Below are 72,089 nucleotides of genomic sequence, written 5' to 3' on the forward strand. Positions count from 1 at the left end.
ATTACCGAATAAAACAATCCAACACCCAATACTACCAAATGGTCCAAATCAAAGAATTCTTTCTTCACTGTAATCTCAATTTCACTCAAAATACATTTTAACAAGTTGAGAACTACTATTAGCTAATACATAAACAATCCCCTGAACCAAAATCCACAAATCCATTCCCCAAAATCCCAATTTCACAAAACGAAAACCAAATTCCACAAAATCCCTAACAATCAATAAAATTCAATTTATCTGTATTCCCATCAACATTTCAAAAGAAATCACCAACAAAAATTAATAAAACGAAATCTTAAATTCAGTACGAATGGAAAAATGAAGAAACTAGGGCATAAATAGGGTTGAGGAAGAGAATAGATACCAGAAGGAGAATGATAAGTACGTCCGTAGATACCATAATCTGTATGGACACATGGAGGATGATTAGAAGCTGCAGCTGGACACAAGAATACAGCAGCACACACCATATCAACCCCAACACAGCTTCAATCCTAAGCTAAGGATAGAAGAGTAATTCTCCGGAAGATATTTTCCCTTTATAAACCAAAACGATTAGGTCTAGAGGGGGGGCGGGGTCGGCAGAAGAGAGAGGAGGGTTCTGTTTCTATTTCTTTTCTCTTCTTGCTATGGATTACTCACAGAGAGATTAACGAAGCTCCTTCAATGTAACCCAACAATCTTAATAAACACCTTAACTCTTTTTCACCCATGCATGTAAACACTCCGTTGTCGAACCACATATATGCTTGTGTTGATTTCTATTTCATTTCATTGCACTTAATTTCGTTAATGATTTGAGTCTATATCTTGTTATAGACATTACTTTATCATGTGTTTCAATTGGTTGTGCTACCAAATTAATGGTGTTCACAATTTGGCGCTAGAATCAGGTTATGAGGAAAGAATTTATTCTACCTTCTCAAAATGTATTTTCTTTTAAAATATGATAAGAATTTCTGAAATTTGTTTTCAGTTTTCTATCTCTTTCGACTCAGATTTCTGTCAATTTGTTATTCTTACATAGAGAATCTGCTGGGATGCCACCCAAAATCGAACGAATCCCATGTGAAAAGCCAGATCTGGAATGCCTGTTAACTGTTTGCCAAAATAATCCAATGAAAGACAAGTTTTAACTTTTTAACTTATTTTAGTCTTACACGAACTTGTGCAAGTGCTTATAGTTCGTATCTTGTTTAAAAATGTTCAGTGAACCTTTATTCTTATACTTGTTTTTTGACCGACTTTGAGATTTGTCTCAGCCAGCTCTGTTGGGTTACAAACCAATGTCGTTTGTTTTCCTGAGATCCTTATGGCTGTCATATTTGGACGACCAAAGTTTCTCTTTGGGTTTTGAATTGTAGTCCATGTTCTAGTCCTTTACCTTACAACCAGTATGTTTCCCAAGCATTTTTTGATGTGCAGGGACTACACACCGAAAATGCAATTCATACCCAGGCAACGATGCTGCAAAGGATGGTGGTACAAAGTGTTGCCGATGCTCCAAATGAACCCGTAGTCTTAAATACAAAGACGATGACACCAACCGAAATGCAAACCCACTGATCAGGTCCTCATGCCAATGACGATGAAGTACAAAGTTCACCCAAGTGAGCGATGAAGTACAAAGTTCACCCAGAGGACTAGTCAAATTCTGATGCCGGCAATACGAAGCCATGCAGCGATGAGCAGAGTCCGATGCCAAAGCTCTGCTAAAGAAAACCTGCGACGATGATGTTTTTGGACCAATCAAAAGTGGCAATGCAGCCGCATAGCCACCTCAAATCGTAAAGACGGAGAAGTAAGAAACCCACTACCTCTAGAAAGAGGAATAATAGCTGGGTAATATTACTACCTTCGTTCCCCCACACCACCAATATAATACTCCTCAGATGATGTACCTTCGTTCCCCCACTCCAGCGATGGTGTACCTTCGTTTTCTCCCATCCAGCTTCGATCTCATTCCGATGATGCCAAGCTTCTGTAAACCCAGCTGCTTAATAATGGCACAGTCTTTCCACGCGGGGTAGCATTACTACATACCACCGTTGTTGCTGCCATGATGCGGTTAATCGCACTCATTAATACTTGGGTTCTTTAGTGATCTAAAGCCCGAAGATGATCTAAAGCCCGAAGATGATGAGCCAAAGCCTTGCTACGATGCCAAAAGTCCGAAGAGTTCAAGCTGAAGATCAAAGCAACAGAGTTACACGAAAGTTCCAAGTATTAATACTTGGAACATTACCAATGAGATCCGATAATAGAGGCATATCTTCATGAATAAAGAGATCGAGATATGAATATATCTCTTTCAGATTCATGAAGATATTCCTTACCAATGAGATGAAGACATCTCTTTCTCTCTCCGTTCCCTATCTCCGCTCACTCAGGGGCAGAGTCCAAATACCGCTGATGCTTCGTTCTCTTTAGCATGGAGTACGTAAAGAGCAATATCAAATAACCAGTAAAAGTAGTTCTGCCGATGATGTCAAAGACAAAGCCCTAGATACTCCTTGTTATTGTCAACTGATCTTGTCGCTACGAACGTAAAGCTGCTGCTGGCTGATGGTATAGACTTCTTCAAGTATAGAGCATACATGGGGAAAATAGCTTATGAATATATCAGACGGGAATGCAAAGCCTTGCAACGACCATAATGAGCGGTTGTCTGACGTCGACGATGGCATGAAGATACCAAGTCTGATGTCGATGAAGCTAAAAGAGTTTAGCCAAGCTCAGTTAAAATCCACGGTATAACTCAAGTATGATTTCGACGATGGCATGAAGATGCCAAGTCTGATATCGATGACGATGAGTTAACCCACCTCTGATGTCGACGCGCGATAAAACCGGAAACTCATTACTCCCAACAGTATTGGCTCCGGAGTTCTTATATTATACTCCTATTATTCAGCGACCGTTGTCTCCAGTGCTATCAGTTGGCAAGCTTCGCGAAAATATATCAAAAACACGAAGAGTACATTGTTTCTGGGTTAATACGATGCATTAAAACCGATGCAGCACCAAAAACGAAGATCTAATGCCCGAAGGCTGGAGTGCGATGACAATGAAGAGCCGAAGTCTTGCTACGAAGAGTTTTTTTTCATGATGTTAATTAGTATTCTTCTTTATTCATAATATTAATTTCAACGTGCTGTGGAAGACTATCACCAAGGAAAAACACGGAAAGATTTTTCTTCTTGGTATTCTAAGGACAGTTTTTGTGATCCTTAATGTCCGTCTTTGGGAGGACGGACGGGTGTTAAATGAACCACTTTGCCAACATTTTCCATCCTTGCGTGCTGTTGCACGCTCCAAAAATAAGCCGATAGATGATGCTTCGTCGCATACTTGCAACCGCTGCAAACAGGGACTTAAATTGGTTAAAAAGTGCTTACAACCGGTGCAGTTCAACCTGTTGTGTATATGCCATAATAGGCTATCTTCCAAAATGACTTGTTAAGACAAAGGAACGAAGGCTCTCCACACAGCGATGACTTGTTTACACGAAGCATTCGTGTTTACACGAAGCTTTAACGATGACTTGTTAAGATAACTTGTTAACACGAAGCATAGTTTACTCGAAGATATGACTTCACTTCACACAACGATGATATAACTTCGGTCACACACTACAGCGACGCAGCTCCTATCTTCACCCCAAGATTGATGTAGAGCCATCTTCTTTATAACCGACGACGATGCCGCGTAGCAAGATCGTGAGCTGTTAACCAATCGTATAACCAAATTTCAAACGGCGTTACACGAAGACACCAAGAACCAAACAATGTGTCAGCAAACTCAACAAAACCTACATGACTCGAAGCAGGGGCAAAATAATGGTACGACCATCGACGACACTGCCTACCCAAAGCTTTCCAAACAGTAGATAAAGCTTCGGTCCAAAATCCGATACTCGAGCAGGACGATCAATGTTCACGAAGCAATCTCACTGAACTTCATATCTTCATGAATGAAGAGATACCTTACAAAAGAGAGATGAAGATATCTCTTTCGGATCTTCATGAATGAAGATATCCCTTACCACAGAGATATGAAGATATCTCTTTCATATTTTCATGAATAAAATTCCAGTGTTCCCATAAGGAACAACAACAAGGATGATCAACCAATGTTTACGAAGTACAATGGGCCAACTTGATACAATCCTGATACCGACGATATAACGCTCCACGAAGACCCGCTCATAGCAAAGTTCTGCCACAATGGACCAGACTCCAACGACGGTGATCCAACGTTCCAAGACGATGATGGTGAAGATGCCAAGTTGATGTCGACGATGGCATGGCGATGCTTAGTCTGCTGTCGACGACGGCATGGCGATGCCTAATCGATAATATATCTTCGGTCCTATAATTTAAACTAGAGTTCAAGCAATGATGTTATACGAAGACTCCCAAGTATCAATTTTGGCAGCATCAGAAATACAACGATAGTGCAAACCCGAGGGCTGCAACAGTATAAATCCAAGGGCGATGATCTAAGGCCCAAAGATGATGACCCAAAGTCTTGGTATGACGATACAAATCCCAGTGATGATGATCTCCCAAGGTTGTCACAAAATTCCTAATAACAATGCTGATCTCCAACAACGAAGGCTCTGTTGACGAAGGCTCCAACAACGAAGCTTATGATATTCATCGAAGACTCAGGTGAGGAAGGTCCAAACAACAAAGGCTTTGCTCCAGCAACGAAGGCCCTGTTGACGAGGACTCCAACAACGAAGGCTCTGTTGACGAAAGTCCCAACAACAAAGGCTTTGCTCCAACAACGAAGGCCCTGTTGACGAGGGCTCCAACAACGAAGGCTCTGTTGACGAAGGCTCCAACAACGAAGCTTCTGCTATTCATCGAAGACTCAGGTGAGGAAGGTCCAAACAACAAAGGCTTTGCCCCAGCAACGAAGGCCCTGTTGACGAGGACTCCAACAACGAAGGCTATGTTGACGAAAGTCCCAACAACAAAGGCTTTGCTCCAACAACGAAGGCCCTGTTGACGAGGGCTCCAACAACGAAGGCTCTGTTGACGAAGGCTCCAACAACGAAGGCTCTGTTGACGAAGGTTCCAACAACGAAGCTTTTTCTATTCATCGAAGACTCAGGTGAGGAAGGTCCAAACAACAAAGGCTTTGCTCCAGCAACGAAGGCCCTGTTGACGAGGACTCCAACAACGAAGGTTCTGTTGAAGAAAGTCCCAACAACAAAGGCTTTGCTCCAACAACGAAGGCCCTATTGACGAGGGCTCCAACAACGAAGGCTCTGTTGACGAAGGCTCCAACAACGAAGGTTCTGTTGACGAAGGCTCCAACAACGAAGGCTCTGTTGACAAAGGCTCCAACGAAGGTTCTGCTGTTCATAACTATGATCCAGAATATGATGGTCGAGCAGGACGGTCAATCTTTACGGAGCAATCTCCCTGAACTTCATATCTTCATGAATGAAGATATCCCTTAAAAAAGGGATATGATCTTCGTGAATGAAGATATCCCTTACCACAGAGATAGGAAGATATCTCTTTCGCATTCACAACGATGATCCAAAATCCGGTGGGGATGCTACAAAGACATCAACGATGCATAACCCAATGGAGAGTGCAAAGCTTTGCAAGGACGATTCAAAGACGAAGGCGTCTGTACAATAAATGAGAAGTAGCGCAGACATGATGCTTGCTGAAGACGACGATTATTGCTCCAGACACCACACTAGTTAACTACTGAGAAGCATAAGAAGCTTGGCCAATATGGTGTCGGCCCCACTCCGAAAATATAGCTTCGGTGAAATTCCGATGATGCATGATGATGACAATACGATTCCCTACAAGCTCCTAAAGTGTCCTTGGGGTTTAATAATTTTAACCCAATCAATAAACAAAAGTCAATCTCCAGGTCTTTTTGGCGGTTTTCAAGTTGCTAATTGAAATTAAATAATTTCATAATGTTGGTATTACTAACGAGTATCTTGAAGCACAAGAAATAAAATAATTTATTATCCTAGACCGATCCTAAAACGAGCGGGTAATACAATATGAGATTAAATATCTCACGTGGATACCAAGTAAACAAGCCTTCTACTGTAACCTCGAAACTTTTTTCACTCAAAGATGCCCAACGGCAATACACACAGAAGCATGTGCTGGTTGTTACAGATCTCCAGCAAATCATGATTTTTGGCAACTGCAATAGAGAAAAAGTGACAGCAACGGAGAAGTTAATAAATTCTTCGTCGGGGCAATCATTTCAAAAGCACAGTTCAAGGGGCAGCTCAAATTCGACAGCCTAAGCATCCTACGTTAGAGCAGATACTTTTTCTTTCGCAAGCTTCAAGAACCACCTTCCGAAACCAAAAGGGGGCATACACACAACTAAAGAGTTTGCAAATATTCAGACTCCTTGCATATTGTTTATATTAGCATACATTGTTATATGCATTTGATACATTTCAATTCGGAATAATGCATACATTTCCATAAATTGGATACGTTTTTGAATACTAATGCATATAATGGAGAACCGGGGCAAGCACCACCGGTCTCATATCTTCATACTGGGTAAAGCGTTCACACGCAATCTCTCCGGACTCCCCCATAAGCGTCTATGAGTGTACGACCAGGGGGAGGGATTCCATAAGAAAGAGATGCCCAACATGACATGCCTTTGGCAGCTCAGCGGAACGGGTGTTTGCAATACATTCAGTTTTACACCACGTCTCCGGGAGATTTTCAACCCCCACCGTTCGGTAATCTCCTGGCCCGAGATTGGCCAACGGGGTGACAGGTTCAAACACTCATCTTACGTCAGCAACAATCGATTTACGATTCCCCATAATGAAGGGGCAAGATCAAACCATACAAATACTTAATAAATTTGTTACTGCTCATAAGATGAATTTACCTTATTTATTATAATACAAAAAACTGATACGAAATGTCGTCCACTTACATTTTTGTGCCAGATAAATTTGAGTAATCCTACGAGGTCCTGTGACCCCAAATAATACGGTGTTGTGAAGTAAAATTTGTCGACGCTACGATGTATAGGTTGTTGCTGCTCAACCGGCCTTACAAAGCATGTTCAACTTGAAGCATGCAACGGACAAGCACCAATCCGGGTATTGAAAATGTCAATGCCAAATACCAACAAAGAACAAGCCACGAAGAGTGCTTGTACCAGTACGATAAGAATGCAGAACCTTTCGACAAGGAGCGGCCGATGGAAACAACAACCGAAGCATGAACGATTATGGTGAGAGGAATTTTTCTTAAGGATCGCTTATCATCGACCCTCAAGAAAAGGGGCAAATTGTAGATACCATAATCTGTATGGACACATGGAGGATGATTAGAAGCTGCAGCTGGACACAAGAATACAGCAGCACACACCATATCAACCCCAACACAGCTTCAATCCTAAGCTAAGGATAGAAGAGTAATTCTCCGGAAGATATTTTCCCTTTATAAACCAAAACGATTAGGTCTAGAGGGGGGGGCGGGGTCGGCAGAAGAGAGAGGAGGGTTCTGTTTCTATTTCTTTTCTCTTCTTGCTATGGATTACTCACAGAGAGATTGACGAAGATCCTTCAATGTAACCCAACAATCTTAATAAACACCTTAACTCTTTTTCACCCGTGGATGTAGACACTCCGTTGTCGAACCACGTATATGCTTGTGTTGATTTCTATTTTATTTCATTGCACTTAATTTCGTTCATTATTTGAGTCTATATCTTGTTATAGACATTACTTTATCATGTGTTTCAATTGGTTGTGCTACCAAATTAATGGTGTTCACAACGTCTCTGAAATCCTTGTGAAATCCTTCTAACAGCAACAAATGATCCACCTCTATCAATTTCCAATCTCTCCACCTTCTTGTAATCTCTCTGTCTCTCTCAATCTTCTCCCCTAAACCATTTTTATTCCAAATCAAATCAACAAAACCAAAATCAAAATCTCAATTCCTCCTCCTACTTCTTCGTTTTCTTCTACAATGAATCCGAAGCTTCTCTGAGTCGGATTTCTTTTTCTTTGACAAAGAGAAACAAAATATTTATGGGAATGAAAATCTCTATTTAGGGTTTTGAGATTGGAGAAAAAGAGATTGTAGGAAGACCAAAGAGAGTGCTGGTTCAAGAACATTCCAAACTGATCTAAGGAATAACTATGGTTGATTTACTAACTATAATTGAGGGCTAAAACTGGAAGGGAAAAATGAAACTTAAGAAATATAAACGGAAAAACCGATTTAGTCCGTCAATGTTGGTTGACCGAAACGTCGACCTTCTATGAGGCATGACCTAATCCTTTGGATTTCCATGAGGATTGCTCATTTTCTTACAATAATCACAAAGAAATTTGATATATAACAATGGAGGAAATGGAGTAAATACTAAGCACTAATAGGCCATGGCTTCTTTTGTTATCTACGAATGATTCTTATCTTTCTTACTTGACTGAATTTCCTCTCGACTTATCTCTCTCTATTATTTGAATCTTTATATAGGCAAACACATCAGTAGAAGACAATCAGAGTTCACGTGTAAGATCTTAGTTAGATGATCTTGTTTCAGTTTTTCTTATTCGTCAGGCTTTTGAGAGTTGTCCCTATCTGTCGCGTTGTTGCTTCGTGGTTCTTCTATAGAATGTCGTGTTGTATGTATCGTGTGACTGCTCCTCGCGCTTCTTTCTTATTATCGCATAATTACTCTTCGTATAATTTCCTTCTTCTTTGTGCTTATGGTTGATTTAGCTAGAGCGAAGCTATGGATTTGTCTTGTGCGATATTTTGCCCTTATATTTTTCCTCTTCTCACGTTGTTCTTCTGCAAGTAGAATAATGCGAGAATTCTTGGTCAATGCTTCATGTCATACCGGTCATTTCGTTTTCTCTATCTTACCCGACACACTTCCGTAATTTCCGCATAACTTCTACACGTGTTGACGGTTTTTTTCCTATCAAGCGGCACGTCTTTACTGCTTTTCTTTGGATGAATATCTAGAGAGAGGTAAAAGAAAAGGTTTTTATTTTCTACCGTCTCCCATCTTTTTCTTCTTTCAAGTTTTTTCTTCATAGTTCTTTAGTTCTGGTTTCTCTTATTTTCCTTCATGGAGGATCAAGAAGTGTCTGCTCCTGTTGTTGTTACTTCGTCATCTTCTCGGTGAGTTGAATTTTACCTCGGCTAGTTACATTCTGTGTCTTTGTGATGTTCTCTTCTGTTATTGTTGTCGTTCTTCAAGTTTTACGATTTTAACATCCTCATACTCATCCCCACACTGAAAATGCAGTTCAAAGCATAAGCCCGCCACGAAGTGGACAAATGTTCTTAAGGGTTTCCAAACCGCTCTTAAAGAGAAAGGTTTTACTCTCATAATTCCTCAGGATACGGCTTCCGTTACTTTTCTAAATGAGGATAGAATCTTGGAAGAGACATGGAGCGCGAATCGCATGCCCATTGCGCTTGGTCAGTTTTTTTTTGATTGGAAAAGAGGAATTTTATTAAATTAAAAAGAATGTACAGAAAAGCTACAAGCTGTAGCAGTGACAGAGAACAAGAATATAATCAATGGAAAATTGTATCCCAATTAAGCACTGTATAAGAGAAATTGGAGTGAATTATCTTCCCAGCAGCAGCTGCCCAAGAAAGAACTAAGACTTTTGCAATATCGCACAACTCTGTGTCTGTTTTGAATGCATAGTCGTCAACAAAAGTGCGACTATTTCTCTCATTCCAGAGAGGCCAAATGATGGCAACAGGGATTAGGTTCCAAATATCTTTTCCTGCGCTACTGGAGATGTGATTGGTTGACCAAGAAACCGAAAGCGCATACATAGTTGCAGGAAAGACCCAGGACCAGTCTCTGTTCGGAGTTAGAGAAGTCCATACACAATGTGCGACTTTACAGTGCATAAAGATGTGATCTTGTGTCTCAGTACTATCAACACAAAGAATGCAAGAGTTATACACGTCCATACCTTTACGGTTCAACATATCTAGAGAGTTAAGTTTTCCATGAACTGTGCACCACATGAGAAAACAGATTTTTGGAGGAATGCAAGCTTGCCATATCAACTTCCATGGAAAATTAGTCACTCCAGCATCAGCCACTGGGTTTCCATAAAGAGATTTCACAGTGTGCACACCAGAGGGTTCAATAGCCCATCTTCTTGTATCTGGCAAGTTGTCTAATATTGGTGGTGCAGAACCGATAACAAGAAACATTGCAGCAAGTTGATTAACTTCATCATTCAACAGAACTCTTTTGTAATCAAACTTCCATGCTCCATCTTCTGAAATATGTGCATCAATACTGTCATTTTTCAAAAAATCAAGTTTGTACAGTAAGGGAAACTGCACATCCAAACTAGAGTGACTAACCCACTTGTCATGCCAAAAAGAAATTTGTAATCCAGAGTGAACACAGAAATTGCAGTTAGAAGTGATCCAATTATTCATTTCAGCAATTTTCCTCCAACAAGAAACGCCATGAGCTGAAATTACCTTACCAGGGACCCAAATAGAAAATGAAGCACCATACTTTTCAACAATGATTTTGTACCACAAATGGTTTTTTCTACACCAAATCTCCAACACCATTTTGCAAGAAGAGCCTGATTCATTAGTTTTAGATTTAAGACACCCAAACCACCTTTCTCTTTAGAAGAGCAAACTAAATTCCAGTTTATAAGGTGAGAGGTTGTTGAATCCGACTTATGCTCCCACAAAAAATTCCTCATCTTCCTTTCTAAAATTTTGATAACAGAAATCGGGGCCTTGAAAAGAGAGAAATAATACGTGGGAAGGGAGCTTAAAATACACTTGAGTAGAGCCAGCTTACCACCTTTAGATAAATTACCTTGTCTCCACATTGAGAGTTTGGCCTCAAATTTTTCAATAATGGGAACCCAAATAGTTTTTGAGTTAGCTTTTGCTCCCAAAGGCATGCCTAAGTACATGAAAGGAATTGAATCAGTTGCACAACCCAATTCAATTGCCCATTCCTCAATAAGAGGTACATCTCCTACTGCAATAAGTCTTGTTTTTGAAGTGTTGACCTTTAAGCCTGCAATATATTCAAAACAATGAAGAAGGGAGAAGAGATTGACCAACTCTTCTCTCTTGTCATCTACAAAGAAGATAGTATCGTCAGCATAATGTAAATGGCTCACCACTAATCCATTTTGAGTTACATTGAAGCCACTAAAGATATTCAAACCTACTGCTCTGTCCAAATACCTTGATAAGCCTTCCATTGCAATATTAAAAAGCAAAGGTGAAAGTGGACAACCTTGCCTAACACCTCTAGTACTGCCAAAATAGCCAAAGGAGGACCCATTTATTAACACCGAGAAGGATGCAGTTGAATAACAGAATTTCAACCAACTACGCCATTTCCTACTAAACCCCATCTGCTGTAAGATATCCTCCAAATACTTCCAATTTACTCTGTCAAAGGCCTTCTCTAGGTCAATTTTGCAAATCACACCAGCAAGCCCAGATTTAAATCTTGAATCGACCAACTCATTAGCAATGGGAGTGCCATCTATTATCTGTCTACCTTCAATGTAGGCACATTGAACAGGAGAGATGAGCTTTGGCATAACTAGTTTCATTCTAGAGGCAAGTACCTTTGCAATTATCTTGTACATGCTGGTAAGAAGACTAATTGGTCTACAATCCTTCACTGTTTCAATATAATCCTTTTTGGGTATTAATGTAATAAAAGTGGCATTATGCTTTGGATCGATCTTACCAGACTCACAGAATTCCATAATAGTCTTCATGATGTCCTCCTTAATAAAACTCCAACACCTTGAGAAAAACATGATAGGGTAGCCATCAGGCCCTGGTGCCTTGTCTTGTCCTAGGTATTTGATAGCCTGAAATACTTCATCTTCATTGAAATTTGCATCTAATATTTCAGATTCAATGTTATTGATAGTGTCAAAAGTAATACCTTCCAAAGCCGGTCTGATAACTTCTTCTTCAGCAAACAAGTCCTTGTAGAAATTCACAATATGTTCTTGCAGTTTGAACCTGTCAGAGACCAATTCACCCTCAATGTATAGCTGTCTAATCCTGTTGTATCTTCTTCTAGCAGTGGCTTGACGCATGAAAAAAGAAGTATTTCTATCCCCTTCTTGTAACCATTTGTTTTTGGACTTTATCCTCCATGCTAGTTCATTCATTTTAGTAACTTTCTCAAACTCAGACTTGGATTTAAGTTTATCTGCCAACTGAGATTCATCTAGGATGTTGTCTTCTGCCAAAAGATCAAAGAACTGTATCTCTTCCAGTAAGTGCTTGAGTTTGGTATTAGTGTGACCAAAAGTATCCCTATTACACACCTTCAACTTCTTCATTAAAGCATTCAATTTCAACCACAATATTGTACTTGGACTACCTGCAAAAGAAAAAGACAACCACCATTCTTCTAAAAGTTTCAAAAAACCATTCTCCAAAAACCACATGATTTCAAACCTGAAAGGACTAGGTCCCCAAGAAGGATCAGAGATATCTAGGAGGATAGGAATGTGATCTGATGTTGGCCTAGCTTTAGCAAGTTGAGTTGCCAAGGGGAATTGAAGTTCAAAGGAAGGAGAAATGAGGAATCTATCAAGTCTGCTCATTACAGGATTGATCTGCCCATTAGAACAAGTATATCTAGCTCCTTTTAAAGGTAAATCAATAAGGTTGTATTGAATTCAGCAAAGTCCTTCATACTCTTGGTGATTTTATTACAATTCTTCTTCTCATCACAGCACTTAATGGTGTTGAAATCTCCACCCAAACACCAAGGTAAATCCCAGTATCCACAGATGTTATCCAACTCCTCCCAAAAATATGCCCTCTCATGAGGTTTATTAGGTCCATAAATATTGGTAAGAACCCAAACAAAACCATCATGCTTATTGACACAATATATAGATAATGAATAATCACCTACTAAAGATTCTTTAACCTCAAGAAAATATTTATCCCATAAGATGATCATCCCACCAGAATTACCAACATGACTGTTGAAAAGTCCATCCAAAATTTGAGTGTCCACAAATTTGTTGGATGTCATGATCACTACAACGCATCATCTTTGTTTCTTGTAGGATTACGATAGGTGCTTGAAGAAGACCAATCATTTTCTTTACAATCATCCTCCTATCATTCGAACATAATCCCCTCACATTCCATGAAAGTATCTTGAGACTCATTTAACACACGCGTATCCTTTCTTTTGTTTTGTCAATCTTTTAGACTTGACACCAAAAGTATTAGATTCCTGAACTATAATATCAAGACGCCTACATTCTGCAATGTATCTTTTTGAATAGACCTCCTGAGTTTGTGAGACATGCTCTGAGCTACCATCATCTAGAATTTCCACCATATCAGGTTCAAATCCAGGTGGATAAATAGGAGTGGAGGATTGTGACGCAGCTGAAGTGTCTTCATCCTCTAGAAGCATAATAAAAGTATCTTCAAGACCTTTTAATGGCACCGTCTTATCCTTGGGCTCATGCACAGAGACTTCTCTAGTTCCGTCTAGTGTGATAATGGATTGAACTGCAAAATCTTTCACTAAAGAGGGAGCTGGTAAAGCAACAGGAGTAGAGGATTTAAGTATCGGACCCTGAGAAGTAATTTTGGAACATAGAAACCGTTTTGAGTGATTAGGCATATTATTAAAAGTGATGCCTAAGTGAACAACTAACTCAAATAATCTCATCACCTCATTAACAATGTATGCTGGAACCTTTATATTACTACTAGAATTTTGAAGGTTTGAAGTACATAACAACAGATTTCAGGGAGACTGGAATATTGGTGATAGGGACTGGAGGAGTTTGTAGGATGGGTGTGTTAATGGTAATGGGTATGGGTGTTGGTTTTAGGATTGGAAAAGAGACGATGGTGGAAACAGGTCTTGGGATGGGGTCGATGAAATAGATTTTTTTTATGATTTTCTTAGTGATATAAGTGTACCTGTATGGAGGTTTAGAATGGATAGGTTTAGGATCTGCTGGAGATAACATATCAGAAACTTCAAGGGCTTCGAGACTCATCTTGAAAGCAGGAGTAAAATCAATCTCCATGTCTGTTGCTTCATCAATACTCACAAGAGTTTCACGGGATAATAAAGATATCTTCTCTACCTTTTTCCATATTGTGTTGGATTTTTTTTTATTTTTCCTGGGCTTACGTCGTCTTTTCCTTCTCTTACCGGATCCTTGATTTTGAACTTTTCAGATATCTGTTGAAAGTTTCCTTGCTGGAGAAGTCATAAAAATATCCGTAGAAGACGGCTGAAAATCTTTTGTAATTAATGAGTCCATATAGTTACCATAATTTTCTGTAGTCTTCCATCTTTTGTAATCCTTTTTGCTTTTCCTACTAACCATGCTCATATTCTTTATACCATATATATCTGAGACAATATCTGCTGATTTTTGCTGGGAGAACACGTACAACACACATGAATTTGTGTTTGAGGATCCTTATTTGCAAAAAGATTATCTCTTTAAAATGTAACTTGTTTCCGGATTGTCAAGTTGATATTCTGTACACGTAACTGAGTGTTTACACAGATGCAAGAGTTCTGTAAAAACACATAGAGACATCTCATCAAATGATTCTTGCTTTGAACTAATTTGAAATATGTAGGATTTAAATCATGTACATTGCGTCTTCTTTATTTCCTTTTTTCTCTCTATTGTAGAGAATTCGGTACCCCAATGATTTCCTCCACTACCTCTAGTTTTCTGATGGTACCATTAGTTAAAAAGTTGTAAGGCTTTAGATGCCTTTACAATATCTGGTTGTGGTAAATTTAGAGGATTTCTGCCTGTTTAGATAATTAAAACGCCTTGTTTAGTGGTGGATTTCAAATTTTCAATAGGCTCGATGTTTTATAAAAGAAGTTATTTTGTAAAAGGGTCGTATCTTTTTTATCTAATTACGGTCTGGGTCGTAAAACATGTACTTGATACATTATGGTCGTAAACTAATTTTGACCATCTCATTTTTTACTAAAATGTCCTTATAAAATAATTAAATGACATAATATCCTAACCCTGGTTAGCAACTTAAGACATTTCATCAAACATGTAAAGTGCATTTTGAAAATGGAAAACACGAGAGATTTTATATAGGTAACTGGTTCACTTAAACCTTAAATTATGCATTTGGATTCTTTTTGATTCCATTCCTTACGCACTAAAGGTTGTCTGCCACAATCAAATTAAGTTCAGTAATTACCTAGTAACTAAGTTGATTTATGAATCTCCATTAAAATGAAACAAGTTACAAGTTCACCTCTGTCATGTGTGGAAACCAATATGCACCTTCATTCCCAATAGATCATTCCAGTCGAGTGTTTTAATATGATGAAGCATCTTTACATGATAGTTCTCTATTGGGTTATCAACAACACAAAATTGGTTAAAAAGACTAAAATCAACAATTCCTGGGTGAAATGGACAGTTAGATTTTGATACTGTTTAAATGGACAAAAATGTAAAAATAGGCAGGATATAACCAGTTTCATCGTGTCAATTTTCAAATATTTTTTTTTTATTTTTAATTTACACAGGATGTATCCAGTTTCATCCTTGCTATTTTTTATATTTAAGCTAGGACTTTTTTTTGGCCATTTCACCCAAACTATTTTTTACTCGTCCATTTGAACCATAATTTAAAAATATTTCGACAAATAACCCATTTTCCGTATCATCAAGCTGTAGTTCTCTGTTGCGTTATCACAAGCTGGATAGGTTTGTTAATAGTTTTTGAGAAGTCTAGGGTTTTACATATGCTTGGTATTGAAATTTGGGAGTTTTGAGATGGGAGGATTTAAGTTAAGGGTCTGAATCGAATAAGTAATTTGGGACGAATAAGAAACTTAGACGTACGATCAGAAAGAAGATTGGCTATATTTTCTGTCGCAAAAATAAGATTGTAAGATGACTATTGTTGGATTATAGGGTTTAGTGGAGGAAATTGAAAAGCTAAGTTTAGAAGAGTTTGTAAAAATTGTCGGAGTCAGATTTTTATCTACCACACAAATGGAAGATATAAAAGCCTCGCGTCATTAGGGGCCACTCGAAAAGAATTAGGGGCCACGCTAAAAGACAAAAAAAATCACCCAAGCGTAATGAATGGCCATCCCTTAACCGAATAAGCCGTATTGGCAAAACTACCCTTCTACAATCGGAAGTTAATGACACAAATTAACTTCCGATTGTAGTGGTTCAATCCTCGACGTGCCAAGGCTCGATGATGGTTCGGTGGTGGTTCCACGGTGGTCAGTGCATACGGTTTGGATTTTTTGGCCGATGAACATTCGGAGGTTATATCTTTAACTTATCATCTGATTGTAAAAATTCCAAAAAATACAAATTATGAGTTTTTTCGAAAATCAGAATTTTGGGCCACTCTACATTCGGAGGTTTAGCAAACCAAATATCTCTCGATTATGGTGGTTCCAAGGCTCGTGATGGCTCCAGATGCCAAGGCTCGTGGTGGTTCCAAGGTAGTCAGTGCATATGGTTTGGAGGTTGTGGCCAATGCATATTCGGAAGTTGGGTATTTTACCTGACTTCCGATTATAACAATTCCAAAACCACCAAACATTAGTTTATTTCGAAAATCATAATTTTGGGCCACTCTACATTCGGAGGTTTAACAAACCAAATATCTCCCGATTATAGTGGTTCCAAGGCTCACGGTGGCTCGAAATGCCAGGGCTCGTGGTGGTTCCAAGGTGGCCAATGCATATGGTTTGGAGTTTTTGGCCGATGAACATTCGGAGGTTATATCCTTAACTTATCATCCAATTGTAAAAATTCCAAAAAAATACGAATTATGCGTTTTTTCGAAAATCAGAATTTTGGGCCACTCTACATTCGGAGGTTTAGCAAGCCAAATATCTCCTGATTATGGTGGTTCCAAGGCTCATGATGGATCGAAATGCCAAGGATCATGGTGGTTCCAAGGTGGCTAATGCATATGGTTTGGAGTTTGTGGCCAAGGAATATTCGGGAGTAAAAGTCTTTACTTAGCTTCCGAATGTAACAATTCCAAAACAACCAATCATTAGTTTTTTTCGAAAATAAGAATTTTGGGCCAATACACATTCGGAAGTTTGTCAAGCCAAATATCTCCCGATTGTTACAATCGGAAGCTAAGTAAAAGCTCTTAATCCCGAATGTAAAGTGGCCACAAAATCTAAGCCATTAGGTTTTGGATCCTTGCACCCACCTTGGAACCACCAAGAGCCTTGGAAATTCGAGTCTTGCACGCACTATAATCGGGAGTAAAAGCTTTTACTTAGCTTATGAACGTAACAATTACAAAATCTCCAAAGATTAATGTTTTTCGAAATTCAGAATTTTGGGCCAATATACATTCGGGAGTTTGTCAAGCCAAATATGTCCCGATTGTTACACTCAGAAGATAAGTAAAAGCTCTTACTCCCGAATGTAAAGTGGCCACAAAATCAAAACCATATGCATTGACTACTGTGGAACCACCAACGAACCACCATGGAGCCTTGGCACGTCGAGGCTTGAACCACTACAATCGGAAGTTAAATTATGTCCTTAATTCCCGAATTTTCATCGGCCAAAAACTCTAAACCATATGCATTGACCACCGTTGAACCACCACCGAACCATCATCGAGCCTTGGCACGTCGAGGATTAAACCACTACAATCGGAAGTTAATTTGTGTCCTTAACTTCCGATTGTAGAATGGTAGTTTCGCCAATACGGCTTACTCGGTTAAGGGAAGACCACTTATTATGTTTGGGTGACCTTTTTTGTCTTTTAATGTGGCCCCTAATTCTTTTCGAGTGGCCCCTAATGACGCGAGGTATAAAAGAAGCATTTAGTGGAGAAGAATGGACCATAACCCTCTCTTCAACCTTCCCACAACCCGCATATATATGCTTTTGACAATTTATAAACCGTCATTGATAGTCAATTGATGGTCAGGGGTTTGGTAAAATTTAAAAAGTCAATTAACTATTTTGTAACGGTCTTTGGTTAGTCAACGACCCAAATGCATCAAGTGCATGTTCTACGACCCAAACCCTAATTACATCAAAAAGTTACGACCCTTTTACAAAGTAACTCTTTATAAAATTACAACCCTTACTTAAGAATCCTGCCAATGCATATTGTCTTACCTTTGTCCTTGGATTGATGTTGCATTTGTTGGGTGATAAATCCAGTGCATAATTACCGACGCGATTTGTAGCATACCCCTGCCTAAGATGCTTGAAGTATAATATGTTTGGTGATTTGCTTATAAATTACCTAGCATTTTTAGGGGCCAACCAAAAGGAGTTAGGGGCCAACAATAAGACAAAATAAGGTCACCCAAACCTAAATGAAAGTTAACCCTTATCTCGCGTATTTCGTAATGGCAAAATTTCCCTTCCACAATTGGTAGTTAATACTACAATTGGTAGTTTAATCACAATCGGTAGTAAAGTTTGTTATTTTAACCTCCGAATATACTGAATTTTCGAATTTTAGTACTACTATAATCGGTAGTAAATTTAACATCCGAATGTATATTGGCCCCAAAATGAGATTTTGCCAAAATTCTGAGATTTTCAAACTTTGGTACTACCATAATCGGTAGTAAAGTGTATTACTTTGACCTCCGAATATATCATCAATTTTCGAATTTTAGTACTACCATAATCGTTAGTAAATTTAACTTCCGAATGTATATTGGCCCCAAAATGAGATTTCGCCAAAATTCTAAAATTTTCAAACTTTGGTACTATCATAATCGGTAGTAAAGTGTATTACTTTGATCTCCGGATATACTCATTTTTCGAACTTTGGTACTGCCATAATCGGTAGTAAATTACTTTCGAATGTATATTGGCCCCAAAATGAGATTTCGCCAAAATTCTAAAATTTTCAAACTTTGGTACTATCATAATCGGTAGTAAAGTGTATTACTTTGACCTCCGAATATACTCAATTTTCGAATTTTGGTATTGCCATAATCGTTAGTAAATTGTGTTAATTGGTGATGCTTATTATCTACCGATTTTTTTCATGGCCCAAAATTCAAATTTTCAAAACTTAATAAAATTTCGAAATTATCTACTTTCATAATCGGTAGTTAATGGTGTTCATTATCTCCCGGTTGTGCGTAACTTTTAGTACGGAGAAATTAAATTTTTTGAATCAAGAGTAATCGGTAGGTAAAGTAGATTATTATCCACCGATTATGTTTCTGCTACTGCAAATCCAAGAACATTAACCATAATCGGTAACTAAAGTAGATTATTATCTACCGATTACGTTTCAAGCTAGTGTAAATGCAAGAAAATTTTCGGATCAAAATTTTGATTTCAAGTAATCAAATCCTAATTTTGGATCACAACTACTATCATCTATTCGTTTTGTTTGTTTAACTCCTTTTTTTTTTGATGTTCTAAGTTTCAACTTTAAGGTTAATGAATTTTGAGTTTTAATTTTAAACAATCAATCAAAACATTTGTTTGATCGGCGATCTTTGTTTTCAATCAAAACTCAAATGATGAAAAAAAATTCTATGGGTAGAAAAGAGAAGAAGAGGAGGAATGATATGAGGGACATATGTTTATATTTAGTATGAAGGTAAAGGATAGTATGGACACTTTACTATTTTAAGACACCCCTTAACCACCTTCAATGAATGGGAATAAAAAAGTGGCCCCTAATTCCTTTTGAGTGGCGCCTAAAAATGCTAGGATAAATTAACCGTAGCTAGATCCATTTATCATTTTCCCCATTGGAATTTTTTTTCACTGGTCATATTCTCACTTTCTCCACTTTCCCCTGCTCATGGTGACATCTATTCAAAAACAGAGAAGATATATTGAACTGCTAGAATTAAAAATGATCAATTTACTTTGTTGTCTGTAGGATTTGAGATGACTGATCCATATTTTGAGCACCTTCCTTCAAAAAGGGACAAGGACTTCACAACTTTTGATGAAACCAGGTATGTTGCACATTCTCTTGAAGAGTATTTAGGTTGCAAGTGCATTGTTGAGGATTTATTCTTTCTGCTGGCAGGCATACAGACCGGGAATGGGATTTAAACGAACCCACTTCTTCTTGTTTTGAAAAATGAAGACCTTAAGGATAGATAACACGAGCTCGTTGAGGTAACCTCCCATGAACTTCTCAACTTATAAGCTCCTCTTTTTCCAATTGCTCTTACGGTTACTTGTTTCCTGTACCTTTTTCATATTTTACACAGTGAAGAGTCCTCCTCACCTAAATGACCTATGATGTTGTATTGTACTACTAATGAAACTCAAATCAAAGTATCAAACTAGAAATAATAATCGCTATCATCTCCACGCGCAATACGGTTGAGCATATCAGCGTCCTCATTGGTGCTACATTTTATTGTTAGTTCCTCCTTGAACACCTTCTCATCATCAAAAGATCTTTGATAGAAATCAGACCCACGCATAGAAATCACACCATAAGCTTCCTCTGGAGAATCACCCAATAACTGTAGTTGCGGAAAATCCCACGACTACACCCTTTGTAATGATAATAACACAAACTTTAAATCATATTATCAACCCAAACATTAATGATATTATTCACCACTTTGACACTTGAATGGAGGCGTTAGTGCCGGACCATTTGACTAGGTAAATTAATTTGTTGCTGACTTGGTCTTCTAATATACACCGTATATTCCAATATAACATGTAGGAGTAAAATATCGCACAACACTTTGAGAGAGCGTGCGTCATTTATCCAATCCAAGAGCGTGCATCATTATACACATCAAGCGAAGACGAACGCATAAAGCATATCAAAGGTGACGTCACAAAGTCACGCTAAAAGTATGAAGAGTCGTGCGGTAGTGAAGAGCACGGGCGAGAAACACCAATATGAGTGTGCGAGAATAACGCACGCACAGATCCGAAAATAAGGGCTTTATTAGATGTACTCCACTACATATTAGCTGTCATCCACTATGTAAATACCTATATAAAGAGAAAAGCTGGAGAGAGAAAAGGAGAGACATATTTTGTAAGAAAGGAGAGAGACTTTATTTTCTTTATCATCTTCATCCCCTAAAACTAGATCTAGAGCTCTTTCAAAAACCCATTAATGGAGATTCTAAATGTAATACTCATGTAATTCAAACAATCATAGTGAAGAACCATGGATGTAGATCACATTGATCGAACCATATAAAAAATCCTTGTGTCCATTTACAATTTTAGCACTCTTATCATCATTTTTATGTTCAACATGTTCAGATCTAGAAATTATTATCATAATATCATAAGGGGTGTGTTGTAGGATTTCCTGCAACTACATTTTGGCGCTAAAAACAGGGAGAGAGTAAAGGATTTTATCCTACCTGCAACAAATCTTACCAGATCTATAAAATTTAGAGGAGAAAACCAAAGTTTCAGTGGAAGATTTTCATGTTCAGGAGGAAGAGCAAGAGGCAAATCGTTGAAGGAAGTGAAGGAAGGCGAAGATAAGGATACGAGGAAATAGCTGTGGTTTCTGTCATAAGTGAATATGATCCGGCGAAATTAAGTAAAATTGGATTCAATTAGATAATGCAGTCTAATTCCAACTTAACTCAGATTCCTTGGTTGTTTTTATTTTTTATACCAAAAGAAATATGTTTAAAATAAGCAACACTTGCAAGAAGTTGTTCCTCCAATAATCTGAAGCTAATAATGCTGGGTGGATCAGTAATCGAATCCTTAAATTTGTGGATAATTAGTCAAAATAAGCGTTATCCAGTTACCATCAGATAAAGATGAGTACAATTTGATTGAACTAGATGGGATTAGTTGGAAAATCGGTCATACTGAGTATCATCTAGTGATTTTGAGTATGTTTTGATGGAACATATATAGAAAATGGAGTAAATTTGAATTAAATTTGTGGATAATCAGCTCAAGTAAGCGTTATCCAGTGATTGTGAAAGAAAGTGAGTATGGTTTGAAAAAAATGGAATGATGTGGATAATCTATCATATCGAGTATGAGTATGATCAAGGATTTTAAGAATAATTTGATGGAATTGGGAAAAATCTAGTAAAACTGGGTTAAATTATTGAATAATTAGTCAGAGTAAGCGTAATCCAGTGATTGCCGAAGAAAATGAGTATGACCGGATTGAATTAAATGGAATCAGGTGGATAAATCGGTTAAACTGAGTATTATCTAATGATTTTGAGTATAATTTGATGGAATGAAGTAAAGTTGAGTAAATTTGGATTAAATTTGTGAATAATCAGAAAAAGTAAGCGTTATAGATAATCGGTTATAGTGAGTATAATCTAGTGATTTTGAATACGATTTTATAAAGTGACGTAAATTAGATTAAATTTATGGATAAACAGTCAAGAAAACGTTATCTAATGATATGTAAATCAGATCAAATTTGTGGATAACAAGTCAAAGTAAGTGTAATCCGGTTATTATGATAATTAGATTGAATTAGGTGGACGATCTGTCATAATGGGAATAAGTTAGTGATTTTAAAATATGATTTGATGGAATTAAGTAAAATTGAGTAATATTTGTTTAGATGTATGGATAATCACTCAAAATAAATGTTATCCAATGACTGAGAGAGAAAAATTGGATGGAATTAGGTAGGTAGTACTGGTACCAATCATATTGAATATGATCTAGTGATGATGAATATGTTCTGACAGAATAAAGTATGATTTGTCAAAATCGAAACTCTTAATCTCCCAATTTGAACAAAAAATTGTATCGTGACTTCATTGATTAATTAAAATGCATATTGGAAAAAAAAATGTATTTGTCTGAACAAAAATCAGCTTCGCGTCCTCTCTAAATAGTTGAAATGTATATCATTTTCGAAATTTCTATTGCGTTGAAAATGAGATAACAACTTTTGGATCTATTCTCATTCTCCGGACTCACTCTCACCTAAATGACTTAGATCAGGCTGGTTACAAAAGAGTGATGCCACGTCGACACAAAATATTTCCGGGAGATTAGCAGGGGTTGGGCATTAACCACCATAGGTTCCATATAATATGTCTCTTACTGTATTTTTCACAAGATTTTGTTTGGACTAGGAATTAACACATGAAAAAATGTGTATATCCATTGAAAAAGCACGAGAAATGATGAAACATGTCAAATGCTCAAGTAAAATTCATTTGATCCGTATGGATGATATAGAACCTAAATTACCAAGATTGCTAATAGGGGGACTGGTTTTGTTTGGGGGTGGACAAATGCTAATAAGACAAAACATAATTTACCTTGGGATTGGTACACCCCCAAGCAAATTGGTACCCATCAGCAGCCTTGAAAACTACGTCCAGAAGTTCTAGAATCCTTACGACTTTAACCCACCCTGAGATGTACCGTCCATCACTTCCCAGTTCCCTTCAATATTCTGTCGGCCTCAATTTTGCCCTTTCCTCTCTCCCCGAATCTCAAATCTCGCTGGGACTCGATCGCTACACCAAAAAAACAAGAAAAAAAAAACCTAATCCAAAGAGACACCATCGCTATCACTTTGTTTCCGTCAATCTCTCTACCATCACCACGACCACATTCTCTCCGTCTCATTCTCTCGGAAATCATGCTTGCGGAAGGAACAAAATTGGGTTTTTCTCGGAGATTTTCAGTAATGTTTATGCGAAATTTGTTGCTTTACAACAGGAAGAAGACGAGCTATTGGCTATACCTTGTTTTTTGAGGTTGTGTTTCTGCTGAAAACAACTCAATCCAGCAAGATGAGTCGCTTAATTGAGACCCTAGAAAAATTAATTTCATGAAACTTTTTTTTTTGTTCAGATCTTTGAAACTCATATTGTGATTGTTTGTTTTTATCATTTAGGTTGAGAGAAGCTTGATCTTAGCTTTTGAAGTGGTGGTTGGTTCTATCGGTAGTGTTAGTGGTGGTACGCTTTGTTCATCCTATGATTGTGAAGGGAGCAAACTAGTTGAAATTATAAGCTCATATCTTAGATTTCTTTGTTCTTGTGTTTTCTTTGTCTTCATTTGTCCAAGAAAAATTGAGCATAAGGAAACATAGTCCAAGCAGTTCTTTGGTGGTGTTTGCAGAAAAGGATCATTGTCGTCTCATGGAGCTGAACTCGATAATGACACCCCACAAGGAAGGAAACAAATTGCATTTTCTGTCTTGCCTGTTGAGCTCTGATAGCTGTCACACTTGTTTGGATTGAAAGCAATAAAGGTTGAGAATTGGGTTTTTGAATCCACACTGCATAAATATTTTTGTTAAATTTCCACACTGCATAAAGGTTGATCCGAATCTATTTTGTTGGCACATTTAACGGTATAGGAATAACTTTCCCACTGGAAGCACACTTATAACCATAATCAAGGTTAAATTTTTACGGTGATCTCAATTTTCTTAAAGTACTTGTTGTTGTTGCTATTCCTCCTTTTTTTATTGTTGCAATTCACAACCATTCCCTAATTTTTAGTTTCTCATAGAGTTGGAAACTGACTGATTGATGGCTCATATGTTTGATTTTTGTAGGTCTTGGCTGTAGCATCTTTCAACAACTGCAGGAGTGCAAGAAATGCAGTTGCAAGAGTGGCTTGTAGCCTAACTATGCAACCAAAAGGCTCAACTGATTGTCTAATTAAAGTTTCTTAACAAAGCATTAACCAACAAACATGATCATCTAGTACTAGAGTGCACCTTAGAACAGATACAACGGTAAAAATAGTGTTCGGAGTCCCTTTCAGTTTTAATATTTGCTTTTACAGTCATATTTTGTTCCATTTGCGAGAAGGAATGCTATGTTGGTTGCTTGAGGGACCATGTGCATCATGTGTGATATGAGGGTAAGTCATATTTGTTCTTCAATTGTCAAAGCACCTCTAGTTATGATTTAGGCGTATCTTAAAACTTACTGCTTTCTGGAACACAGGAATTACCAAAGGTGTGATGGCTTTGCAATGATGACTATTGTATACTCATTTGAATTGCGGGCTATCAGTATGGCCTAGCTTCAATAGGGATATAAATGTTGTAATGTTTGTAATTGAAGTACATCCCTGAGAGACTGAGTTTGCAGCTGATTGTTCGATTGTGATTTCTGATAATCTTGAGGTTATTGAAGGAACGCGTTGGTCGTATGTTTGATAGTTAGGATGGATTGATGCTTTTCTGAGCACCGTAGTCAATGCCCTACGTTGATAGTGAAGGTGCCAGCTTCAACGTTGATTTCTCACACTGCCGCAAAAGATTATTTCATATGTTGGTCCCGTGGTTTAATGTATTCTAATTTAGTGTTTTTATATTTTCATATGTATACTGTAAAGTTTTGGTGTTATGCCATTAATAAAGTGAAACTTTCGAGCAATATATTTATTTAAATATTCTCTTTTCATTTTGGTTTCTGGGTATAATAGTGAATTTATGCTTTCTGGGTATGTAATAGTGAATGTATCGCCAGGAAGCTAAATGTTATCCGTGACTATAAGTCCTCAATTTGCCATGTTAAGATGAATTTGTATGTCTAAATGATAGCAATGACCATGGTTTCAATAATTCATGTGGCTTTAGGGAAAGTTATAGCCACGTCGATACCATATACTATGTCTATAAGGAATCTATCGTCATGGTTTAATTGATTTCTCGTGTCCTAAAGGTAAACAATAGCCACGACTAAAAATATTTGTGTCTCCTAAAGGTAAACAATAGCCACGACTAAAAATATTTGTGTCTTTAAGAAATTTATCACCATGGTGCTACAAATTTAGTGTGACTATAACGGATGAATTGGTCATGATAAAACAAATTTTGCGTGTCTAATTGATAAGAAAAGCCATGATTAAAATGAAATCCATGTGGCGTTAAGTTAAACTACAGCCACATTGAATTTGAAATTCATGTGGCATTAAGGTACACTATAGCCATGCTCAAATCAAACAGTGTGTCTAAAGGGATCTTATGGCCACGGAAATAGGGAAAATCCTTAATTATCAAAAAAAGAAAAAATAGGTACATATAGACACGGTTAGAGGATTATGGCCATGGTGAATCATATGCAATAGTCACTCGAAATATATGTATCCATAGAGGTACCCAGTTGTCACGGCACCTGATGCCACATTTCTGGAGTGAAAAAAATCCATGGCCAAAAGCCTATGGACACGGTTATTAAGTGTGGCCAATGCGAAAGTTTGTACTAGTGTTCCAAGATGGAACTGTTAGTAATATTTGAGTCGTGCACTTTCTAACCCTTGGATATTGGATCATAAATTTGTACATATCTCGATTTAATATTTAGAAATAAAAACTCGTTTGTTTGTTTTCTTTTCTTGATTTCTTCTATATTTTCATTCTTGATTTCTTCATTTTCTTGTTCTTCTCGGTACTCACTTGTTTTGGTAAAACAACGTTTACCACTGGTTTTTTTTGTAAAATAGAGAAAGAGGAGAAGAAGACACAACGTAAAGGGAAGAAGAGAGAGAGATTTATATTGATATGTTTACAATGGAAAAACATTAAAGCCTCTATTTATAGGGCTAGACACAAGGGCATCCTAGTAATAAACGAGATTCATCCTAGATATTCTGTCTAAGCTAATTGCTTCGTTAAAACCTTGTCAGGAAATTCCAAAAGGACAAAACCTGATTGAAGGGAAAAGAGTACAATTGAGAAAACTTATAAAAGATTTGGACATGCCAATGTTGCATCATTAAAACCTTGACAAGGGAACCCAGTGGGACAAAACCTTGATGAAGGAAAAAGAGTACAATGTGATAAGTCCAATACAATGCACCTTATGTGATGGTGCTCCCCCTGATGAGTACTTCAGTAATTCTTGGCTTGCAAATCTTTGAATCGAGACTTCCCAATTTCGGTGAACGAATTTCTTGAATGCTGGAGATAGCAATGCTTTCGATAGAAATTTTCCGGTTGATGAAGTCTTATTTTTTGTTAGTCTTCTAATAGTAGTGTACTTGAATCTTCAAGCTTCTCCAAATGAATTCAGAACTTGTGTCTTGGTTTGCTATCTTCGGAGATGATTTGCAGATGTAGTTGATGTAGTTTCTTCAACAAGGTGCCAATATGTAGTTACAGTACCTTAGGTGAACAAAATTTGTGATCATACCTTATATGGATTAGAATAATATCCAAATTCACGGGAGATGGTTATGTTGATGTGGTCTAACAAAATGACCTACTTAATGGTGGGAATCCACCAAATAACCGAAATTGATACAACTCCCCCTTGGATGACCACCATGTTTCCTCACTAAAACCTTTTCCGCAAAAACCCCCATGGGAAAAAAATATATGTAAGAAGGAAAAAGAACACAATCTCAACATTTTGAATAAAAATTCATCGTCGACAAGATGTTGCCTCGTTAAAACCTTGTCAGGAAAACCACATGAGGAAAAACCTGAAATGAAGGGAAAAGAGTACAACTTTTGACGTATTTATCGATGCTAACCCAACTATATGAGTTTTTCAAAAAATAAAATAAAAAATAAATAAGCATCAAAATAATAACTCTAGTCTTTCTCAAAGACGAGTTTAAGCTAGCATAGTTCCAACTGCAGATTTAAGAAAGGGAAAAAATAGAATCATGCTGCTAAAGCGTGGATTTTTGTGTTTTTAATGACTCCACAAGAGACCAATAAAGTTGATAACATCAACTAATCCGGATTTTGGTACTTTGCAAAACTTTAAAAAAAAAAAAATACTCAAAGGATTGTCAAACCTGATATAATCGAGTCAGGTGGCTGCCTGGATATAAATTGAATCCTACAAGGATTACAAATTTGAATATATTCTCTGAATGTAATACAAGTCCTTTAAAGACTACCGCGCCAATATGCATTATTCAAGGAGAAAAGAATATTGTTGAATCAATCCTAGGGTTCGAAAAAAAAATGAAACCCTCAAATCTTTTTTACAACGAACAAATTTCTCGAATGATGCATTATAACCACACCAACCTGTAAGTAATAGGCTTGGCAGTTTTAAGGTGTTAAGTCTTGGATCCGAAATTGCGTTAATCGAGAAATTAATCCAACTTAATTTGGATTGTATGCCAACCAATCACATATGTCGATATTTTCTGCAGAGGGGTTCAAAACCATCGTCATTTATTTCAGTAGCTACTTTAAATGAATATTCTACAATACGATCCCACACAATTTTCAAGTGTATGCATATCTTGAAAAAATAATCATAAAATTGATGGTACCAGTGCCCATAGCATTAATAACTTTGAGAATGTGAATCTTTTTTTTGGTACACTCAATTGAAGCACTACCAGTAGCCTCTTATGGAATGCTACATATTTTACTAGATGTGACTGGATTTTCCTCTACAAAAGGCAAACGCTTATGTAAAAGCAAATGAGACATTTCACGCCTAGTCAATAACAGCTTTTTTCAATTTTATCATGATGAGAGAGAAACTGATATAACATCAAAATTAATTAACACCAATTTTTGCTGGTAGTGTATAGTCTCCCCCTGATTATGGCGGAAATATTTTCATCTCATAAAAACGAAAACAAATATCGTAATGTATTATCCGATTAATTCGATAGATACTGATTCCAAGAACCATAAAAAAATTGTCCCAAAATTGTAATCTACTTGAGATACAAATTGAACATTAACCATGTATTTTATTAGTTACAGCCAAAATATACAAATAAAACTCCAAAATAATTTCATGACCTCAAGGATCAACGAGATAATAAACTAGAATGAAATTATGGACACTTTTTTATCAAAAGAAAATTATATCAAGATCGATATAGTCACAACAAGGACTAATGATATAGCTAACAAGCCAGGTGTGCACTCTTTGATCCTTAGTGTCCAATTCCAACTACAAGTGGAAGAACTTCAAAATTTTGGAGAACAATAAGGAAGAAAACTAAGTATTGCTAAATATCCCTCGGGAATGCAGCAATTCTCCGCTTCGTTGGTGTTTGCTATTTTGAATAGCACAACAACGAAATCTCATCCTTTTAGGATCAATTGAGAAAACCGTTTTTAATTAGTTTATATCATTCTTTTTAAAAAAATAAAGAAATCACTATCGTTATGGCCTTAAAAAAATTCACTATTTGAATGATTTCTTTAAAGGAATAGAAATCAATGATCCATGGTCATTTTTTAGAATTGACGTAAAAGATAAACACCATATTGCTAAAAAAAAAATAGATAATGATGAATCTCTTTGTATCTCATACGCAAAATTGATAAAGAAAAACTAACACCAATTGGTTTCTACGATTTATCAAATTTCACCGACAAAATAAAAATACAAATTTGCCGTTATAGTCACCGCATATGGAAACCCATTTTGGTTGAGAGATGATTTCTTGTATAAAAAAATTAGAAACCATATAAATTTAAATCACATGATCTTCATCTAATGGAGGAAGATGCCAAACTTAATTGGCCGTAGATTAACCAACCATGCACGTGATTAACTACCGAAAAGGTAATTAAAATGCGATAACACCGATCTGTGATGATTATAGTTTCATTAAAGAGATGGAACCTGTAAACCATTTGTTCCATAGATTATCTTTTCGAGAAGAAAGAAAACACCAATTTCTGGTGATTACGGTTCCACTAGAAAAATAGAAATCGTAAACCATTTTTTCGATGGATTTTTATTTATTTTTGCTTTCTCTATATAAAAAATATTAGAGAAGAAAGGAAATCGGAAAAATATTTCGGCAAAATCGATTACCCATGTCCTATAAATAATGATTTTTGTTATAGGGAAAACTAATTCGTTTAGGGTGAAAATTAGAATATATCGACCACAGCATATTGCTTTTGACTTAGAGTCGACAAAGGGGAAGAACAAAAAATTGTTTTTCCCCGAAAAAATGCTGGTATATACTATTATGTCCCAAACTTAACCTAATAGCTCTAATCATGATTAACCCTAATCCACTTCCGTAAATAAAATCGCAGGAAACAGCATGAATAATGGTGATATCGATTGGGATTATTACGCTTGAAGCAATTTTAGATCAATCACCGGAGACGATAAACTATTTTTGCTGTTAGATACATAGCAAAAATGGTATAGTAGTTCTTCTAGTGCGGAACTATTTCAAGTGAAATATCTAGAACAAGAACCTGCACATGAAGACTAACATGAACGGGAAGAACACGTACAAGTATGAACCTAATTCAAGGATTCATTTTTGACATCTATAAAATTTGCCATATATGTACGAGTAAAATAGTTTGAGCTCAAATTGATTATCTATATTAGTATTTAATATGACAAATTCTTTACTTTCCACCTTGTTTTAATCAAGTTTTTCATTGATTTTTCTACAACACTCCTGTACGTCACTTTCCAAGCTCCAAGTGTTGCGCCATTGATACTAGAGAACTGTGGCCTATACACACGAAGATCAGAAAAATGTATACAAGATACATATCCTCCGTTACAGGTGTAAATTGTGGCGGGCCAGCATGTTTATGGCACAGCACAACACGTTAAAATTCGAGCACATCACGGTACAACACGTGACCGCCCCAGTACGAGCACAACACGTTTGTTTAATGTGTTGTGTTGTGTTGTGTTAGACAAATAGGCACAGCGGCACAACACAACACGCGGCACGTGTTAGCACGCGGCACAGCACAGCACAACACGCGAAGAAAGCACGCCACGTCATGCGTAAAGTACTACACAATACATCACATTTGATGCATATTTCATAAAAAAATCATTGTTTTAGTCCATTTCTGACATTTTATTTTCGTTATGCTAATTTATTTATATAATAATACATGTACTAACTAAAATATCTCAAAAATACTTATTTTGGAGAACATAAAATAAGTGTGCTAGCACAGCCCAGCACAGCACAACACGTTTATTTTTCTGACACAACACAGCATGGCACGTCATTTAGCACAGCACAGCACACCACGTCTGAATTTCTGGCACAACCCATCCCAGCACGTAACACGCTAAGCACGCGACTTCGTGGACTGGATTGTGCCGGGACGGCACGTTTTACACCTCCACCCTCTGTGATGAAAGTTCATGTATGGTGTTATGTTATATACATGCCTTTTTCATCAGATACCTTACCTTTTTTCCACGTAGTAAAAGGAACCGACAGCAGATACCCTACATCTCCAACACGTCTGAATCTCTGGTCAAATTTGTGGAACAGTGCAAGATGCGAATAAAAATAATAATACAATAACGAGCCTTTGACTGTGCCTCGTCGCGTTCGTTCTCCCTCACAACTCAATATGAATCTACATAAAGGACGAAATAAACATTAGTATGGATCATATAAAATGCATGATTAATCATGTATACATCCATAATCCATCCTTCGTACAAGGATCATACATGAGGGAAATAAAAGAAAAAAAAAATACAAAAAGAACAGATAAACGTGAACAGATGCACCGTAAAATTATAAAGAACAAAGGTTAAAATAAGGTCTCTATGTATAGTGTTCGTGTCTTTGAAGGAAATACTGGTTATGATTTGCTTCGGCTTTGGGATAATCAACTTGGCTCAGCCTAGAGCGTACTGATAACGTTTTGTAAAATAGGGAAAGAGGAGAAGAAGACACAACGTAAAGGGAAGAAGAGAAAGAGATTTCTATTGATATGTGTATAATGGACAAACATTAAAGTCTCTATTTATAGAGCTAGACACAAAGGCATCCCAGTAATAAACGAGATTCACCCTAGATATCATTAACACAAGCATTATATGCACCGGGAGTGTCTAAATGGTTTGTGGTACCAAATTTTCGACAATTAATATGCATAACACTGCTCGGAAAAACACATTTAGTGGTAAACTGTGATGTAAAAAACTCCCTCTATTTGTTATCACAATAGATGTCGGGTAAAAAATACTTTTAACAAATTTGGTGTTTTATATAACTAATATTTGGTAGCCATTGTGATCTTCTAATTTGTATCCTTGGCTACTTGGAGATGTAGGGTATCTGCTGTCCGTTCCTTTTACTACGTCGAGTAGGACTCGCCGGAAATTCGACGCGCATAGCAAACTCACCTTTTTTTTCCGTTGTACATCCGACTTCAGATTCAATTACGTTAAAACATCATCAAGTTCTTCCATTGAATTTGTCTTCTTTTGGTTAATTAAGGTTCTGGCTCCTTTTGTCTTCCTTAGATGTTTCTGTAACCAAGGATGGATGTACATGGGGCACCGGCTTTGCGTGATCTTTGTATCTTCAGGAAATGTTCGTTTGAACACGTTGGCAAAGTTTTCTCAGTCGCGAAATATATTTCTTGTTCACTTGGATCTCTAAACTGAATATTAAAGTTATATATTTGCAAACAGGCTTCCGAGGCAGATACGTATGGGAAGTCCATTCTCAGTAAGGTTGAAAATTTTGAAATGACTCCACATATGTGACCAATTTATCCATGCGTCAATAATTACTTCCCCGATTCCTTTGGGAATAATATCTGCCTAAAATCTTCACTGTCGGTGTACCCATAAGATCTGTTAGGATAAACTTCCCTGATTCTTTGCATCTTCTATCGTCGGCCATTATTCTGGAATTTGGGAATGGAAGGATGAATTTGTTAGTTGTGTTGTGGTATGCGCATGAATATATAATGTTGGTCTGTTACCAAACGATGTTATATCCTCAAATGTTAAGAATCTTAAGATTTGAGACCGCATGGATTGTGACGGTTAGGATACGATATATCTTTTCGTATTTATCTTTTCGTATCTATCTTTTCGTATTTGTTAGCAACAATGGTGACTATTGGGTTAGCCGAGTGTATTGTGACTTAACCTTTCGGGGTTGTAGTGTCTTATCAGAGGAGCCAATCAACAAGCGATGATAGGATAGTTAGTGCTGACATGGCTTCACCAAAATTAAGTGTGATTGTGGTGCTGACATGTGGCGATTTGGGTCCCTTATTATAAAGAAAGATAATTACATGTTTATAACAGTTATATCTTTCTTAATTTTGTTGAGCCGATCCACAAATTATTTAGCACGCGGCAGTAGAACAAGTCATAGATGTTAGGGTATCATTGAGCATGAATAAAGTCAAAGTGTGTTGCCCCGTTATCTTAAAAAAACTATATGATCAACGGACAACAGCATAGTTGCATAAGGTTGTTTGTAAGCTGTTTGAGTTAAATTTCCATACTGAAAAGCCAACATACTAAATAAAATTTGATCACTGATGATCCATGGTCTATTAGTATCGTAATCAAAAATGAAAACACATGGATCGTGTCCAAATGTTCATATAGGATGGTGATGAAAGAAGCCCAAAAGGATAAAACGCATCTGAATAGTTTGCAATCTTGAAGTACTTGTATTTGTAACATGTTGTTTGTCTCTGGAGCAAGAATTCCAGGCAAGTTTTGAACCAAGAAAGGGTGTTGTATGTCAACATGTAGGCTAAGTAGATATTGATTTTGAGTCAACTAAAATCCCCGGAAAGTAGAATGGAGTTACATGCATCATCAAAATCCCTGAAAAATTGAATCGTAACTGAACATATATCGGATCAGACATTAAAGTCACACTAGATTTTATGCCCGTACTACGCCCGGGCAGCTTCGCAAACTTGATTCACCAATTCAATCTACAAATACAATGCATCACAACCTCTTTCTTTGATTTGGTAAAGCTCGGCTTCGCCTCGCCCAAGTCCCCATTTGATTTGGTAAAGCTCGGCTTCGCCTCGCCCAAGTCCTTCCAAGATGTAACATTATTCAAAATAAATGTGTCAAAAGCCAACACTTTGACGATGCCATGTTTAATTTGCACAAATTAGAAGCCTACACACTATGAACAACTACCACTAGTACAAAAATGAGTTTTCGTCACGCTAATTTACCGAGACTAAAGATATATGGTCACGGTATTTTATTAGCTGGGAAACCGTGTCCTAAGGCTGCGAGGCCAAAAGTATTCCATTTGGTCACGGTATTTCACCGTGACCACTTTATATCTTTAGTCACGTAACTTTATTTCACCCCTAACAAGTTTGTGTTTTAGACACGGAATATTTAGATTCACCGTGTCCAAACTTGATCATTGGTCTCGGAGTACATTTATCTCCGTGACCAATGCGTGTCCAAACCAAGCATCTCCATGTAGGGATATTAAGCTGTTGTGCACAGTTTTTGAGATTAATATTGTTCCCAGAAAAATCTTCAAAGAAGTAACTAACAACAAATTGAATTTTCATTAATTATAAATCAAACAACATTATCCTTAACATGAAATTCCATAAACAATATAGCTTAATGTTAACAAAGACTGAACAAGAAAGAAATGATGAAAGCCTATTTACAATACTGAGTACTTGTAATGACTATTATCCAACAGAAATCTAATCATGGAAGTGCTGATAATTGTGCACACATTCACTCCCAACAGAATGCCTGGCACTTCCATGTCGGTCTTACTGAGAGCATTCATTGAAGTGATCACAGCTTCACAGGTGTGGTTTCTTTATCCAAAGAGAAACTCATTGAGATCATAGGAATAGATCAATGTAATACCTTTACGCGAATATACTTAGTGCGTTTAAGTATCTTAGTGCATTTAAGTCTATGACATCGCATGTGTGGCATCTGTCAGCATTAGCAGCTTGGTGTGCCTGGAATTGAATGGCATATTGCCTGTCTGCATACACTTTTCCAGAAGTTCCTGAAATGTAGCCAAATTGGTCATTGTTTTTCAGATTTTTAGATCAAACACTACAGCTGAAGTTGATGGTCTGATATATCCACGACAAAATGAAGGAAACAATTTGTTTGAATGATAATCGGTTGGCGCAGTGGTAATGAAACTACCATATGTTTGAAGATCCTAAATTCAGAGGTGCAAAATTATAAATCACGAGACATGAGTATTTCTCCACATCTTGATAAGTTTCTAGAAGTATAAAATAAAGTGACCTTAGACGGTGGTTAATATTAACCGAAGAAGCATCAAATCTTAAGCACAATATTTTCCAAGACACTTAAAACAGTACTAAACATGTCGTTAACTGAAAAGATATTTTTTGCTTTTCTTTACCTCGCACAAAGTAATTTTGGTCAACTAGTTTTCCGAAGGATTTTAAAAATTTAATCGCACAGCCATAACATGAATATATATCCAACATAGAAAATGGACAGGTAAAAGAAAAGAAAAAAGGACTTACCAGGGGTTGGTATACCCCCAGCTAGCTTACCAGCACATGATCTTCATTGCCCTTGATTCTTAATGCTTATGTACCTTGCAGAAAGTAAAGGTCAACATCACATGTCCATGACGTGCCATTATATAGACAGAGATCAGATAGATTTTAGAACCAAGTACCAACACCATGGAGTCTGATCTTACCTAGCAACATTGAATCCATATAAAGCCATTTATGCACGGTGCATTGGTGGTTAATGGACCATCTGATAACTTCGCAGACCACTATCACCATTAAAATTTCCAAATTCCATAGAGTAGATCCAGTACTGCCAACTTCATCCATGGAAATGGTTGGAAGTGTGTGTGCTCCTTGTGGAGAAGCCAGAAATCAAAAGTTAATAAAATTAGATGGTATACTAAAACCACAAACTTAGGAGAAAGAGTGCTACTGCGTACCTACAATTGATAACAAAACATAATCAACAACATACTGCATATATATAGATAACAGTCCTTAACATTCCGTAGAAGTGACACCACTCAGGTATGAACAAAAAAATTAAAAAAGAAAATGAAAACGCCAACTAAAGAATACTTTCACATAACTAAGGATGTCTAATTGGCAGCTCTTGCTAAACAAGTAAAACAGGATACAAACTTGATTATATGTGCAAATAGAATGCAGAAACGAAAAACGATTTTGAATCTACCGTAGCACGACAACGATAGACAAAATCCATCCTCCCTTCCTCGATAATAACAAGCAGCGGGAGTTACCTGCAACAATAAGGCATGGATAAAAGACAATCAAATTCGGGTACATTACCGGCTTGTGAAATTACAAACTGAAAACAAATCTAGCTTCTACTTGTGAAAGTTTACTTGTCCAGTTAACATACTGATACTGGTGGGTCTCTTACCAGGGGTCACTACATCTTATTGTTCAAAGCTGGGATCAATGTATATCCCCTGACAACCATCGTGAAAATAAGAAGTGTCAGAATCATCGTCCACATAAAGTGAGTTCATATATACCGTCACATTATCTTCTGGGCGATGATTCTCAAACATTACCTCATCCTCAGCATTTTCATCGACATCGTCGTCTTAAATGTAGTCTTTTAAAGGGGATGATATAACAAGAGACCACCTCGAATTTCCTTGTTCTTTGGCACAAAAGACTTGATTAGCTTGGGCAGCTAAAATAAAAGGATCCTTTTTATGCCCTAATCTGTAACCAAGTTCATCTTCAACATTAACTTCATCACTCCTGCTCATCTTAGCACTGCTTACCTACACAAAAATAAGTCGAAGCATAAGTTTTATTGTTAATACAACAATATTAAAACAAATAAGATCTGAATATTACTAATATTCGTTCGGGCTAACTTGTCTCCATTTTTTATCCAAAATAGATAGGATCACAGATAAATTCAATAGCTAAATTCACATTTGCATTACTAAGCTATAAATTTCAAGATTGTCAAATAAGTTGACCAGAAGCAGAAGTTTAGAAGTTGACCAATATGGGAACCTTTCAGTGATAAATCCAGGGAAGCTTTAATCAAGGTTAACTAATTTATACCCACATGGAATTTATATAGCAACGATACCAAGGTATCAAATGCAAACCGGTCGGTTTTATCGTCTATCAAGAAGGATAATCTGATTTTTATCCAATGCAAGGCCTTATAAGTGCGAGAATTTATGGTCTCGACTAGATTAGTTGCCATTATGATCTTTGGGTTCACTTTCAAAGCAACATGAAAAGCCAATTCATCTTTAAAATAGGTATCAACACATAAAGAGAAAAGGCATGGATCTCCCACACTTTGGCAATGCTTATCCGAGGGTACCTACTTTTAAATTTCATAAATAATCAAAATTGCAGAAACAATTCGCCTTGTTTTCAAATAAGAAAACTCTAGAATATAACTCTATACTTTTACCAAGAACAAAAAAATCAATTAGCTTGAACTTAATCGAACACAATAAAATTGTTTACCCCAATTCCATAAGAAAATAGATAATTCACACAATAAAAAGTTAGTTTTCACAGAGATAACCTAATTCCACAACAATAAAAAACCCCAAAATAGCAGCAATCATAAAAAGTTGGTGAAGATCCAATAAAACACCAAGAGAAAATTACTAGACGTGTTACCTTGAAACAACGAAAGAAAAAGCCTCATTGTTACTGCGTTTTCCTCTAATTTTAACCATAACAATCTAATTGAGATCTACAGATGGACAAAAGAAACATTGGTCGTCTGATTGGAACTTCCAAATCGTACTCGGAAAAAAAAAAACGAAATCAGATCGGGCATGCAATATAGATAAAATAAGGGTTTCATTTGATTATGAAAGACAGAGAAGAAGATTGCTCGGAAGAATAGACGTGGAAATTCAGTAGGATACACTGTAAAGTGGAGTTGTAGGTAGGTCGTGGGAGAGTAAAATGGGGGTTAAGAAAAAGTAGCTCTAACTTCTGATCGTGTATTCGTGTGTCAAAAGAGATAAGATATTGTGGATCGATGTAGATTAGACTCGCGTCGTGCAGGCCCGTGTCCAAAGAGATACGAAGTGGTCTCGATTACAATTTTATCCGGACAAACAAAACTTAACCGAGACAAATAAAACTTAGTCTCGTTCCTGGTAACTACCGTGACTAGGGAAACCGTGACGAAAAACCAATATTGTACTAGTGTTCATTATCAAAGGAAAAAGTAAGAAAAGCTGCGGTACCTTGTCAGTTTCTTTAAAGGAAATTTCCCTGTTTGTACGAACAGAAGTATGAAGACTTCCTCTCTGCCTATTCCGCTCTTTCGCTCTTTGTCTGGTGGAAAACGAAGAAGTAATTAAAATACTTTACAGTGAGTACTTTCTTTGCCTGGTTAAAATACTTTCTTCGGTACAATAACAGTGACTAACAATATCATCTGAGCAGAATATTTACAGGAATGGCGTTTTAAAACTACAAATCATGAAAATGTAAAGCTTAATTTGCAACATTAATTATGACATCATCATCACCTTAAGATACCTTGATTCTTCCAAAAGCCATGGTGAGAATACAGGGAGGAACATGGGAAACGGCACCTTAAGAAACAGTCATCATCATCAAAATCTCGATAACCACAACCATCACAGACATGACCACTGTCTTCTCTTACCCATCACCAAGCATTAACAACATCACCTTTCCTTGTTCTCTCTAACTCGAGCAGTAGCTAAAACCCATCTTAATTCTTCATGTTAGCTTATATTGGGAGCATGGGGCATTCCATGTTTGAAGCATGGATGGATCATTTCATGTCTTGAATCGATGCTTCCGTCTTTACTACTTCTCTAGCTCCATCATCAATCACTGCCATCGGCGGGTGTTTGGCCGAAAGTATATTTGATTCATAGGATATGCTACTGAAGAAGATTTAGCACTGAAAGAGGATTCAACAGTAAGGTAAATTAGGGTTTTAAATTGATTGATAACACACCATCCCAGTTAGGCTACAAAAATATTAAAAAGTACACAGATTAATATATCAACCTAATCAGATTGATATTACTCCTATTTGCACGATTGATCTAAAAAATATTAAAAAGTACACAGATTAATATAGTAACCTAATCTGGAGCTACAATATCAAAAGTACACACAGTAAAAAACCGAACATCAAAGCAAAGAGGATAGAAAGAAACCCTATGCATAATCTATTTGTACGTATTATCACAGATTAATATATCAACCTAGTCAGTTTGATATTACTCATATTTGCACGAACGATCGGTATTAACCTAATTCAAACCACAAAATATGAAAACCCTCCTCTCTGTTCAAAAAATATTTAATAGAAAATCTAATCAAAAACGTATTAGTTTCTATCATGGTGTTGTTGACATTTCAGCGAAAAATAGAGAAACTCAAGAGAAAGAGTTAGATCGCATGGACTCGCATGACTTAGGTTTTATATTAGCTACAAAACTGCAAAAGAGTTAGATCGCATGGCCTCACATCGACTCGTTTAACCCCTATATGAAAAACATTTAAGTCAAGTGCAATTATCGCATACATTGTACTGTTTAATTAAGAACAGTTATGACGGTTTAAAGTTCAAGATAAAGTGGAGAATATGTCGTAAGGTTTTTTACCTTTGACTCAATTAACGGCTAATAGCGGTGTGAAAAAACAACTTCTGGACCTCAGTATCGAGATCGGCGCAAACCGTGGAACCTTGTTATGTTCTACACCATCCAAAGTGCACCAAGAACCTGGGTGGCAAATACAACCGGATCACCTGGTTAACAAATGTGTATAGGTATTGGCAACCTCAGATGATATAAAATATTATGGTGGAACTTCATCTTTGGATGTGAATGTCGAATTTAGTCTCGTATTCAGTGCACCAAACGTCATTGTTATCACCCACTGGCTTCTTGCTACAGCGTGGTAGGCAAGATATTGTCAACCATTTTTGAGGGGTACTTTGGTAGCGGCTGGCGTACACAAGAAAACATTAGAAGCTGCATAGATTAGTTTAAAGTTCATTGGGAAAATCATACTAACCCCATGGTAATCATAAATAAGTGAATGCTATTTGAAAAATGAAAATACTCACATTAGCAGGAAAAATATGCCTTTCCCGAATTTCACTTATTGTGGTTATGTCGATGTTATGTACACTGATGGCATTTCTAGAGGAGAGGGTGAATTTGACAGCAATGTTATAAGAGGTTTTTTCATAATAGCTTTGAGAAGTACTTTTATGCCAGAATCTGTAAACAGAAAGTGATTACCAGAGAGCAGACAAACTCAATCCAGCGAACCAACCGATGGTACCTATAAAAGCAAATCAACATTAATATAAATCTTATAATTTCAATCCAGCAGACCAACTGACGATACCTATAAAAGCAAATCAACATTAATATAAATCTTATAATTTCACAATTAGCATATGTCCATGTCTTATAAAAGAGGCTGACATTCTCAAATTATCAGAACAAATCAGATAGTAAATGAATCTAATCCACAATATTAAAATTCTTGACCAACCCAAACTATTAAAATTTCATTTCAAAATGATTCATGGTAAAATTTTGACACGCTTGAATTGGTTCTCGGAAACTTCCTGACAGAGGAAATTTTTTGATAACTTGTGATCCTAAGCATTGCAATATATGATGTCAAGCTTGCCAATAGACCTTTTAGTTCTCTAGGATTTCCTCCACAGTAATTACATGGGATCTCCTCAAATCATTTTTTTAATGTAAGCCAAAACCCAAAATAGAATTGCAAGATTAATTATATAGAAACCCAAAACAAAACCAAGGACCAAAGTGCTAAGAAGAAAAAACAATAGCAAGAATCCATTCACAAAAGTTAAATCAAAATCAAAACTCCACAATTCATACCAACCAAAACCTGTAAACACCAACGAAGAAACCCCTGTTAAAAATCAAATCAACAATACAAATAATGAATTAAGTATAAACTTAAGTCAAACATTTAGAAGAAGCAAAAAAAACCTAAAAAATATAGTTCTAGTGTTTCTATATGTATACCTTCTTCTTCTATTCATCTTTCCGAAACTATTTTGGCTCACAAAGCACAAAGTAAAAACCTTGAATTAAATCACCATACTGTAAATCATGATTTAAAATAGAGCAGCAAGGAAGAACCGCAAAAAAACACGCACTTACAAACCCTAATTGAGCTTCAAATACCAAAACCATCGAACTTTTCTCCTTCACTGATACTTCATCACAGCATCTCGGCCCCTGGTTCTTTTCATCGATTTCCTCCACCAGCCGCAACAGCTTCCACGACCTTAACCTAAATATTTCTGCAACAAACAAAACGAAGATTGATCAGATTAGACAGCGAAAGAACAAACAAAAACCTAGGGCTCGAAGAAGAGAAACGGGAGAGATAAGAAGCAACTACAGCTACAGTCTCATAATCTAGAAAACAACCAAGAATACGAAAGGGGAAGAAAGTGGAAGAGAAGATGGAAGGCTAGGGTTATGGGTTTTCGGCAGGGTTTAGGTTTAGCTGATTTTTTTTCCGGATTAATAAAAAAATTTCTTTATTTTGTAAGCAAAAGCCTTATTTTTCTCTCCTTTGAGAAAAAGTGAAACGGAGCAATTCTGTGAGTGGGTGAGGGTCACCGTCCAACGTGGAGCCTTATGAGCTTAGGATTTTAAAGGAGTTAGATATACACAACCCTAAACCCTAAAACTTATCATGAGAGATGGGGAGATCAATTTTTTTAATTCAGAAATCTTAGCAACCCACTGAAGTTGATTTCAATCAATTGGATAATTACTTCTTCATCATCTTAGATACTCATATTCGTCCTATTTCTTTTCACAGTTGAGCATTCCTTATTCCTATCTTCATATTAAATACAACGGAGGGTTCCTATTTTGTTGCCTCCAAGGCTGCTACCCCAAAGTGGAGCTTTCTCTGCTTCCCCTTGGGTCCGGCCCGAAGAACCCAATGGTTTGAGATGGCGAAGAAAACCAGCGAGCATACTGCACAAGTTCCAACCAGCGAGCACTTGTTTCTTTCTCGCTTTTCCTCCTTAGCTCATAAAAGAACAATCATAAAACACTAAAAACGAATTGCTCGATACATATTTTGTTTAGCATCAAAAGTTAACAAAGTAATTGAAATGGAAAACCTTCGCAACTAATAAGTTGGAGAATGTAGCTCTCTAAAGTATAACTGTATCACTTATGAGAAGTTGCTCATTAACATTAAAGAAAATTAGGACAGGATTCTTATGTATTACAGCACAGAGGTACAGGCCTTAGCAATTTAAGTCGTGGAGAGGGAATATGGAATTGATTCATGTTGCATTGTTTGAGGGTGTTGATAAATAGATGCCATGGACTTCAGTTGAGAAAAATACCGTCAAATTAATATTAATTCAATCCAGTGAAGTGGTCCAAAGGTACATATCTCGGTTGTAAGTTATGTATATACATGTTATCCGTTGCGCATACTATGCTGTTTTCTTAAATTGTTCCTTGCAGGGGACAAAAGCTATCTTAAATTGGTTAATTACAATTGATGTAATTTAATAAAAGCTCCCTTACTCCATTGAGATAGAGACATAAGGTGCTAGTTTAATGGCTTAATTTCCATACCCAGTACCCATATGTGGATGCAGCACTACAAGATCAAGTAAATATCCAGTGGTTAAAAACTCAGGAACCATACACATTGTCGAACTTTTGTGCATGGCCAGCTATTCACGTTTGATAAGTACAGATTCACCGGCACCCCCTATTTTTCTCACCAAAAGAACAGTTTGATATGAGATACTAGAAGGGATGATGACTGATGAGACTGATGGCCAACTAGATGAAACTATATAGTTGAGGTAAGACATGCTTCTATATCCGGAACAACAGTCATTCTTTTACTCTACTTAACTTCATTACATTTCACATTGCATTACACATCAATGAGCTAGCTAAATTCATTATTTGGATTGGTGTTTCTTGTCTCTACCTTTAAACAGTCTCTTGTCTATATTGTATTTGTATCATCTTTAAGACTTTTAAATGTAGTTGGATTCGGTTTAGTAGTTGGACTCGGTTTAAGTTTGCCAGTTTGGATGATCCTTGTATTTTATTGAAAGCCTGACCCTTCAAGAAATCTTCTCCAATTATAAAACCAAATTTACACCGGCATGCACCAACTCACACTACAAGAAAGATGGTGTATTGCAACACGTCATTCATGTGGCTAGAACCTATATTTAGTGTGGCTAAATCCTATTGCCACATAATTATTTTTGGCCACACCTGTGGCAACAACCTGGGTGGCAAGAAGTTATAGCCACACCTCTATTATACTGTAGAAAAAGCTGAGTCTTTTGCCACTCCAGATAGTGAGGCAATAGCACGAGGGAAAAAAATATATTTTTGATTTAATTTTTTATTTATATTCAATATTATTATATTTTTAAAATTTGTTGCCACGCATATGACGGAACTAGTGAGTCAATTTGGGGTTACCATATTTGATTTCGTTTTTTTTATCAGAAGAATATTGTTTTCTTTTCTTTTTTCTACACGGTACTAATTTTAATTTAAGAACATAAAGCAAAAAAGAAAAAACATTCCAAAAAGGATTCTTCCAGAAAAACAGAAACATTTCATTGCAGCGTTTTTGAACCATTGATTGATTACAATAATTATCCTCGTAATATGTTTAGATCTCTAATTACAAACTATGTAAATTAAAAAGAAAAGAAAATTCATCTCCAAACATAATCTTTCATCGGGTTCAATGGTCCTCCTGCGAAAGAAACAATTGAACAAAATTGATTATCAAAAACATAACATTAAAAAACGTTTAGACTTCCGATCTCAAAGTTCAATCAAATTTATTGAAATTAGACTTACTAGATACCAAAGAGAAACGACGAGATCGAATATCCTTCAATGTCCATGGAAGCTGCAACAGAAGGTAAAGACTTTAAGATCGCGAATAGAAAAAAAATGACTTTAAGATCTAACCATTTTATTAAGAGTGGAATTATGTATGAATAAGAAATCTACCTCATATGGTATTAGAATATTTTATACCATAAGAAAATGACGGCCTTTGATGGTAGTAAAAGAGAAAGCAAAAGCTTCTTTAGGAAGAGCACTACAGGTCCATTGTTTAAGAATGAATTATGAAAGACTTTTGTGATCAAGTTGTACATAAACATGCTGCAGGAAAACTAGTGCTTGTAGTCTATGTATGATGATAAGGTATCATAAAGAAGAAATAATTCTCATCGAGAGAGTGCAAGAGAGATTAAGGGGCGGCTGTTCTGGCTCCAAATCAAAAGAAAAGAAATTATAAGACTGGACTTACGGATCATGCGGTTATTTTGAGAGATAATGTGAATAATTATATAGTATATTTTATTCAACTATATGGAGACATTTATGTTTGGTCGAAATCTTCTGTTTGGGACGGTTTTGAAAATATTTTGCATGTGATTAAAATTGAAATAGTAAATCTGGTAAATTATATACCTTCTTGCAACACCATTTTAAACATATGTGGCAAGAAATTGCTCTTTTGCCACAACACACAAGACCGGTGGGTATAAAACTACCTATTGCTACACCTAAGCTTATATGCGGCAATAACGCTTATATTGCCACACCTAGTAGAAAATACGTGAGGCAATAGAACCGTTTTCTTGTAGTGTCACGTTATTTCTCTCAACTCTCAAGCCTCTCTCTCTTCGAAAACCATACCACCTCCGTAGTTACCTTCGAATTATTCAACCACCAGGCACCCACCATCGTCGCAATATCAATCCACCAACAGGTAATTTTGATGTTTTGGTTTGTTCGTTTCATCGTTTCCTGTTTCGGTTTTTGGTTTGATTTTAGGGTTTTTCTGTTTTGCTTGTAAGTTCTTTTTTTTTTTTTTTTTTTTTTTTTTTTTTTTTTTTTTTTTTGTGATTGTAGAGTTTTTGTTTCTTGGATTTACCTCAAATGGCTAGTATTCATGTTACGCCATTTTCTGACATGCCTGGTATTCATCGTATCCGGGAATTGTCTCCGGAGGAGGAGGAGATGGAAATAAGGAGAAATCTTAAAGTTAGAGACATTAATTAACAGAAAACTAGATCTTCTAGAAAGGTAGTTTCATTATACTTATTTAGATTTTTATCGAATTTATTAATAATTTTATTATTGGAAGTTGTTCATGGCTTATGATTCCTCTTCGATATTCTCTTGTTGTAGAGCTGCCAAAGCTGCAGGACGCCCGTTCAAAAGGTAATTAAACAGTTGATCATCATTCTTTTCGGTGTTGCAATTTTGTATCGTTGTTTATTATAATCCAGTGGTTTCTGTCGTTTCTGTATGCTAAGCTCTTGTTTGTGCAGGGAAGCTAACAAAATTAAAGGATATGATTGGCTCCTTGACTCTCCAAGAGAGATGAGACAATGTTTTTGATGATCCCACGGAAGCCACTACTGCCGTAAAGGAAGCTATTGGAGTGGCAACCACTTCCATAGTACATACCTACTCAATTATCAATCGAAAATTCTCTTGCTGACACTACACAATATATCAATATATCATTGAAAATTATCAATGTTCTCCTTTACTCATAAACCAAACCTAGTCCTTGATCTGCCTTTACTTTGTTGTCACTTGTCATTCTCATATATATGATGCAATGTAACTGAAGCCCATTTTGTAACACATGGGCCTAAGAAGACCGGAGGCATCGTTTTAATGTGACTGTGCTAACTTGAAGACATCGGTACTGCTTCAATTATAAGCTGTAACCAACGATCTCAGGAATCCCAGCCAAACAACAAAGGTCCAACTGTACAAACCAAACTTTCTTTCATATTCTCTAGTTTCTTAATTCTTCTGGTTGAAGTTTCTCACATCATACATCAAATAGAATTAACGAAAGCTCCATTAAAAAACAGAGACAAAGAATTAACTTAAGCGATTCATTGGAGAAAAATCTCACTTGGTTGCACTTGTATTGTCCCCACATCATACATCAAATAGAATTTCTTTGCAGGAGCATCCTATCCTTTAAAATCTCTACATCTAAAGAATGTGGGTGACTGTGTATCCGCAAACAAAATCATCACCGGTTTTGGAAGGCCTCTATTGCCTTTTTCCACTGCCAAGCTCTTTGTTTTGCATCCTCAAAAGACATTACCTTCTTTGGCTGGAAAAAAGTAAAGTTCAGGAGAGTGAGTCAGAGAAAGTGGGCACAGCTAAGAATGAAAGGCAAAGAAAGGAATAGGCATACCGTGCAAATCTTAAAATTTGAAGAACTTGTTACTTGAATGGTAAGGTCTTGGGGGTTATCAGCCTCGGACCATAACACATTCCCCTTGAGGGTCATCTTCGCAGGGTCCACACAAATCAATTTGGGTTTGTCGGTAAGAATAAGCTGCACCTTCTTGTTGGCAAGTTTCTGTACCTTTTTCACCATTGAGATCATAACGATTGATTCCCCAGGATCCAAAAATTGTTGCCTGTTCAATCAACATGCAAACAACTTAACCATTGACTAATAACAGAATTCATGTGCTTGATTTGTGATAAACTGCAAGTTAGATGGAAAATCTTCTCTTAAAGATTTGATAGTTCTCAAAAGAGGTCCTAGTTCCACGAAAGAAAACAACTCTAATTAAGGTTGAGATTGTGATTCAAAAGTATATCAAGCAACAAAAAGATGAAACATCCAAAACTAACCCAATTAAGAAAGTAACGAAGTTGATGAATTCAGAAGAAAAAAAAAAATCCAAGAAAAGACTAGGAATTAATTCCAACAATGTGCATAGAACGAAAAATGCAAAGGTTTTGATGGATACCATCTTGAATCAAACGAGTCAATGGAAGCAAGTCTAGTTATGTGAGCAGATGCTTCAGATGATGAAGTGGCAGCAGCACCACTAGTCCCATCATTGAAACTAAATGAACCATCCCCAATGTGAGAAAGATTCCACCCAGGATCCTGAGCTTCATCAGCCTCCACTGCCTGAAACCAAAAGGGTTTATGTGAGGTGCAAGTTTATACTTTCTGAACCTCGAAAACAAGAAAGCTCCATAGGGCATCGACACAAAGCTCAACTTTCATTGCAGGAGTATACCTTGGTTTCTAAAGCTAGTTTGGGAGGAGATTGCCGTCTTATATTTTTCCAGTCCACACCCTTAAAGAAGGGATGTGACTTAAGTGACGCATAGCCATCAGGCCCAGCACCTGGTCGTTGGCTGGGATCTGTGTCCTGAATTGAAATAAAGCGAACAATTAGAGGTGTCTAAAGTAATGCGAAGCAAAAATTACATGTCTAAAAAAAGTGAATGAATGAATGATGAGAAGGAAAAGACCCGAAACAGTTCAAGGAACTTAACATACAGTTTCGTACGAGCTTATACTTATGATTTCTAGATACAACTTCATTAATTTGCTCTTACCAATAACTTGTCAATAAGGTCTCTAGCTTCTTTAGTAAAGTACTCTGGAAATTTTATGTCTCTGGCAATAATTCTTTGAAAAATTAGCCACTCACTTGCATCTTTGAAGGGAGAAGTTCCAGATAGCATCTGATACAAGGTGCATCCCAATGCCCAAAGGTCATTTCTGTTTAACACAAGAAAAGTCAGATGCCATGAGGGGGGGAAAAGGTGCGCAAAAGCTGCTATAATGAAAAACCAATAATTTTGCCAAATAGAGATTTATTAGGATGTAAAGGAACAAGATATGCTGTCAGTACTTCGCCTAATCGAAATGTCATGCTGGTAGTGTAAAAACATACCAGTCTTCCGACAACAAAATGTTTCCTTACCCAAAAGTTGCAGGAGCTGAATTAAGAACTTCTGGAGGGACATATGCAGCGGTTCCGACAAAGGTGCATGCCTTTTCACCTGGATAGGTCACCGTTCACACAAGTTTATCATTTAAGCTACCAATCAAAATTCACAGAAAAGTGGTTCTGTAAGGATATTGTGAAAACTTACTTGATGGTACGGATGGAAGGACTGATATTTGGCTGTCCTCCATAGGCTTTACACTACCAAAATCAGCAATTTTAATATGCCCGTCTGCAGTAAGTAGCAAGTTCTCTGGCTGTCATTAGAAAACTTGTTAGCATGTTTGACATGCCCATCATATGAAATTGAATGAAACTAGAAATACCTTAATATCTCGATGAATTAATCCTACACCGTGCATGTATTCCAGGGCATCAATCACTTCTGCTGCATAGAAGCGTGCTTCATTCTCTGATAGACGACCTTTCTGTACCAGGCCAACAAGTAAATAACATAAGACTCATACCTCAATTGCAGCTGAATTGTTAAACAGACAAAGACGAAACATTCGAAATGCTCTTACCCTTATAATCTGATCAAAAAGTTCACCGCCTTCACAAGATTCGAGTGCCATGTCTTCAAAGTATGATAAACAGAACCATGTCAGGCTAACAACGAACAAACACAGAACAAACAATACAAACATAAAGACCAATAGTGACGGAGAATAAAGCCAGAATACCTACACAAAGAGCAAGTGTCTTGAAATGTGAAAAATAGACGAATAATCCCAGGATGATCCAATTGATCAAGTACAATCCGTTCCAACTTAACATACGATGTTTTATTTTCTTTCGTAATAAACTTCTTGTCCATAATCTTCAACGCATATACAATTCCTGTATCCCTCTTTTTCGCCCTCACCACCTGATGATGAAACAAACTTCTTCCAATTAGCCAACAACACCACCATAAACATTACACCAATTAAACAGCATCACCAATGACAACAAATCAAAATTCAAATTTTTTTAAAACAAACAAAATCAAAGAAAATTATGAGTGTATCATCTATTACCCATTGTTTGCAAATCTATTATGGAGATTTCCCCCCTAAATCATATGCTCACTTCAAAGTAATAAACCCTTTAATCTCTATTGGCATTTTCTCAAACAGTTCAGATTTGAGTATAAAATTGTCTACTTTGATCATCAAAATTTCCACAAAATTATGTGATTACCAAAATTGGCACCTCATTACTTACTGACTCCAATTTGAGTAAAGTTCACACCTTTTGATCAGATCCCACAACCCCATTTCATACCTAACTCAAAATTCTCATAGATTTCAAATAAACAAAAACCCATTTCACCATCAAAATCATTTTCAACCCCATTAAAAAAAAAAGTGAAAAAGGAAGTACCTTTGAGTAAGAACCAACACCATAGATCTTCCCTAATTGAAACTCTTGAATACTAAACTGTTCTTGAGGTGCTCTAAACACAAAACTCTTTGATTTCATAACTGAGTTGTTATCTGGGTTTTGAAGATGAAGCTTTGATTCAAATTCTTTCTCCATTTCTCCTCCTCCAGTCTCACCCAATGCCAACATCTCCTTCTTCTCTCTTCACAGAAGAAAGTAGTAAATGGATTTTCTTTTCACGTCTTCCAACGACAAAAAGAAGAAGAAGAAGAAGAAAGACTGGTCAACGAAGGAGATGAAGAGAATCGAATTTCTCATCTATCCATCTGTATCTCTCTCTCTCTAGAGATTCCCCAGTCACTGTAAAAGCAAATTTCTAGTATTAAAATCAAAAAGGAAAAAATTAAAGTGAATGTTTTCCTTTCTTTCTTCTCTTCTTCTTTACTGACAATGACTTGTTTGGTGTACTTTTTTCTACTGAAAAAGAGTAATGAATAGTGTCTTTCAATGACACACACCAATTTGAGGTGCCCAAAACTAAAATGTTGGGTGTACCATCTGTTGGCCCCATAACATATATGGATGTCCTCTTAGAGTACCATCCTTCTCAGTAGGATTTTTATGCCCATTTGTCAACATTGCTAATAGGGGTACCAGTTTGTGAAAATGTATATTTCATAACTCCCATCACTAGAATTTGGAAGCTTAGACAATTAAGCTCAACGTGATGAGCATTTTCTTCGTCTTAACATTTTAGTTGCATGAAATGTATTGCCAACTATATTTTGTAGCCTTTCGAATCTCTATATAAAAAAAAGGAAAAGAAGTGGATGAGAGCAAGTCACATTGATATTGAACTATTATTGAGAAAGTGATGAATTTATATCCATTTCCCAACCCATACTATGTTGTTTTCTTTTGTCTTTTCCTTTTTGGTTTTTGGATTGAAAAAAGAAGGTTAAGGTATTGGGTAGTGCTTGTCTCCAAACAATGACATCCTTGGCATTATGTGTTGTTTGAGACCTTGGTCTAACAAACTACGCACAAGTACGTATAATATTCATGCAAATGCAAGTAGTCTAAGAAGTTAACTCTGAATTTCAGTCAAAGAAGTTAGACATAATACTTCAATTTTTTCGGACTGTTGAGCCAAAAATTAGAGTTGATTTTCATTCTGATTCCAAAACAAAGATTGTATGTGTTGCAAGGCTATTTCATAATTCTTATGATGGGAAAAAGCTAATATTGGTTGTTCTGTAATTCTTACATTAAGTTATTTATATCACTAAATCTCTTGCAAAATACTAAGAAGTGAGTTTAAAATTCTCTTGGGATAACGAAAGAGTATGAAGGGAAATAAATATGTGCAATTTAGAAAGTTATAATGCAACTGCAAGATGAAACTTAGCTTATATAAAGACAACTCTCTTTATTGATGTTTAGAAAATCTCTCAAAACTAAACACAAGCTCTAATCTTGCTCAAATGATCAACCACAACTTTGGTGATCATATATATATAGAACTATGAATTCCTTTTCCTAGTCCTATTACCTTATTACATGTCTTACCTTTTCTTAGAACTAGATGACTTCTAATTCCCTTAGGATTACATCAACTTCCTAATCTTGTCCTAACCAGCTTGTTAGTGACTTCTATGTTGAAGTTAATCCAACATTCTCCCCCTTAAGCTTCAACTGTGCTTGTGAAAAATCTTGTACGTATGATGGTGCTCTCGTCTCCCATGGCTCGGTGTAGACAAGCTCTGATACCAATTAATGGCAACTGCAAGATGAAACTTAGCTTATATAAAGACAACTCTCTTTATTGATGTTTAGAAAATCTCTCAAAACTAAACACAAGCTCTAATCTTGCCCATATGATCAACCACAACTTTGGTGATCATATATATATAGAACTATGAATTCCTTTTCCTTGTCCTATTACCTTATTACATGTCTTACCTTTTCTTAGAACTAGATGACTTCTAATTCTCTTAGGATTACATCAATTTCCTAATCTTGTCCTAACCAGCTTGTTAGTGACTTCTATGTTGAAGTTAATCCAACAAGTTATGTTCAACCTAAAGTGGCTATGAAATTTACAGTAGCTAGTTGGTCCTTAATGTGGATGCACGAGGGATTTCTAATCATGGTATGCTTCTTGGAGCTGATATCTTCATTCATAAACCTTCTAATATCCTTATATATTCAAAAAATATGGACATCTCACCTTCATCATTACATGAATATTGTGTAGAAGTCTGGGAATGAAAATATTTCTGGCAACCCAATTTTTATATTCATGAACCAATCAAAAAGACTAAATATAATTCCCAAGAATAGGATTGATATGTGACGGTGACGTGGTAAATGCTGCCATACCTTAATGAATTGAATGATTCATCAAACTTCTGCATTCCTCAACCATTAGAGCAACTCCATTGGGCATACTTCAATTTGCTCGTTTACTTGTCCACGTGGATGGCCAAACCCAATTTTACACCGTAGTGAACAGAAAATGAATGGGAAAATTTAACCGTGATCCCATTTTTAATATTTGTTCATGATTTTTTGAAACTGGTTTTAATAAACTATGTTATCAAATTTGATAGTATGACCCGATTTTAGTTTATTTTATCAAATACGAATATAATATATTTTAAAAACTAATTCAACTGATATAACTAATTTTTTTTTTGCTATATCTCATGAACCCCCAACTCAAGTTGGCACAGTCGAGCCTTTTATCTGAAATTTTGTCCATCTACTTTGTTTGTTTGTCAGTCCCACTGTGGGTACTAAGTTGGAAAATCTGCTTATTTGTCAGTTCCACTCGATTTGCTCTTACAAAAAGAATATATTTTAATCAACAAAAACATCATCGACCGGATACCTCTAGCAAAGGATAAATACCTATTATTTCACCAGTACTATCATTTTTTAACATGAAAACTCAATTAAGCACAAAAACAATTGCCTAATAGAACATGTCTCAAGATTCTATCATTTTGCTACTTATGCAAAAAATGGTAGCTGAAACAAAGTTTTATTCTATGACTTTTATTTTTCCATTCATTCTCATTATGTCTCAAATAGCTTCTTTTTTCCACTAGCGTGATATTCATTTCTAGTTTTGACCACAAGTAATTTGAAAAGTAATACTAAATCTGTGTGGGCGTAAAATCGCCCCACCACGTGGAAGAATCTGAGAGCTTGAATACCCCAGAAAGCAATTTACGAAAAACGTCATATAAATATTCGTATAGCACTTTTCCTGCTTTCGAGATTTCTACCCATTCAACAAGATGAAGACACGTGTAAAGCACCAAAAGGATCGATGTCTGACTTCAAAGTAGGTAATTGAGCATTTAATGAGCGAACAGAGAAGTCATTCTGATTGTCTGCAGACCCACAAAGCAGATAACGAGATCCAATTTGACGATATTGGAAGCGACAATGAAAGTGTCAGTGAAGATCAAAGGAAAGTTGTCTAATAAAAGAGAAATACGGCGAAGATAGATTCCCTTGCAAGAAAGATACAGTGGGTTCAATGACGAGGCGAAGAGCGAACACAGTGAGCTGTCAATCACTACCTAACATTCGTCTATAAAAGGGGTGAAAACAGAGAAGAGGGGGTTGAGTATTTTAGGGTTTTTAACGTACTTAAAGAGAATAATTGCACTGAGAATCATTTTTATTGAGATGATAACTTTGCAATCATCAATCATCCATCGTGAAATTATCCTTGTGGATGTAGGTTTTAACACTGAACCACGTAAAATTGTCAGTGTTCTTTACTTGCATGCTTGTTTGTGAATCTTGACCATACAAACTTGACTGATTACCTTAGAAGTAGACTTAAGATTTTTCGCTGGGAGTACTGTAGGATTTCCTGCAGCTACAAAATCATTATAAGTTACCAATATATAGATAAACAAGAGTATATATGACAAAGAATTGTAAACCAAAAATTGACTACACAAGTAGACACAATCCAAACATACTAAGGTGTTCTCGGTTTCCCCAACATAATCGACATTTTTTTATTTTACGTTGTATAAACATGACCGAAGATATGACTATAAGTATTTATATTCCATGATGTGGGATCTTTGAACTACATGACAATCACATGTGTATGCATATATATGTTTTCCCTAGACTTAAAAAAATGAGAGATTGATAAGCAAGGAAAATATACATGTTGATGCCATTGATATTGAATCCAAGTAACCCTCCCAGAACAATCATAAGTCTTCTTGCTACATAATACCTTGTGGAGCTGTACATGTACATTTCTTCCTCTTCACCTTTTATATAATGAGTTGTGAATTCTTGAATACAATATTGATGGGTATTGTGTTTCATTTATAGGCAGAGAAAGGACCAAGTTCAGAGGATTTTCTAATATGAACCTTTAGTTCTCAACCCTTCATCAAGGAAGAGTTAATAAGGTAATAAAACCTTCTAGAAACCTAAGATAATAACTCATTATAAAAACCTAAAATACATGTCTAGAAACGTATTGATTAGGCTAGATTTTTCACATGTATGCAAGAAATATTTCTAATCATGTAAAAATAAAATTGTGATGACCTAATATGTTGTATGGAGCACTGCACTATTTTTTATGCATTGTTACTTAGTTCTTGGCAAAGCAACTTTAGGAAGTATTGACCATATCTAACCGACTAAGAGTAAATTGATGCACGAATTAGCTCAAGCTTAAAATAGGAAAAAGAAAATCTAGTCAATTGAACTCTACTATTAAAGGTTAACAGTACAACACAACAGAATCTTAATGTAAATCATTGAAGAACTAAGACAAACACTAACATATAAAGATTCATGTGAGATCAAAATACAGAACACCACAGAAAAAAACATGAAAATTGAAAGCAAGTGAGGTTCAAGAATAATAACGCATTTGACTTATCTTTCATACATGATACATCATGTTGAAGAACAAGCGGCTTTGAAGGAATTTTTCTTACCTCATTTTTGGGTAAAAGAAGTATAAACTTGGTGATCAATATCCTAGTAGCTCTGAAGATCGTCATCTCTACATGACACAAAACTGACCAAATAATCAAGATATTTTTTTCTTGAAAACCCTAAAAATACCTCCGACTGCACAATTTATTTAGAGAAAAAAAATGACTGAGATTTCTGAGGGGAAGAGTTATATATATATATATATATATATATATATATATATATATATATATATATATATATATATATATATATATATATATATATATGGTAGTTATGATTTCTGTTTCCAGTTGCATTGTGCATACAGATCTTTTAATTTATATAAATGGTAGTTATAAACCACCGAGCGGTCATCTAAATGGTAAGAATATCTTTTGTATACCACCACAACTTCAATCCATACAAACCCAGTACTTTAAAGGGCAACAGAACCCTTTTTGAATCCGACTTCAAGCTTAACTTCTCTGCAAGGAACTTATAGTAGTATGAATTTAAGATACGATGATTGACACCGACTGAGCCGCACCTCCATTGGAAGAAGACTATGTTTCACCTCCATTGACAGAAGACTGTAAAACTACTGTACCTCCACCTCCAGCACAGTCTTCTGCCAATGGAAGTGAAATTTGACAAAAAGCTACAGGATGTGAGTTATTACAGATGGAACTGACCCACGAACTTATAGTAATATGAATTTAAGATATGATGATTGAAACCTTACAAGATACAACTGCTACTACAAAGTGTATAAACATATGGATTGAATCACTAAGTTTTAATAATATCAGAAGAACTACGGAATCTTAAACACATATAAAACTAAAATACAAACCAGTAAAGTTAACTACAGATGTTTGAACTAACATCTTTTCTCATTCACATCAATACGTTGTATCTCTCTCAACTGTATACCTAATCAACTCTATGTTGAAAACGCGAGACTTCGACCAACATATTCATAGATCTAAAAACATATATGAAAAAAAAAATCAATACTATATCATCATCATGCGAAAAGGTTCTCCATCCTTTCCTTTTTTTATACCAAGTGCCTTCTTCGGTTCCAAAAGTAATAATAGAGAGTTATCAATTACCCATGCTTCTTGCTTTTTCATTCTAGTAGTGTAAGCCAAAAATGTAAATTCAGATTCATAAAATTACAGGACATATGCATTGAGATATCATTATTTGCATTGCAGGTATCATTTCAATTATTAAGACAACATAATACATGAATTAACAAAGCAACTTCTAATCTATAATCACCTCCTTTTTAGGATCCAATGGGATGGGTTTCGAGAAAAACTTCCTTCCAACACTTACAACCTTGCCCACTCTAGAAAGATGCATCTGAAAAACAATCATAACAAAGACAAAATAGAGATCAAAGTCCGAAAATTATGGATCTATATAAGATATTGTCTTAACACACAACAATGAATTGTAAAGACGATTCAATCCATAAATCGATCTAAAAAAAACTGCTGCAACCTATACTAAAATATTTATTTTCAATAGCATCAGTCATTTAATCCATCAAAAAAAACCTTATGATTCTCATTTAATTAATTCAAATCAAACATGCAATTACACAAAACCCTAAATCAATTTTTCTTTTGGTAACTGCAGGACGGTGTACGGGCGATTTAAGAAAACATGGTGGATATCATGTTTATGGCTTTCGGAGAGATGTTTCATGATAAATCAATTTGATTTACAGATGATATTGAATTGTGAACGTAAGGATTTCATAGAATTGATAATTGTTGCCAAGTTAATTATAAGATGCAGGAATAAGACAGATTTAGAGCTAAGGAGGACTTGAGAATTGGTGTTGATGGTAGAATATGGTGAGAATATGTTTTAATTGTATTATGTCGATTTAGTTTGCTTCTTTTCAACATTATGTTGAGTATCCAACAAGTAAAACCAGTTTTAACTATACAACATATGCGAAAATTGTATAAATCCATTTTTATTTATATTGTTACTATGTAAATGTGTAACACATGAGACATATTTTTACAAAATTGAGAAACTCAAATGCAGTAAATATCAATTTCAACATATATATATACCCATTATTTCTATTATTATCTTAGAAAAACGTAAGAATTTGATGGAAAGTTTACAAGAGTGGAAGAAGATATTTGCAAAGTAAAAAGCCTAATTTTCTCATGGATATACCTTGTAATTTTGATAGTTTGCTTCATAATAGAGCCCGGTTTTATGTGGGATCCTCCTTGATCTAGTTTTGGCATGTCTTTGGGTTTGAAAAGATTTTTTGTTCTTAACCAACTCCTCTACAATTGTATTTATAAATAATTTTTTATTTATTTGATATTCTCGCATATCAAAAAAAGAAAAGAAAAGGAATCCAAGGTTAAAATACTTTTAAAAGAGTTTCAGTTGTAACGATGTACAACACTAAAATATAGACAGAACCCAAGAAACCTTTGAAGAATTCTCGACTATAAAAGATATACTCACTTAAGCATTTTATGATTATTCTTTAATTACAATACAAGAGGAACTAATAGAAAGTTTCATAGCACAAAGACAGTTTTTGCCAAAACATCGGATATATATATATATATGATGGACTTTTAATCTAAATGATATAGGACACCTGGTTATAGTTGGTTGACAGTTTGATTTTTTTGGTAGTTTATTATCATTGACTTTTTAATCAATATGTTATGTCACTTTCATGATTTAACCATTGTTGTTTATTTATTATTTTTTTTCGAGGACAAGACCGGGGAGATGGATAACAAATATGTGACCCATAATGTGTAAATGCACATATATAAGTCAAGAAGCAATAAATATGGAAGACCATATCAACACATCCATAAGCTTTTTTCTTTGTCAGCGATGTGAAGAAGTTTGATAATAAGGAGACTGTTAGGAGGTTTACTTCTTGTAGGGGGTACTTGTTAAAGCACTGCTCGGTCGAACTCGCAACCGTTGATATCTCAAGCTTGTTGTTAAGTTTAGTTGCCAAAACTATAAGTCTTGATTTTTAGTCTACTTATAGCCAAGTCTCAGATTTGGATAGAAAGTGTAGTTGAGCATTAGACTTCACGACGCTCATCGATTGAAGACGAAGAACTACTAAGGGGATCTTGTGGAACTTAATCAACAAAAGGTATGTGGAGACTTGAACTCATCTATCACTCGAAAATCTATCTACTATATTTCTTATTTGAGACAAAAGTCGTATAGCTATATAGACTTCAATTATACACATTTGGTATTTCGAGCTGAGTTTAACTCGCTTACATATTTCTCGAAATATGTGTTGGTAAGCTTTCGATTTAACCAAGTTCATCTTATATTCTTGACGAAAGTCAAAAGATGATCATGTGAAAATCTCCTTGTAACATCTTACATGATTTGTGTGAGACAGTCATTTGATGTAGACTCGGATTGTTTGGTATTGATCATTCGATCACTTGAAAATTGCTTCGAAGCTAATAGTTTGTGTGAGACAGCTATTGGCGTCTTCCAAGAATGTTTCAATGATTGAACCGGGAGTTTAGAACAAATAACCATGATTGGATATAGCACAGTTTGCGTACTTGTATGCTAACTTTTGCATGATATTCCAAGTCCGGGAACCATAGTATGCATACCCGTATGCGTACTGGTTGGTTTAGTAAAAGTCTGGGAACTTAGTATGCATACCGGTATGCGTACTGGCGTGACGTCCAAGTTCCGGAAATTCAACTGAGTTTAGAGGTATGCGTACCCGTTCGCATACTGGCGAACCCAAACTTAGTCCGACCATTTAGGCATGCATACCCGTTTGCATACTTGAGTATATTATGTTCTAAAATCGGTTTGTTCATGAACTAATACATTTTTATAATAAGGAATGCGATCTTTTGCAAACCGTTTCTATAATGTTCATGAATTGATTCAAGTGAATCAAAATCGATTTTTCTTCAATTGGGTCTTGTATAATTCTATGATAATATAAACAATTGAATAACTCTAGAACTAGTTTCATTTGAGTCATTAGAACTAGTTATGGTTAAGATGAATATGGTTGATATTGTTGAGCCAACAAAGGTGTACACGTTTAGGTTCGGTTACTCATATCTAAATGAAGTCACTTTTCATTTGTGTGTAACAAGCTAAGTTCGATCTAGCGGTTGAAAGATATTATCTTGAGTCTAATCAGGTTTTCATCTAACGGTGAATATTGAATGCTTTGTTACCAAGGTAGCATTATTTTAAACCTTGATTTGAAGACTATATAAGGGAGAACTCTAGCAACTGGAAACCTAATCCCCACACCGCATCTGTGATACTAGTTGCGACTAGAGTCGATTCTCCTTTAACCTTAGGTTTTTCCAAAACCCAGTAGGTTAACGACTTGAAGACTTCATTGGGATTATGAAGCCAGACCCAATTATTTTCTCTGTAGTTGCGTGTTCTGATCTTGTTGTTTTCTATCATGATTGAATACTATCTTCTCTAAGATTTGCTCGAGATTTAATCTCCGATAGGCAAGATAAAAAGTAGTCACAAACATCTTCGTCTCATCGTTTGTGATTCCACAATATCATGTTTCGCTACCATACGATTAAGATTATTGTGAGTCGATTGATATTACTAGGATGTTCTTCAAGAATGTAAGTCTGGTATATCAATTGGTTCTGATACTTACATTGTTAATGGAAAGGAGTTGTGGAAAGATCTTTGTGGTATTAATCTTTTGGACAAGTCTGGGATGGTTCTGGGAGACTTTTATTTTTGAATCAACTAACTATTGTATATATCATTTAAGAAGAGTTCTTCTACACATCTTTTAGAGAGGGTTGTAAATTTGGGTTAATTTTTATTTAAAATATCTAACTAAGTATTCAAATAGATGTATTAGGTCAATTTATGCCTCAGAATGTAGACTGGTCTCTTAGATTTCTAAGCAGGTAGATTTTGGGGCGCTACATTAGCACTACTCTATAATGCGTCATTGATCACAATAATACATCATTTGGAAGTGGGAGCGGGCGGATGTCGAAGTGGTCGAAATTCCTAACAACTAAAAATGTTCGTAAGACTTATTTGGCTATGATGCTTACTGAGAAAGCATCATTTGCATTACATTCAACAGTGTGATGCTTACTTTGTTGAATGTTGCATTTAACGAAATAAGAATTTTGAAAGAGTAGGGAAAAGTGTAGCGTTTTGGAAACATTTGATGCAAAAAATTAGATGACCTAACTTGACAAAGCATCATTTTTGCTGATTGCAACATTTCTCCACTCGAATGATGTATCATGCCAGTTTGTCCCGAGAAAAAGAATGCATATGTGAGAACTAAGTGGCGTCGGTTAGGGAGAATCTTGTGCACCACTTGAGAAAGTTCCAAAGCCTACATTTCTGGGTGTCACTTAGCTTGCACGTGTTGGAAATTGTTGGTGATGGGAATCTTATACGCATATTGTATCCTCTTGGAGTGATTGGTCTTTACTGTATGTGTTTGTTTTTCTTTTAATAGGCTTGAGTTGCTAGTTCTGTTTAAGATGAACTATAGTCGTGCTTGGTCACTTCGTACAGGATAGGGTACGTAGGCAGCCACATTGTGGTTCAACACTACCGTGAGACAAGAGATGATTATCACCATCCAAGGTAAGTCATATTATTTGAACTTTGCATGCGAGTTAAGAGATAATTTTACTGCACTAGGTTTCTCATATCTTCTACCGACGGATGATTCCAACTACTAGAGACAATCAATAACGTCGACGAGGCTGGTGCAATCTATGCTACTGTATGTTCATACTATCTAGCGAGTTATGCGATCATGGCATGAGACAATTTCTAGTTGAGCATGACCAAGACGTGTGAGATAACCTGATTGCAAATTGATAATGTACAAGGAAGGTCATCATGTGACTGGATGAGCAAGGGCATGAGAGTAGCTATTTCAATGACCTATATACTGATCCAAGACATGGACAAGGAATGAGTAGTACTTGCAAGTTATTGGCGCGCGAATAATTTATCAGCATTACCAATTATGGGTTTTGCAGGAATAGTAGAATAAAGAGAAAAGTAAGTTATGGGAAAGAATTATAGCTCGATTTCTCAACTGAGTGGCGCATCACGGAGTCCAGCCGATTGGACACTAAGAGCAAAAGTTTCCCTATTCGTCATAATAACTCTTTGAATTTTACCGTAAAAAATCTGGTATGTTAGAAAACTATAACGACTCTTGATGTTGCGCTTCATATTTTTTTTTTTGCACTATATCACAAATATCAGAGACAGAGCAATGACTTATATGTTACAGGTCAAACAAATTTTATTCCGATATACATTATTAAAATTATCCATATTAAGCTATAATTTAGATTAGTAAGGAAGCTCGCATGATATAAAAGCTTACCACTTTCGCGACAATACTTTTATTTCCCTTCTGGATACATCATTCCCTGTACTTCCCAACCTCACCCATGCATAACCCTTAAACTTAAAATTGGGCATTTTTCTAACTACACCATAAACTACTTTTTTCTATCTCTCCAAGCTCCGGATTTTGAGTTTACTTCAAAATTATAGTTGTATTGAAGTGAATTCAAGGTGAATAGGATGTTGTGTTACGATCCCCCTCTGGAAAATCTTAAAATGTTTATTTTAGTACAGTGATTGGTAGGGTCAAAGAACTGGATCGCATAACAAATTATGTACGACGATGTTGATACTTGTAACATTAAACAAGCCTTGGTAATGATGTTATATTTTGTTTATTGGGTCAAAGATTCACAATGTACGTAGTTTAAAAGGGGCTAATTCCTAGAACCCCAAAGCAAAACAAACAATTTCAAGTAAACAACTTATTGATCAATCAAGTAATATTTTATCAAGTAAAGAAGCTCAATTTTAGAAAACCTTAAAAAATTCAAAGCAAGGTATGAGTAACTGAGTTCATCAAGGACAAAGAATTTACCTTGATGTGTTTCAAGTTATCATCAACATAGTCGTTGGTTTCCTTAGTTTTCCTCAAAGAGAGTTGCCAGGCAAGAGAATAAGAACAAAGAAGATTCAAGATTTTTAAGTTACACTTTCACCCCTTTATTAGTACAAATTTCAATTTAATATTATTTGCACCCATAATAAATTGAAATTCCATAAAACCCTAGCTTTTTCTTATTTGAACCCAAAATCTAGTGGGTGCAAATTGTTAGAGCACTGCTCGGTCAAACTCGCATGTGTTGCTATCTCAAGCATTTTTGTCAATGTTAGTGATCAAAACTATAAGTCTTGATTTCTAGTCTCTTATAGCTAAGTCTCAGACTAGGATAGTAAGTGTAGTTGAGCTCAAGGACTTCATGGGGATTCATCATACAAGTAGAAGGACTACTCAAGGAACCGGTGGAACTTCTTGACAAAAAGGTATGTGGAGACTTGAACTTATCTGTCACTCAAAAGTCTATCTATTCTATCTCCTACTCTTTGAGACAAAAATCGTATGCTATATATATAGACAAGATTATACACATTTGGTATTTCGAGCTGAGTATACCTCGCTTATCTATATCTCGAAATATGTGTTGGTAAGCTTTTCGTTTCGACCAAGTTTATCTTTACCTAGTGACGAAAGTCATGATATGTTTCAATCACTTTTAAAATTGCTTTGACTAGAAATAGTGCAACAACTATATAACGTCCTCTAAGAATATTTCAACTTGGAATGAGAGTTTAGGTTACATAACCAATGGATTCCTTGAACCGAAGTTTTCGAACTTTGTTGATCAAGAGAACCGGAAGTATGGCAAGTGCCAAGTCCGCAAACTGCCGAAGTTCTCAAACCCGAGAATTTCTGCTGGAGTTGACAAACTACTTGCGTGAGCCAAGTCCGCGAACAGGCGAAGTTCTCAAACCCGAGAATTTCTGCTGGAGTTTGTAAACTCTATCCGGTGCCTTAAGTCCGCGAACCTAGTCTACGAACTTGAGAAGGTTATATATCTAAAGATGATTTCTGAACTTAATCTTAAAATACTAAGGAATGAATTTGCAAACCGTGGCTATGAAAGTTCATGAACCGATTCGTATGAATCAAATCATCTTTGCTTCAATTGTGTCTTGTGTAGTTACATAAGATTTCCTTGCAATTGAACAACTCTCTTAACTAGTTCATTTGAGTCACTTGAACTAGTTATGGTGAAGAAGAACATAGTTGGTATGAAACGCTCATATGACTGTTTAACCATATGTATTTTTAGTGTGACTCTTACGGAAATTTCATTATGAACCCGTTCTTGTACCTTTGCCAATTTTATTGACAAAAAGGGGGAGACTTAATATGTAGTTCACACTACAAATACATATGGTTTTCGGATCATTGTGTAAGGGGGAGTGGTTTTCATATGAGATGCAGTATTGACTAAGGGGGAGTGATACATATCACCATAGTATTATTGTTGAAGTTGTGATACAATTGGACTTTGACACTGTGTAATAATACTATGATACTGTATAACAATGATCGAGACCGATGCTTTCTCATTGTTATAGCTATGTATCTTCAACAACGATGATGCTAAACTTACAAACTTTGGGATCATTGGAGTATAACAAGCTAAGTTTTCGATCTAACGGTTGAGAAATATTAGCTTGAATCTAAATCAGGTTTTCATCTAATGGTGGATATTGATTGCTTTGTAACTAAGGCAAAACCCTGATTTGAAAGGCTATATAAGGGGACATCTAGCAACTCTGCAAAACTAATCCCCGCACCTTACGTGTGATACTAGTTTGCGTGATAGAGTCAATTCTCCTTTAACCTTTGGTTTTCTTCTTCTAAAACCAGGTTATAAAGACTTCATTGGGATTGTGAAGCCAGAACGATACTACTTTTATCGTAGTTGTGTGATCTGATCTTGCATCTTCTATGGTAACAGTACAACAATATTGATTGGCTTGAGATGTGAGAGTTCTCCGATAAGCAAGATATAAAAGTAATCACAAACACCTTCGTCTCATTGTTTGTGATTCCACGACATCTTGTTTCGCTACCATACAATTAAGATTGTTGTGAGGTGATTGATTAATCTAGGTTGTTCTTTGGGAATATAAGACCGGATTATCAATTGGTTCCTGTTCACCTTGATTATTATCAAAAGACGGAACAAATACTTTAGGGTTTTTCTGTGGGAGACAGATTGATCTTTTGATAGAATTGTCTGTGTGAGACAGATTTGTTTATTGTTAAAGTCTGCGATTTTGGGTCGTAGAAACTCTTAGTTGTCGGTGAGATCAGCTAAGAGAATCAAGTGCGCAGTATCCTGCTGGGATCAGAGGCGTATGGAGTACAACTGTACCTTGGATCAGCGGGAGACTGATTTGGGTTCAACTATAATCCAGTCCGAAGTTAGCTTGGAGTAGGCTAGTGTCTGTAGCGGCTTAATACAGTGTGTATTCAATCTGGACTAGGTCCCGGGGTTTTTCTGCATTTGCGGTTTCCTCGCTAACAAAATTTCTGGTGTCTGTGTTATTTCAGTTTCCGCATTATATTGTTTTATCTTTATAATTGAAATAATACAGGTTGTGCGTTAGATCATCAATTAGCATAATCCAACCTTCGGTTGTTGATCCTTGGACATTGGTCTTTGGTACCGTCCAAGTTATTCCTTGTGTTTGATTAGGACTTGCTGATTTCTATTAGTTTGAGTAAATCAAAACAAGAGAGAGATATAAACTCGTTGATATACTTTTAATTGATTGAGTCTTGTTGATTCTCTTGAAAGTATATTCGAGTTTGTCCATACAAATTTCTAAGCGAAATATCGGGTGGTCTTGTTAGACCCCCGCTTTTTCACAAATGATTTCACTAGCATCCAGTCCTTATGTTCCTACGACTATATTACAAGTCTTTATGACAGCTTTTCTAAAAAATTTAGGAGGCTACCTTGTGTCATCAAAGTACTTTATCTAACTAACATGCTGCCTATGATGAATCAGCGTGGTAATTTCATAAACTAGCATTAAAAAGTTTATATTTTTAATTTTTCCTCTTTTAGGCCTATTCCTATGCACATGGCAAAAAAAAATTTATTTGACATACCAGGCGACATGGTAAACGAATTGCGTCACTATGGGAAAACCACTGAGCGACGGAATTTCTAGCGAGAGATATAAATAACATCTCCAGCGATAAAGACTTTAAGCGTTACCATGTATATCGATCGATGTAAAGTCTATCGACAATGACTAGTTGTTTGTCGCCTATAAATAGGTAATTTTCAAAGAAAAATTTACACAGAATTTTTCTCAATTTCTCTCTTTCTCAATCTGATTTTTCTCTTTCTCAATATAATTTATTTTCAACTTTTCCCAAATAGCATGATTTCAAAATCAACTTGTTTCGGCAACACAACTTGATTTTCCGCAACTAAGAAAAGGCAAAGAAAATTTCAAGGCAGAGAAAATCAAGGCAAAACAAACTTGAAGACAAAGAAGAACATAAACAAAGGAAACTCCGTTCATGAGCACATTGATTGGAAGTTTTGTGAAATGAAAGAGATTAACAAGATGAAGAACATTGTCCCAAATTTTTATTTTTAAAGTCTATATTTCAAATTATTATTGTCTAGTTTTATGCCTTGTAAAATGACTATTAGTGATTAATTCAAAGTTTAATGAATTTGAAAAGTTGACTCATATTGTTGAAAGTTAAGCTTAATTCTATTCAATATTACATTTTAATTAGAATTACATTTTAGTTTAAATTAAAGTAAGATAAATATTAAAACTTAATACTTAGACTTAAACGGACAATTAAGAAATTAAAACATAAATATTGAATTATATTTGGGCAACCCTCTTAAAATCTTGAAACAATTTCCAAAATGGAAGTCTTTTTCGTAGATGCAACGATATTCCGCACGACACTTTTGTTGAAGTTCCATCATGGTTTCACCATCCCTCGTGTTGGACCTTCTTGTTGAAGTAAAATAATATACCTAATAACTTTCTTATTGATTACAATGAAGCCTCAACCCTGAAACATCTGCTAATAAAGTCTCAGTAAAAGAAACAAAATTCCTGAAAATGTAATCGCCTCCTCATTTGACTTTGTACATTGACACGATTAACAACTTCATATTATCTGTCATGCTCTTTGAGGAATTGGAAGTGATGAAAAGAATTGGTGTGACGGATCAGAGAATCTGGGCTTCCAAGGAACCGCGTTTCAGCCCGCTTGGCAAGCTCCGACTCCCTAATACGCCACTAAATTAAAAAAATTTGTTTTTTCGTGATCCTGCATACAGTAGAAATTTCATTAGTCTCAAGGTTAGAATTCTATGAGCATATGTCCCATACCATAATATTCATAGAATTTCACAAGGGATCCAATTTCCAAAAACTAAATATAAGAGTCAGCCGATTGCCTAAAATAAAATTTGGCTAGTTACCAACCCAATAACTTAGACGGCCAGTTTCCAAATTAACACGGGTCAGTTGCCCAAAAATAATAGACGGCCAGTTGCCAAATTAAAACGGGCCAGTTGCCCAATAATAACAGACGGCCAGTTGCCAAATTAACGCGGGCTAGTTTCCCAAAATAACAGACGGCCAGTTGCCAAATTAACACGGGCCAGTTGCCCAAAAATAATAGACGACCAGTTGCCAAATTAACACGGGCCAGTTGCCCAAAAATAACAGACGGCCAGTTGCCAAATTAACACGGGCCAGTTGCCCAAAAATAACAGACGGCCAGTTGGCAAATTAACACGGGCCAGTTGCCCAAAAATAACAGACGACCAGTTGCCAAATTAACACGGGCCAGTTGCCAAATTAATACTGGCTAGTTGCCCAAAAATAACAGACGGCCAGTTGCCAAATTAACACGGGCCAGTTGCCCAAAAATACATACGGCCAGTTGACAAACATGAGGGATGGTAACAATCATCTCTCACTAGGTAGTATGAACAGCTAATACTACAACTACTTCTTACCAACGATACATTACGCCAAACTTGCAATCACCTCCGAATAGGTGATGTGAACTGCGAAGCAGCAACAAACCCTTTTCAGATGATGTGAACAACCTTGTGGATTTGTGTTGAACTGCATAGCGGCTACCTACGTACCCTCTTCGTCGCTCGAAGGGATCAAGCACGACCGTAGTTTGTCAAATAGTTATTTAGATAATATGAACTACCATAATTAGTAGCAATTATCTCTTATGTAAGATTGTATGAACTGTCTGTCATGGCAGCAACAATCTCTACTCATCACAATGCCAGCAGTATTATAAAGGTGGGAAAGGTGGGATGTCGTAGCACCGCACCAAATGTTACAAGAATCCATTACTGGAAACATTATAAAACCCGAAAGTAAAATATATACTTTTCTCCGATCCATAATCCCTATATAGCTGACTTGATTAATTCCTAAAGAAAGCACTAAACAACGATCCATAATCCCTATATAGCTGACTTGATTAATTCCTAAAGAAAGCACTAACCAACCAACAGGTGCTTAAATGCAATTTCCAATGTGAAGTCCTTATATGGCCACAATCATAAAAAATATGTACAGACCGAGATATATTAAAGATATCAAATGAACTGGTTATGAGCATAAGAATAGTGCACCTCTTTTATACCCTTTAATTTAAACTAACAGTTCCACTGTCAACATGAACTAAAATTCAAAGAGGATTAAAAGTATTCCATAATTCAAACCTCCACTGACAAGCTAACTATTTCCAATTTCCTTGGTCCTTGTTTGACACTAACTGGATAACTTCACAACTACATTTCTATCTATTATGACTAACAATGTGCAGATTGAAATGATAGAAGTCACTAATCAAACAAGCCCGCAACTAACAGTTAACTTGACTCACCAAAAAGTCCACCTAGACATAATTAAACACTAAGTAACTTCAATACAAATTACTGCAACTGCATCCATAAGGTACCCTGTATTGGACAATTCTGACTACATTTTGACTAACCATATTCTGCAAAAATGGCACGACAAGAGGTTTACATCAAGGTTGAAAGTGCAAACAAGAAATGTGGGCCTCTCTGACAGAATAACAAATCCCCTTGCACAAAAGAATAATATTCGATCTGTAGATAAATCATTTCAGTTTCGTTTCAAAGGAATGAGTGATTCAATGAATCTACTTTACAAGCCAACCAAATATTCGAGCCACTAGCTGCTGGGTAAAGAGAACTTCATTGTACTAGCTACAAGGTAATAATCCAAAAGAAGTACCTACACTGCAACGTACCAAAACCAATTAAAGTATCAAATGAATCGATCATTATTTAGTGGTAGTGTATCAGTATTTCAGCTTTTGAAGCCATGTACTTAACAACACAATATATTCATGTTAGCACCATTCAAATCAACTATTAACTTATAGTACTTTGGAACTTAACAGTTAAAACACAGACTGTGTACAGGGCAACGGAAAACAGGCGTATATACATGAACAATACAACATGACATATAACATCCGACACCAAAACCAAACCATAGAACCCTGTAACTCACCGAAGTCAGACCTCCATACACAACCCATACCCATATCGGGAATTAACGCAAACTTTACACCGTGGCCGCAACTACCAAATATCACTACTACCACTCACTGACATCTCCACCGACACGCATAATAAATTAGCCTGAAAATGATGTTTGTGTAATGTCTCAAGAATGAAAACTAAACACTACCATCATGGGATAAAAAGGACATACGCATGTTAAATCCAAAAATTCAGGAAGCCGGGAACCCCTCGTATCTACAAGGAACTCTTACTGATGTGTTTAAACACAGATTATGGAAACTTAACTAGTTATACACTTTGATTGTAATAACAATAAAATATTCCTTTTGCACACACAAGTTTACTGAAGCCAATAGTTTTTGAGCTAATTAACAACACCCACTTCAACATACCGAAACTTATTACTATAAACAAACCATTCTACTCAAACAACACAACCAACATAAGATCTACATTTATAACTTACAAATATAAAACTTCATTTGACATCAAACAGGTCCATGTGTTCATTATCCACCATCAACCATTTATGTTAACGTACACATGACTGTCACTGCTTTACGAAATCCAGTCACAGTATATCAACACCTTTTTGTAGCAAATGTCATTCGATTGTCTTGAAAATTTTACAGTAGTCCTATAACTCAGGTTACCACAACATATTCGAAAATCAGCACATTCTAACGGTTAAGTAAAAAGATATACGCATTACAACATGACTGATTTTGGTATAAACACACAGAATTCAGTTACGGTTTTCTCACACTTTGGTATACCTAAGCTGATCAGAATTGCATGAAATTTATACAGTAGGTTACCTACATATATACAAATATCATACTAAAATTCCAGGTTCATCCTATAAACAGATATTGAGAAACACCATGAACAGTAGGCCGTCCACAGTTTGAATTCAGCAACCTACAGTCTCAATTCATCTAATGTTTCTGGTAGTAAACATGACCTGATCTTCTTGAATTTCATCATATTTCCACCAGATAATGAAGTACTACATATAAAAATTTCATTACAATCAAACCACCGGATCTCAAGATATCAATAGAACTAATACAAACATTCTAGGGTTCATAAATTTGAGTTACAATCAAATCATTCAATTTCTCACCGAGAGTTTGTTAAACACTAACTATTCAAGAGTTTAAAAGCACCCAATCGGTTTATCATGAAAGAACATGATTTAATTGAAACCCCAAATTTCATGAAAAACCCTAATTATCAAAATCTAAAATCAAAACAACAAAAACATGAAATTGCAGTTCTCTAACCAACTACCCAAGGTTATAAATCAAAATAAATATTAGAATCAAGCTCAATTTGTTCAAAATTTCCATTAGGGAATGTTAAGTTTCATATTAGATTCAAAAATAAATGATCCCATACCTCAATTACATCTTTATCTAATAAGAACACAACCACCACCATTCTCCATCTCTTAACCCACTTCAATCCCTATCATCAATGGCTAAAGTTTGAGTTTGAAAGGAGAACAACATTTATGGAGCGAATGAGATCAGAGAACAAAACCAAAGGCAAGATAATAAGAGAAAAACGAATTTTCTCTTTATGATCTATTTTTAACTCATAAAATGACCATGCTACCCTTCACACTCCCTCTACTTGACATGTGTGCATGTGAGGTGTGACAACCTATTAAGGCACCTCAATTTTTAAAAAGGGCAGGCATTTCTGTTTGGGCACCAAAATCTATTATTAAACAAGCTGAAAGTGCTAATGACACTTTAATATCATAGTGTCAGGCACTCTTAAGTGCAGAATACGACCAATGGATTAAGTTAAACCCGAGAAAAAAAAATTGGGGCTTCACATCATTAACTCCTTAAAAAGAACTTCGTCCTAAAATTCAAAATAAAATTCTTAAATGAAGAGAATCACCTGAGTCACCGCACAAGTAGAACACCGATGCACTCCATGCGCACAGTCCCGTTCAGATTAGAACTGCTATGGTACCAACTGTGACGGACCAGAGAATCTGGGGTTCCAAGGAACCGGGTTTCAGCTCGCTTGGCAAGCTCCGACTCCCTAATACGCCATTAAAGTAAAAAATTTGTTTTTTCGTGATCCTGCACACAGTAGAAATTTCATTAGTCTCAAGGTTAGAATTCTATGAGCATATGTGTCATACCATAATATTCATATAGTTCCACAAGGGATCCAATTTCCAAAAATTAAATATAAGAGTCGGCCGATTTCCTAAAATAAAAGTTGGCAACTTGCCAACCCAATAACTTAGACGACCAGTTGCCAAATTAACACGGGCCAGTTGCCCAAAAATAACAGACGACCAGTTGCCAAATTAACGCGGGCTAGTTTCCCAAAATAACAGACGGCAAGTTGTCAAATTAACACGGGCCAGTTGCCCAAAAATAACAGACGGCCAGTTGCCAAATTAACGCGGGCCAGTTGTCCAAAAATAACAGACGGCCAGTTGCCAAACATGAGAGATGGTAGCAATCATCTATCACTAGGTAGTATGAACAACTAATACTACAACTACCTCTTACCAACGATACATTATGCCAAAGTTGCAATCATCTTCGAATAGGTGGTGTGAACTGCGAAGCAGCAACAAACCCTTTTCAGATGATATGAACAATCTTGTGGATTTGTGCTGAACCGCATAACGGCTGTCTATGTACCCTCTTCGTTGCTCGAAGGGATCAAGCACGACCGTAGTTTGTCAAATAGTTATTTACATAATATGAACTACCATAATTAGTAGCAATTATCTCTTATGTAAGATTGTATGAACTGTCTATCATGGAAGCAACAATCTCTACTCATCACAATGCCAGCGGTATATTATAAAGGTGGGATGTCGTTGCACCGCACCAAATGTTACAAGAATCCATTACTGGAAACATTATAAAACCCGAAAGTAAAATATATACTTTTCCAGTACACCAAATTTCCGTATTAGTAACAGGAATTCGTAACGGTTTACGGGCCGTTACACATTTTCGGTAAAAACTGCCGTTACAAAAAATTTGTAACAGGCTGGAACCGTTACTAAATTTTAAGAAATTCGTAACAGGGTCGAGCCGTTACTAAATTTTTTATAGGCGTGCCACTCACACGCTTGGTCACACTTGGGTCGTAACAGGCATGTTCTCGCGTGTGTCATTTACCCATGTGCCATATTTTTTCCCACCCAATTTCGGTTGAACTAGAGGATTTTTCCTCCCCCTACTTAGGTCTTTCCTCTTCCTTATCGACCATTCCTTTTACTTTTCTTGTTCATTTCTCCTTTCCTCCCAAACTTCGTTCCTCCTCCCAAAACCTAGAGCGGCGTCAAAGGATGGAGAGAATGTTCTTTAGCAAATCTGGTTTTCTTGAGCAATCGATTATCGACATCGATGTATGTAAAGGATTGAGAGATTGTTCGAGAAAGATTTGAAAATCGACTGAAAAACATAGATCTAGGGTTTCTGTTAGAGATAAAGTCTGGTTTATTGGGTTTAGTTTTGCTTAAATTATCTCTTACTATGCAAAGGTTTGATTTCTATTTATCTCGATTTTATCTATTGATTTTTGGGGATCGATCTCATCTATTGATTTTTTGGATGAAAGTGTTTTGAGAGTGTTATCTATTGATTTTTTAGGGTTCTGATTTTGTGATGCAGTGATGCTGGTTCAACGATGTTTGCTTATTGATATGTATATTAGGGTTTGATTATTGGGTTGTTTTGTTCAGCTGAATTTATGTAAATCCTGGCTTTTGTATGCCTTAATGGATATTCCTAATATTTGTTTTGATTGTTGGAAATGCTTTAATTGAAGATTTTTATCTATTTATAATGATTCTACGATTATTCCACAGGTTTAGTTTTTAATTCAAAAGAGTTATATAAGTTTCAACTGTGCTTTTTTAAAACTGTATTTGTTTAAGATGTTTAGAAGAAAAAAATTTATGTTCATGAAATTTAGTCTTTAATTTGGTTATGTGCAGGCATTCACTAAAGCATAGAAATTCAGGGCTTACTTCAAGAGGTTTCAAATTAAATTCAAGCGAAGGAGAGGTATATGCTCATTTGATTTTCTAATGTAATGTCTTATATATCTGGTTGGATATAATCTGATTATATTGTTTCATTGTAACAAATGCAGAGGGAAAGCCTGATTACAGACCCAGAACCCGTCTTATTTACTAGGACAAGAACAAGTACAACACCCCTAAGTACTGTTTTGTTGTTCGTTTCACCAACAAAGACATTTTTGCTCAGCTCATTTATGTTACCATTACTGGTGATTTGGTAATGTGTGATGCTTATGCACATGAGTTTCCCCGATATGCTCTTGATGTTGGTCTCACCAACTATGCTGCTGGTAAATATTTTGAAAGTATCCATGATATCCTGTTTGTGTGTTTTCATTGGTTATTTATCAATGTTCTTGTTGTTGTTGCAGAAGAAGAGGGGAGTTAGTAAGAAGCTAATGTTGCCTGCCAAGGGTATGATGGTGCGGAAATAATGAAGTTGAGTTGTGGTTGAAGATGGAAACTGGTGTAACTAGGAGTTGCAGTTGCAGAAGTTCTTATGATGTAAAGAAATGGAAGGGATGAAT

At 36.1% G+C, this 72,089-nt stretch overlaps 1 protein-coding gene and 3 long non-coding RNA genes across 5 annotated transcripts; 2 read left to right on the plus strand and 2 right to left on the minus strand.

Annotated features, from left to right (window-relative positions):
* Positions 1-24,074: 24,074 nt before the first annotated feature.
* LOC113314164 lies at positions 24,075-25,389 on the plus strand. 2 transcript variants are annotated; one of them, XR_003342314.1, is made up of 3 exons: positions 24,075-24,408; positions 24,567-24,877; positions 24,964-25,389. It is a non-coding gene; the product is annotated as an uncharacterized LOC113314164 (long non-coding RNA). The 2 variants fall into 2 exon arrangements; XR_003342313.1 differs by having other exon boundaries at positions 24,075-24,257.
* Positions 25,390-27,637: 2,248 nt separating this feature from the next.
* LOC113313516 lies at positions 27,638-45,546 on the plus strand. The gene is made up of 4 exons (XR_003341919.1): positions 27,638-27,647; positions 33,446-33,450; positions 44,995-45,010; positions 45,121-45,546. It is a non-coding gene; the product is annotated as an uncharacterized LOC113313516 (long non-coding RNA).
* A 24-nt stretch (positions 45,547-45,570) lies between these two features.
* On the minus strand, positions 45,571-49,325 carry LOC113313515 (3-phosphoinositide-dependent protein kinase 2-like). Its single transcript, XM_026562300.1, has 11 exons — positions 48,946-49,325; positions 48,268-48,448; positions 48,105-48,157; positions 47,907-48,008; positions 47,729-47,837; positions 47,557-47,635; positions 47,186-47,351; positions 46,861-46,995; positions 46,582-46,748; positions 46,014-46,242; positions 45,571-45,929 (listed from the first exon to the last, which is right to left on the minus strand). The coding sequence occupies exons 1-11, from the start codon at positions 49,132-49,134 to the stop codon at positions 45,846-45,848; spliced, it is 1,494 nt and encodes a 497-aa protein (XP_026418085.1). The 5' UTR covers positions 49,135-49,325; the 3' UTR covers positions 45,571-45,845.
* Positions 49,326-66,991: 17,666 nt separating this feature from the next.
* LOC113308334 lies at positions 66,992-69,033 on the minus strand. Its single transcript, XR_003339681.1, has 2 exons — positions 68,889-69,033; positions 66,992-67,196 (listed from the first exon to the last, which is right to left on the minus strand). It is a non-coding gene; the product is annotated as an uncharacterized LOC113308334 (long non-coding RNA).
* Between the last annotated feature and the right edge of the window lie 3,056 nt (positions 69,034-72,089).

The sequence above is a fragment of the Papaver somniferum genome, chromosome 9 (assembly GCF_003573695.1).
Source record: "Papaver somniferum cultivar HN1 chromosome 9, ASM357369v1, whole genome shotgun sequence".
Taxonomy (NCBI): Eukaryota; Viridiplantae; Streptophyta; class Magnoliopsida; order Ranunculales; family Papaveraceae; genus Papaver; species Papaver somniferum.

Coding starts and splice junctions, on each gene's coding strand:
- LOC113313515 (XM_026562300.1), bottom strand. CDS start 49,134: ATGTTGGCATTGGGTGAGACTGGAGGAGGAGAAATGGAGAAAGAATTT. Junction 48,009..48,104: donor TTTTTGATCAGATTATAAGG/GTAAGAGCATTT, acceptor GGCCTGGTACAG/AAAGGTCGTCTATCAGAGAA. Junction 45,930..46,013: donor CAAATTTTAAGATTTGCACG/GTATGCCTATTC, acceptor ACTTTTTTCCAG/CCAAAGAAGGTAATGTCTTT.